Raw genomic sequence first — 71,815 nt, 5'->3', positions numbered from 1 at the left:
CAACCGGGACTGACAGCCTAGCGTGTTCTCCGAGGCTAGGTTGGGAGAACCACAAGGATTAACAACTAGACCAAAAATAAATATTTATATAAACATAAATATCCACTCCGAGCTGGAATAGAACCCGCGACCGTCGGTGTTTAGGCGCCGCCGACACGGCACATGCACTATTATATCAAAGCGGTCATCAAACAGCAAAAGGTAACTGCTGTAAATTGTTGAGAAATTCCCTCGAGTGTTTATGGGCTCCATCATCAAGCCTGGTCCTGCGACACAGATGATCACACAGCAGGTAATTGCTATAAATGGTTGAAAAGTTCCCTCGACTATCTTTCGTCTCCATCATCAGACTTTAATGGCACTTGTAACTCATATAGGTGCAAAGTTCTCATCAATAGAAACGAATTAAGTTCAAACAGCAGGTAATTGCTATAAGTCGTTGAAGAGTACCCTCGACTATCTTTCGTCTCCATCATCAGACTGAAATGGCACTTATAACTCATATATATGCAAAGTTGTCATCAATAGGAACGAATTAAGTTCAAAAAGCAGGTAATTGCTATAAATTGTTAAAGAGTTCCCTCGACTATCTTTCTTCTCCATCATCAGATCGACTCCAGACCTTTATTAAATAGTAGTGCTTTATATTACTTAATGAAAACATGATTAAATTTACTAGTCACCCTTACGATTTTTGAAAGTTTCCCTCGATTTCTCTGGGATCCCATCATCAGATCCTGGTTTCCTTATCATGGTACCAAACTATGAATATCTCCTTTCCAACAAAAAGAGAATTATCAAAATCGGTTCATAAACGAAGAAGTTATCTCCGAACATACATATATATATATATATATATATATATATATATATATATATATATATATATATATATATATATATATATATATATATATGTATATATATATATACGGTCGAATTGTCGGAAAAGTCGGTTAAAAATAAATTACGGACGATCTGAGGTCGGGAAGTAGCAGGGATAACAAATAGTGCAGTTAAAAAAGTATAAACATATAAAAAATTTCTGCGCACTCGTGTAACTAATAAATAATATTTGACAGGACTGAGCCTAAAAGTATAGTCGGTAACCGGGTAATGTTACCGTCCATTATTTCCTGAGGCTAAATCGAAGCTAATCAGCGTAATATTTTTTTATAAAAAGATTCTCATTGAAATATTGTTTATCTATCTAGCGTACAAAAATAATTAAGAACTAGTGTTCTCCTTTTATGAGCACATTTAGTAATGTGTTCATAAAAGGTAAAGAAATACAGATGACATTATAAAATATAAAGTATTGGTACCCTCAGATTAATAAACAAAAGGCAGATGGAGCGCGCCGAACATGCGAGTGAAGCCACCAAAGCGAATACAAAATCAAAAGCGAATACAAAGTCGCAGCAGTGCTAAAGATAGCGTCGTATTGTTTAAACGTCTCGAGTGATTCATTATTTTGTGTCAAAAAATGCCGTCTTGTGTTATATTAAACATTGTGAAAGTTGTTCCCAAAAATAAAAAAAGAGGATGGAATTTCATTTCACAGGTAATTATAAATTATTTAATTGATTTTATTATTTATTCACTCAATAAATTATATGGTTATCTCGGAACACAAAACCTCGACATTAATTCAACTGTGTTGCCAGTGTTCGGCGAAATGTTTTTCCCTTCAATTGGGGAAACTACCTGATGGTCTAGGCGTTAGTGAGACTGACTTTTAAATGTACGGACGTGTATTCAATTTCCACACGTAATATCACGCCAAAATAGTTATTCCGAATTTAGATGTATTTTTATCTGTTATTACTATTTACTGTGATTCGGTCATTAATATCTAATGCAGGAGCTTAAATAAAAATGTATATGGTTATCAATTTAGTTCCTTATATATATATATATATTAGATTATAATATTAGTGGAATTAATGGAAGATGCTAGATATATTTAAAGAATACATATTGTAATCAGTGTCAAGTTTTATTATTTAATGATTTTTGCAGATTGCCGACAGATGTTGTTCTACGCGAGGAATGGGTTTCTATTATTCGCCAAAGCAGGCAAGACAATAATTGGCAGGCTTCAAAATTTTGCGTTGTGTGTCCATCACATTTTAAAGAGGATGTCTTATGCTTTACCGAAAAATGTCGTAGGTTGATAAAAAAAAATCCAATTTAATTATTTGTAATACTATCTTATCTTTGGTCTAGTATTTAAGTTGTCTGTATATCGATGTATGTGTGTGTGTGAATAAATTATGATGATGATTATTATTATTATTAATAATAAATATTTTAAATTATGTATGTTTTTTTTAATTTGTCTAATGAAATAAATATGATACTACTGAAAAACACAAAAGTTTTTTTTTCTAGAGTTGTAAACATTGTAAAGTCCATTTAAACCTTATTAAACAAAAACAAAATTAATACCCGAAGCAAAGTGTGGACGGACCGCTAGTTATAAAAATCTTGACATATTACCTATTTTTTTCGCTATTTTTAACGAAACCTTTATTAATATTATTATTATTATTATTAAAGTATTTATTTAGTTATAAATTCATGTATCCAAATAAAACTTTAGAACATATTGTTGTAAAAGGACATTTTAAAAAATACAGGGAGTTTTTTCTTTTTATGGTATCATTATACACACATAGATGCACGTGTTCCTACAGTGCCATTTCTAGTCGCCACGCACACATGAATAAAAAGTGGCTTCATACTTTTTGTTGCACACGCTCCATCTGCCTTTTGTTTATTAATCTGTGTTGGTACCTATATTGTTTGTAAAAATTGTTGTTTGACATAAAATAGTCTTATTACATTGTCAGTCTATCGATTCCAGACAGCTAATTAATATTAATAGCAGAAAAAAAACCAACGTCAGACTTTTTTTTAAAGTCGTGTAAAAAACAAGGCTGTTGTGACCAGCCGGCCTAGCATGCATACAACGAGATATCTCTTGACGAGAGAGAGAAATAATGTCTACATCGAGTATTTTCTCGATTACCCTAACATGCGCACTACGAGAGACAAAATTCTCTTCCGAAGACTTCGCCTTGTCGAGTAGAGAAACATTATCAACCATAATCACAACTGAATATCATTCTTATTTCTTATGTCGTAAAGTTGAATTTACAAGGTTATTGACCAATCGTGCCAAACCGGGATGAGCCAACGTTTGTATAATTTCAAACGAGTGTTTTATTTAACAATGTTCTCGGCCTTTTGGTTAAGATAAAAAGTGTATATCTAATTTATAAAATCTAATATGGATAATCAAACGGCGTAAGTAAATGAATTTAATTATATATGTAAAACAATATGCTCGTGTTGTGCTTTATATCTTGTCGCACATTAGATAATTGTAATTCTATCACGCATTGTTTTATTTATTTTTATTTTTTTTTAATTTTTAAAATTTTTTGAATTTTTGAAATTTTTTTTTTTTTGATTATTGATTTTACTTTTATTCTATTTAATTTTATTTTTACTTATTGATTTTTTTAATATAATTTTGTTTTGTTTTTTATTCTGAATGTTGTCTTGTCTTGTTGTACTAACCCAATATGGACTACTTTGGTCTGAAATAAAGTATTATTATTATTATTATTTAGAATAAGAAGCAACAGGGCGCAAATACGTTTTTTGTGTCATTATATGGCACACTTCACTCGACTTTTCGCATTTCCCGCTCTTCGTATACCGAAATTATATAATTATAATAAGGAAACGCCATGGTATACAAAAAATAGGCACCCGGTTTTATTTATTTTTTATTTATCGTCTTTCTCGTCGATAATATTGAAAACGAGAAGTTTCTCTTCCTAAAACGACAAAATTCGACAAAATTACGATGTCATGTTAGCTTCCGTAGAGATAAATATCACAGATCACTAAAATTTAATGATTATCTCTTTTATTGACGTAACGAGAAGAGTATCGCGTGCACGCATGTTAGCTACTGTAGACATAGAGAGATAATACGAGAAAAGGGGTAGACAAAATTTTGTCGTGGCGCGCATGCTAGGCCTGCTGGAGTGCAAGAGACTATGGTATATGGGTATGGTATGTATGCGAGCACATCTATCAAAGGGTGCCAAACCGACTGAGTCATGTTTTGCGCTAAGGCTGAAAGGACGCCATTATTATATTGTAACATAACTCACATAACGTTTCCATCCATTCCATCCCAGTTCTTATGGTAGGCCATTTTACTGCAAAAAAACTGAATATCAAGTACAATACTAATATTTTTGTTTGGAATATCAGGGATAAAACTTTTATGGCTTGTCAATCCTATAGAATTTAATGTATATTACTTAACGAAAATTAAGCATAGAATCCAAGGCAAAAACTGTTGGTAAGAAACTTGGTATGCTCAATAAAGTCAGGCTGTACTTCACACCGGTACAGCTTCTTACTCTGTACCAAACACAAGTTCGATCACGAATGGAGTACTGCAGCCACTTATGGGATGGCTCTGCCAAAGACCAGCTTGCTGCTTTGGACTCCAGTCTATAGATTGTCTTCAATTATTTATTTATTTATTCAATATTCGGAAAACCAACAGCACAAAAAACAATATATAGCAATTGAACTAAACAACATTTGGCTAATGATAGGTCTTCACATATAAGAAGTAGTATATAAATAAACATATCATGCGGACAGAGTAATTGCACGTCAATATGTTGCATAACCTTTTTAAACAATACATATATTATATCAATTAAATAATGCAAAAAAATTCTGGCTCGATACTCGCCTCGCCACTACCACACCCGAACTGAAAACATCAAAATCGCCCAGTCTACACAGATTATTTAAACCTTTACTCGCGCGCCAGAGGAAAGAATTTTGGCAGTAATTTGTGGATACCAGAGGTAGTTGAATAGTAGGTGTATAATGCCGTACTGATTTCAATGGTACGGTAAAATTAATTTTAGAAAGAAGTTCCGGAGAGTTATAATTTTATTAGTAAGTAATTAGTTTTATTAAAAAAACAAAGTCAACAATTTCACGCCGTTTGTGTAAAGCAGGGGTTCCCAACCAGTGGTTCGTGGACCACCAGTGGTCCCCAGAAGCTAAAATATGGTCCACTAATGATTTTAAATTTGGCGGCTAAATGTAACGGCTTAGCGGTCGCCGTGCAGTGAGTAAGAAGGCGCAGGTGGTGGGGGCGATTACTGGTAATTAAAAACAAGGCGAGGAATCGTTTAAAAGTTAGTGATGATTTGCGCATAGCTTTGAGTAACAATATTAGTCCTAGGGTAGCAGATCTCGTAAAGAAGATGCAAGCTCAGAAATCACATTAAAACAAGTTTATATCACACAACAACAAAACAGAAGTTTATCCAAAAATATTATTATTTGTTTTTTATGTAACTAGCTTTTGAATTTTTAATTAGTTTTCGTTTGATTATTTCACGTTATTTTAATTATCCCTTCGACAGAGGTCCCTGCTAACAAGAATAACATAAAAGTGGTCCCTGATCATGAAAAGGTTGGAAACCCCTGGTGTAAAGGAAGCAAGTGGAATCGTGCGCATTGATTTAGGTAAATATTAGAGGAATAAGGTAGCTTCAGACGATAACACAAAAACTTAACAAATTTCATTTGTAGTTGCTCCATTTTGTTTGTGTACTTTTTATAACGGGAATTCCAGATCTCTGATCCATACTCTAGGATACTTCTAACAAACGAGCACTATAAAATTTTAATAGTTTTGATGTCTTTAAAATTTTCTGAGGTTCGCATGATGAATCCCAGTGCTTTTGAGGCTTTTTTAATAATTTCGTCGATATGCTCATCAAAGATTAGCCTCGAATCATGAATCACCCCAAGATCCCGCACCTTCGTAAGTCTCTGCACATTTTGACCCTTTTGTTGGTATTCAGATGGAATGTGAGCTGACTGACGACAGAATGATACAAGTGAACACTTAAATTGATTAAGGTCCAATTTATTTAATTCGCAATAAGTGCTCAAACGTAATAAATCCGACTGAAAGTCGAGTACGTCGGATCTGGTTGAGATGGTCTTGTAAATTTTCATATCGTCAGCAAAACATAGCAACTTAGAGCATGATTCAATATCATTTACAAAGGTCAAAAACAGCAGTGGATCTAAAAGGGAACCCTGGGTTACACCACTAGGAACAACAACCCAACTAGATATATAGTTATTGATAACTAGAGCCTGGGATCTGTTAGAAATATAAGACTCAAACTACCTAAGTAAATCACCACTAATTTCAATATTTTCGAGCTTACGGATTAGGGTAGGGTGGTGTATTCTGTCAAAACATTTGCTGTAATCGATATAAATAACATCCACTTGCCTTCCCCTCCTCATACCACCAATTATAAATTCATTTAACAAAATAAGGTTAGATACAGTTAATTAACGAGCAAACTCAAAGAGTTCTTACACTAATACAAAAATTACATACACATTACACTACATTTTCATCATAGATGCAAAGAAAAACAATAAATGAAAATTTCACATAATTATATATTGGAATTTTGCATAAAATTGATATAGCTACATAGAAACTGACGTTTTTCAGCTGCTGTTGTCACAACATTTGTATCAATAGTGAGTCCATCGTCACTTAATATAGCCTCTTCTTTAACAGGACTACCTTCATGAAGAAGAATAAAATTATGGAGTACACAAGCCGCACATATCAATGTATTAATAGCTTGTGGCTTATTTATATCGATATGATTTAATTTCTTAAATCTACTTCTTAAAATATCAAAAGCTTGATTAATATATGAATGGGCCTTCCAATGTACTTCATTGAACTTCATTTCTTCACTTGTTAAAAGTACATCACTAGTAAATGGGGTTAGTAGATTCCTTCTCAATTTATATTCATAATCTCCAAGAATATGATTATCAAAGTCTAAAAAGTTCTTAAGTTCATGTGATAGTTGACTTTCTTTGAAAACTTTACCTTTTCGCGTGTTTCCAATTTCTCCTACATGAATGTCAGTAAACATTAGTGTCTCATCGCAAACTGCTTGTAAAATTATGAATTCAGGTTTATCTTTCGTTTTCCTTTTTGATCCAACTCTTAGCTTACATGCATCTATGAAACCTACACAGTTTGGAAATCCATAACGGCTATTAACTTTTACTCTTGTCATGTGTTGTTCCTCCAAAGAGGGCCAATTTATAAACTGATATCTCTGCTCTGATAATAAATTTGCAATCTCGTGAAAAATATAACTCACAGAAGATTTGTGCAAACCAAACTTCTCTCCAGTTTCTTTAAACGAATAATCACTTACTAATAGCCATAAAAACACATGGACTTTTTTATCAAACGGCACGACAGAGCTGCTCGGCCTTACATATTCTTTTAGAAGCATAATAAGAGCCTGAAAATTCAAAAAATTAATTAAATCATTTGTTGCACATACATATTTACTGGACATGTTTATATTACTGGTAGGATTTTTTGAAGTTTTTTAGGAATAGTAATAAGATTTTAATTAATAAATAAAAAATAAAACAATGCACTATTTTAAAAGGAAAGTTTTAAATAATCAATATTCATTAGTCAATTGTATAAAAACTTATTTTTAATTTATTTACTATAACTGTGTTTTAATACTCTACGTTAACATAAAACTTTTATTTTAAAAAAAATAAAAAAAAAATAGTTATTATATACCTGTACAGTAGCTTTACTCATTTTAAATTTCTCAATGTATTCATTTTCTGAAAAAAATTTTACAATTTTTTCATAAAAGTTCCCACTTTCGCGCGTATCACATACATTTTTTACAAATCGTCCACCCACTGAAGGCAAGGTTTGGTTCTGTTCTTTTAAAATGGCTTCATTAAAACACGATACATTATCAAAATTTTCATTCACAACATTAGCTGTAGCAACGATAATCCTATTCATCGTTGAAACATTATCATCTAAAAAAAGTTCTGTAACAAATTCTATCGCGAAATTACTCAACATTGTAGGTATTTTCATTGACTCTGACTATCAAAAGAAGGGAGCTGTGAACTTGAGAAGTTAATAATTGGATAAGTTTCACTGAAGGCCCTCAACGCCATCGATCACGACCGCTAATAACAATGCCGCGGGCGTTGGACTTGTAGGTGAATTTTGTAGGTAGAACGCATATTTGAGCGCTGTGTGCTCGCAATTATGGTGGCATCATAGATGGAATAAAAAAAAGTTGATAATGCGCGGCCTTTGTTGTTACTGAAGCCACAAAACTCGGCTCCTTCAAGTAAACACACGCGCTCACGTACACATATGCATCAAACTACGCTCATTTTCGTTAGTATCTCACGGGGCCTCGTACAGTAAATGCCGTTCTTTTGTAATTAAATGTGAACAAAAAGTCTGAAGAAATATCGTTTCACACGTAAGTACATACAAAACTTTATATTTTTTGTTATTCCAAAATAATACTGAGGTTATTCGGAACTTCTAATTTCTATGCCCCGAAATGACGTACCAAGGGAGTGTTACCAGTAATTCTTATTTCCATTAGCCCAAAATGCGGGAAGTAAATTGTAGGCAATCATAGAAAAATAATTAAGTAGAAAGTGGACATCATTATTGTTTTTTTTTTTTATCGTGTGATTTTACGTTTTACCTAAATTGAAGTCAATATGAATTTTTAATTCGTTTGTGTTTGTTTAAATTTGTGAATTAACTACTCATATTTTACTATTAAATATCATGATTTTAGGTTTCCAACGAATATTTTAATAGGAGATAGATAGAATAGGTAGCTGCTGTGTGACTGAGCTGAAATGAACTACAAAGACAGCCATCCTCATCTAGTGTGGTTTGTTCAAACCATTTTGATAAAGCTGACATGTACGGTACAAAACGTGGACTTCGCAGAGTACCATTATGTATATACTACTACTTACTACTAGGTATTTTAATGTTGAATTTTTTGTTCTAGGACCTACCGGATGAGTCTAAAATTAGTCGTTAACCAAGATTCAATCTTTGATACACCTAGAAAACATAAACTAAGAGAAAAGTTAAAAAAATAGAAACTTTATTTAAAAAAAAATGTAAAAAAATTAAATAATTACAGCAAAGATTTAGACGTCTTTAAAACAGGAACTTGCCCTTCAGAGGAATCATCAATTACTTAAAAACGCAATTTTCATTGACACAGATTTATATAATTCATTAAATCAAAACATGGTTGCAATAGATTTATTTAACAATTTGAAGCAAAAAAAGGAGTAAATATATTTAAAACTATAAACAGATTTTTATTTTCGCATACCCATTTTACCAATATTAAATTAATTGTGTTTAATCCCATTTAATAAAATTTTCAGGGACTTTTTTTAAAAAGTGTCAACACTTCAGTCACTCACACATATTTAGAAAAGTGGCTTCACTTTTTTGTTCTAAGTGCGTTATCTATTTTTTTACTTGATCTATGGGTGGCATGATAAAAACATGCAGCTGTGGGGGTAGTGAATAAATATTTCACATGGATTGGAGTAAAACTTAATTCAACATGAATTCCGGTGTATTAATTGTTGCGTTTTTTAACGAAACGAATGAGAGCTAATGACTCGGAAAATTCATCAAGTTCTGATGACATTCACAATTTGACATTGACAGTTGCTTTTTCAAATTCCCGCCACGTTTGGATGAAAGCCAACTCTGACCCACCTATATTTTGTAAGCGAAGTGGGCGCTATGTGGTTGCGAACAATAATATCATCTATGACGCCGAGCGATCGCTCGCGACGAATACGAACCTTAGGTGGAACGATAGAAAGGGCATTAAATTCATTGCGGTCGTTCAGTTGAACGCACTTATTGACGAGAAGGAGTATAGATAACAAACACTACCGATGTGATTCCTTAAATTTTTATTTACTAGCTATGCCCGCGACTTCACCCCGTGGAATTTAACAAAAATTTATTGTTCACTTAGCAGTTATAAAATAAGTAAATTTCTAAATAATTGTGTTTGCTCGCAAACGAAAAAAACTGACTTCATATACATCGACGAGTAATATAACGTAGATCGACGAAAAAATAGTCAAGTAACTACTAACTACTAAAAAGTAGTTATCAGATCTCGATAAAATTTATATGTGACCACACGATAAACATCAGCTTTCGATCAAATTAAAAATTATCAAAATCGGTACACCCCGTAAAAAGTCAATGCGGATTTTCAAGAGTTTCCCTCGATTTCTCTGGGATCCCATCATCAGATCCTGGTTTCCTTATCATGGTACTAAACTAGGGATATCTTCCAACAAAAAAAGAATTTTCAAAATCGTTACACCCAGTAAAAAGTTATTACGGATTTTCAAGTTTCCCTCGATTTCTCTGGGATCCCATCATCAGATCCTAGTTTCCTTCATGGTACTAAACTAAGGATATCCCCGTTCCAACAAAAAAGAATTATCAAAATCGGTACATCCAGTAGAAAGTTATGCGATATAATACAACGTAGGTCGACGAAAAAAGCGTCAAATAAAAACGCATTATTAGATATAACTCGAAAAGTTATTGTTAGATCTCAAATAAATTTAAATGGGACCAAATGACACACACCACCTTTCAATTAAAAGAAAATTTGTCGAAATCGCTCCACCCAGTCAAAAGTTCTGAAGTAACATCATAGGCATAGGCCTCTTTCCCCATGTAGGAGAAGGATCAGAGCTTAATCCACCACGCTGCTCCAATGCGGGTTGGCGGATATATTCCCTACTATGAGTAACGATCGCTATCAGGTGTATATGATAACAACCGCGACCGACGGCTTAACGTGCTCTCCGAGGCACGGTGGGGAGACCCACAAGGACTGCACAAACACCCAGACCATGGCAAACACCTGTATGGCCAATACAAATGTATGTCATGTGCGGGGATCGAACCCGCAACCGCCAGTAAAGTAACATACATAAAAAAATACAGTCGAATTGAGAACCTCCTCCTTTTTTGGAAGTCGGTTAAAAAAAGTAGATTTCAAGCAAGTTACTTCTTATTACATCAGCTATCTGCCAGCGAAAGTATCGTCAAAATCGATCCAACCGTTTCAGAGATTAGCCGGAACAAATAGACAGACAGACAAAAATTGTAAAAAATGTTATTTTGTTTTATGTACCGCGTATCCTTATATCCGTATTATGCATTTAGTACAAAGCGGCTATTTTAATATTACAAACAGACACTCAACAATTTTATTTATTTGTATAGATAAGTGTTTTTGCATTGTATATATATATATATGTAATATGCGACCTATAGACGTTCTGCAAAAACTAGAAGCTAAACTAATTTAAATTATCAAAATGTTCTAGAATGAAAAAACACAAAATAAATTTTCACCTGTAATAACTTCAACTTGTTGCTTAAGACAAGGATAAATATGTATATTCTGATATATATGTAATTAATCATATTAATATTTACTAGCAACAGTAACAAGTTTAGCTTTCTTTTATATGTATTTGATAATATGTAGTCTACTGCATTTTGCATTTTCAAATTACAGTTAATTCTTTTACTTTAACTTTCCTGAGATTAATTTTTAATTAAGGATAAAATAAAGACAGATTATTAATTAATTCAATATTATATAATAATAAATTTCTATTAATGATAACCCAGGTTAAATTGTAAAAAGCTTAGACCTTATGAAGTATTTAGCATTTTTTTCCTACATAAATTAATTTAAAATAATAAAGAACACAACATTTTGGTGGTTATAAGCAAAGATGAATAACAATGGTATTGTTGTAAAATGTCACATCTGCTTAATCTTTTTTCCATATCAATGTCATGTTGTTTGCAGGCATTTCTACTGTATCTATTAATGATAAGTTATTTTCATCTCCTAATTTTATTAAATCATTTATGTCTCTTATACCCCACAAAGGATTTCTTGCTTTTAAAGAAGCATCAAAATCAATATTACTTTGTGGTGTTATCACCCCGTCCTTACTATAAGGTCCATAAGTAATCATTAAAGCTTCTGGTTTTAAATAGTTTCCAGCGTTTTCAAATAAGCCAATAGTGCATTCAAACGGAGTAATATGAATCATATTAGAATTATACATATAATCAATTGAGTTTTCATCAAAACCATAATATGATAGTTTGTGCTGAATATCAATTATCATAGGTTTTAAAATATTTTGTGTGGGGCAGTTTGTAGCATAGAAGGTTAAGCTTCCAAGAACATTTTTATCAACTTCGGATGGTTGAAATTTTACTCCTGGAAAATGAGGAGCAAAATGTGCTACATGCTGACCAGTGCCTGAAGATATTTCGAGAAATAAAGGGCTTTCATCCTCAATTTGGTCAATATCACATATGATAAATCGTTTTAAAACTTGTAGTATAGGATCTTTGTTCCTCGATGCTGCTGGAGCAATCATTTTCTCTCCATTGTATCTGTAAAATTTTAAAATAAACAGTATTTATAGCTTTCTTAATTGAAACTTTCTTTCAGTGATAGGGCCAAATACTTACACTTCATTTCCGTGATTAACGCATATGTTACAAGCGATATCTTTTGTTTTCGACATAGGTCTCTCAATTATATTCAACAGTTCTAGAATTAGTTCTCTATTAAAGATTTTTTTGAACATACACAAAAATTGTCAGATGGTACAATATAAAGCAAAATCAATGATTATAAAAGCACCAGTAGTATAACTTATTTATATAATACTAAAAATTCAATCCAATTTTAATATGTTCTGTTAATTTTTGCAACAAGAATCATTAACCAGGTACATTTATTTTAATTCTTCAGTTCGGGTGGCTTGTCGGGTGGTTTGCAAAATTTATGACTTTTAAAGTTGGTTCTACTTCTAACCACAGAGTACATTATATATGGTTCTGTCAGTTCAGTTCAGTAACTGAACTGAAAGTTTCAGATACACACTTTGGCGGTAAAATTGTAATGTCATTTTAGTGGATACTAAATAGTATTATTACCTGCTAAAAATAGTTTACGAGAGGATAAAGGTAAGCAGAACACACAGAAATATCAGCGGTATAATTGTGATGTAGAAATACATCAGTATGCAAAATAGGCAAGAAATAGTATTACTGTAGGTATAATATATTTTATTTTATTTTTGACTTATTTGTTTTAGATACGTAATTTATTCATACGAATTTTATAATTATTTTACCAGAATGTCCCGTAAAGTGGCAGATAGAGACATAGAAAAACTTCTGGCGGCTTTAGAGGATGGAAATATTTCTAAGGATGGCTTGGAAGATGAAAGCGAAGATGAAGAAACCTTTTTCGCTAATGAAAGAGAAATAATTCGAGAGCTGGAAGACGAGGATGCAGAGGATCATGAAGATCGTATCTATAGTGATTCACCACTGGTTCAAGATTTGCCTGGCCCATCAAGTCAAATTATTATTTCATTACCCAGGCAAGAAGATCATGAAAATTATGTAGAGTTTGATAAAAGGAAACTCATTTGGAAAAAAGACAGTTTGTTGTATGACGAATCGAAATTAATTCACCACCCAAGCACAACAGACTCTGCTATAACTGAACTTGATACACCATATAAATGTTTTTTGCACTACTTCACACCTGAGTTTCTTCAAAAAATTGTAGATGAAACCAACTTATATGCAGTACAAAAAACCCTTCAATATCTTTCACTATTACTGTTGGGGAGTTAAAAAAATTCATGGGAATTCTTTTATTTATGTCAGTAGAGCATTTCCCTAGTGTACGCTCATACTGGCATTCCAAGTTTGGGTACGATCCTGTAAAGAGCGCAATGCCGGTATATTTGAGATGATTAGGAGCTACTTACATTTCAACGATAATATAATAAACATCTTCCGCGAGACCATTCCGATCACGATCGCCTCCATAAGATTCGGCCTGTGATAGAACAGCTAAATACGACATTCTCATCAGTTGCAATAGACCAACGACTTTCGATAGATGAGCAGATTTGTTCAACTAAAATTGCACATTTCCTAAAGCAATATTTACCAAATAAACCTCACAAGTGGGGTTATAAGCTTTTTGTTCTCTGTAATCTTATATCTCTTGGGATATGCTTACAGATTTGAGGTCTATTCTGGACAAGAAGAAAAAAAAAGACAAACCAGCCGATGAGCCTGATCTCGGAATAACAAATAACGTCCAAGGATGAACAATCATATTGTATTCTTCGATAATTTTTACACATCCCTGCCTTTGGTAAATTATTTGAATAAACAGGGAATACAGTGTGTCGGAACTATTCAGCAAAACAGGCTACCGAATTGTCGACTCCCTGACAAAAAGGAACTTATGAAAACTCCTGTTCCGAGAGGTACATATGAGGAACGCATTTCCCATTCAGATGGAGTAGACTTTTCGGCCACCGCGTGGAAAGACAATAAAGTCGTCACTCTTTTATCGACTTATGTTGGTGCTGAGCCGGTTGGAAATGTATCAAGATACGATATGAAGGCTAAACAAAAAATTGACATCCCTTGTCCCAAAATTGTGCAAGAGTACAATATGCATATGGGCAGAGTCGATCTGGTGGGTAGCTATTTAGGACGCTATTGGATTCGAATAAAGAGCCGAAAATGGTATTTACGCTTGTTTTATCATTTACTGGACCTCACTACAATCAACTCATGGGTGCTTATGAAAAAAAAATCTAACTGCTAAAGTTGTATCAAAAAAGCAACTGCCTAATCTTGGGGAGTTTCGTAATTGTTTGGCTGACACACTGTGTAATACAGGTATGCCTGGTGGTAGTAAAAGAGGGCGCCCCAGTACTTCCTATCGAGAACGCGAGCTTCAAATAAAAAAGCAAAAAGGTCCGCAACATCCGCTCCCATCAAAAGATGTGCGCGTAGATGGATTCGAACATTGGCCTGTATTTGCCAATCGATTACGGTGCAAGATGCCCAATTGTAAGGGCACCACACAATGGTCGTGTACCAAATGTAATGTACCGTTGTGTCTAAATCAGAGAAATAACTGTTTCAAAGGTTTTCATTCACTGCAGTAAGCCTAATTCGAAGACAATCGTTCATAGAATAGTACTTAGGCTTCATTTTTAATAGTAACCATAATGCATAGTGATGTAGATCTACATCAGTAAGTTTTTTTTTTATAAAAATATACTTTTTCGATTAAAAATATTTTTTTCTTTATTTTTCCCTTAATCTATATTTAATTATCTACCTGTTTCAATTTATTGTATTCAAAAAGGAAAAATCATGCATTTAAGGGTTAATATCTCTATGTGTAAATAAGTGTTTTTATGTAAATCTTTTCTGGGTGGTGTACAATAAAGCATATTCTATCTATCTATCTAGGGTCGTCACCGAGCTTGCGATGCTTTTGGTGTTGCAGACGCCTATCCACGGTATCTACGGTAATCGCTTACTATCAAGTGAGCCGTAGGTACGGTTTTTTGCCGACCTAGTTATATATACTGAAAAAAAGTAGTTTTTCTCAACATTATAACTTTACAATACCGTTATAGACAGAAGTTACAAATACATTATAGACACTGTACAGATGAAAACGCAGAAAAAAAATAGTTTACCCTCTCTTGGTTTTATTTCCCACATAAATGAGCAATTACTATAAGAGTATACATTATTTTTAAATATAAAAATTGTCAAGAAAAAATTATACGACCATGTTTATTTTAGAAAAAATATAATCTGTTAATAAATTAGAAACAACTGTTATTTAAACATTAATTAATCGACGACATGACTAGGGTGCCTTCTTTCTAGTTTTAAAAACTTTATTTATCAAATAAATTATTTCCGTATCTGTTAATAGTTTTGCGACTTCATTTATTAAAATGACAAAAAGTGTTATGAGTTGTACTATAACATATTGAGATATGGAGGTTCCTATCTCAAGCCAGCTTCCAATATTTTTAACATGGAAGAGCATGTAGAGTCCCATTATATTTGAAAATATTAGAACAATCATATTTAAATAACCGATCGGCGCCTGAAACAAAACATTTATATTAGATACAAATTAAAAAATAGAATACGCGATGGTGGAATGGTCACAGCACTGGTTTTTAGCTGTTGCGCTGGCGGTTGCGGGTTCTATCCCCGCACATGTCAAATATTTGTATTGGCCATACAGATGTTTGCCGTGGTCAAGGTTAAGCCGTCGGTCCCGGTTATTATCATGTACCTACACTTGATAGCGATCGCTACTCGTAGTAGGAAATATATCCGCCAACCCGCATTACAGCAGCGTGGTGTAATAAGCTCTAATCCTTCTACTACATGGGGAAAGTGGCCAATGCCAGGCAGTGGGATATTATAGGCTGAAGCGTAAAATATAATTATATCTATACAAATAAATAAAATTGAAGTGTCTGTTTGTAATATTAAAATAAGCGCTTTTTACTAAACGCGTATTACCAAAATAACATTTTTTATAATTTTTGTTTGTCTGTCTGTTTGTTCCGGCTTATCTCTGAAATGGCTGGACCGATTTTAACGGGACTTTCACTGATAGATAGCTGATATAATAAGGAGTAACTTAGGCTACTTTTATTTTAGAAGTTTATTTATTTTATAAGTCTGCGAACTGAACAATAACTTTTTTGTTAAATTCTACGCGGACGAAGTCGCGGACACAGCTAGTAATAAATAAAATTCAGGACATTAAGGGTCTGTTTCGCCGGTTTATGATAAAATTTACATGCTAAATATCATGTAAGTAGATTAAATAATAATTTACGAGTTTTGAAGGGGTCAAATGATGAGGACTGCGGTTAAAAGGGAAGATTAGCGCTACTTGGGGAGGCCTTTGTCTAGCTGAGGACTGCGAAAGGCTGAAGCGAGCGAAGATGTCAAAAGTAGCTCGAAATCGTTAATCGTTCCACGAGTTGTTGCCAGTTAATTTTTTTAACTTTGCTCGACTGCGTGTCCAGATGCGCATATATATATTTTCCTGTTTCATTTCAACTTATAAACTACAACTTTTTGAAATGGTATAAATAAAATAAAATTTGATGATGAAAATGAATGTCATGAAATTTTATCTGTTGGTTAACTTTATACATCAGATAATTTTCTCGGCAACTTATGAACATAGATCCTAAAATTTCGACATTTTGATAGAATTTAAATACTTATTACTTATATTACTTTATTATTACTTTACCTTTGTCAAATGTTGAATTGCTCTGAAAGTACAGGCTACACATAGAAATGGACATAACGTCTTTAACAAAATTAATGTTGTTATAACAAAGGGCTGGAACGAAGTGGTAAAACATAAAACCCATCTAACTTCAAATGAATTAAGTGATGCTATATTTCCAGTGCCAAAGTATGCTAAAATTATGTACAAAGTCTGAAAATATTTATAAGGAATAATTATACAGAAAATAACGAGTCTTCGCTATCACTTGTAATCAGTAAAAGTCTTTCGGACTTTACTTCGATTGGTCAATTCGAAAAGTAATTGTAATGTATCACAATTTTACTGGTCAAAACAACGAGTGTGGCTAAGCTAAGTGACAGCAATGAGTCATTACTTATATACATATACTAGCTGACCCCGCAAACATTGTTTTGCCATATATGTTATTAACCCCATTAATCCCCCTTCATTATAACATAGGGGTATGAAAAATAGGTGTTGGTCGATTCTCAGACCTACCCGATATGCACACAAAATTGTATAAAAATCTGTTCAGCCGTTTCGAAGAAGTATGTTAACTAACATTGTGACACGAGAATTTTATATATAAGATGTACTATAGGGAATAGACTATATATATTATGTACAATATCAATTCTAGTTCAAAACCTTAAACGTTTGACTTTATTATGAAATTCATTAACACAGACGTGATGTTTTTTTCAAAACTGATAAAATTTGTACACATATATAAAAGGATACAAAAAAGAAAGCTCGTCTAAAGTCATGGCTATTTATACTTCTTCCCATAGAAGCTAAAACTTTTTCGCTAGTAATATCTTCAATGGCAAAGCTTCTTTCAATTAGCTGAAATAAAACGTAATATATAATATCAATTGCTTAATACTGTTAATTCTTAATGTTATTAAATTTATTATTATACCTTAACTTTTCTTTCATTAAGAAGGTCAAATTCGATGAACATCCAACTGTTTACGTTTATAATCAATGCAATCATGAATAAGCCCTCGTGTGCCACCGATAAGAGAAGATAAAAATTAAGAATAGAAGCATTTATGCCCATTAGTCTATTTATAATGTTCTTTGAGTAAAACATTGGGATTAATGGCAGCACAACTGTAACAAAGACATTTGAATTATTGAGGTACGACACAGCAGGGTATATCCTGCTCAAAATCTGGAGCAGCTCGACTGGGGTAGTATCTGGACCATGAAGATTACAGCTAAATAAAACTTCTCTCAAGAAGTGTTGTGTAATTGGTTACTGTAGTAAGTAAGGTGGCCAGAGTATCTGGATTTAAGGGTAGAGTCCGCAACGCGCTTGTGATGCTTCTGACGTTGCAAGCGTTTATAAGCTACGGTCATCGCATACTATCAGATGAGCCGTACGATTGTTTGCTGACCTAGTCGTACAAAAAGTACATAATTACATATTAAAAGTAAAATGACGCTTCAGCCTGTAATATCCCACTGTTGGGCATAGGCCTCTTTCCCCGTGTAGGAGAAGGATCAGAGCTTAATCCACCACGCTGCTCCAATGCGGGTTGGCGGATATATTCCCTACTATGAGTAACGATCGCTATCAGGTGTACATGATAACAACCGCGACCGACGGCTTAACGTGCTCTCCGAGGCACGGTGGGGAGACCCACAAGGACTGCACAAACACCCAGACCATGACAAACACCTGTATGGCCAATACAAATGTATGTCATGTGCGGGGATCGAACCCGCAACCGCCAGCGCAACCGGCACAATCCATAGCTGTGACCATTGCGCCAACGCGGCGTCAAAAGTAAAATACGTATGACATATAAAATATAGTAGTTTCTTTTACACTGTCTGTCTGTCTGTACGGTATTTTTGCATTTTTGGGATTCATATTTTGAAAAAAGTACAGTCACTTCTTATCAAGTGCCTAAATTAAAAACACGTCACCGAACATGGGACCGAGTATAACAGCGTATATTAAATTCGCACAAGACAATGTATTGTGCATTGCACAAGTATAAACTTTATCTATACTAATATTATAAAGCTGAAAAATTTGTTTGTTTGTTTGAACGCGCTAATCTCAGGAACCACTGCATTTGAAAAGTTCTTTCAGTGTTAGATAGCCCATTCATCGAGGAAGGCTATAGGCTATATATGATCACGCTAAAATCGATAGGAGCAGAGCAGCAATGAAGAATGTTTCAAAATCGAGTTTTTTTTTCCTTTTGAGAGCATCACCAGTTAGCCCAAAGAAACTGTTCCACGCGGACGAAGTCGTGGGCAGAAGCTAGTATACCATATATGGAGGTTACTTAATTAATATAGAATATTATAAGCAATAAATAATTAAAAAATTAGTCTAAAGATTCGAAAGTTGCCTACCTGATATAATCCAACATATTAATTGTAAAACTTGAGAATTAGGAGCTTTTGATTCATATTTCTTTGATTGAATATAAATAATTAGCAAGGATATAAGCAAAAGAAATTGTTGTCCAACACTTATGATAATTTCTCTTTGTGTACTTTCTTTTTGAGATGTAGCATCAATTAGATACTTTTTAATGTATAATCCATGTAACAAAAACCATATCAGTGCAGCTAAAATTCTGAAATTAAACAGAATGACTATTAATATGTATAAAAGACTAAAAAATTGCTAAAGTAATTAGCCATACTAGTAGTATGTTATGGTATACACTCGTATGGTCGGCCGGAATCTATAGTACCTAGACCTATCACCGGTGACACTGTAAAGGCCAGTAGGGCCAATATCACATTAATTTAAAAAAAAATGGTGTATATAGTAGTGTAGTATAAACATTATGTCGAATAAAAATTTATAGAAGGGACTAATTTTGATCTATACTAATATTATAAAGCTGAAGTGTTTGTTTGTTTGAACGCGCTAATCTCAGGAACTACTGGTCTGATTTCAAAAATCCTTTCAGTGTTAGATAGCCCATTTATCGAGGAAGGCTATAGGCCATTTTTTTCAAGTTGACGCGTGGGAAACCGCGGGTTACAGCTAGTATGTGATAAGAATGTATGGAAACCAAATAGGTGCAAAAGTGATGGTTGTTATGTAAAATGAGCATTACTTACACTAATTCAATCCATATATCTTTTCCCACTACTGGCATGAATGAAAAAATACTTAGAGACACACATCCAACTGTCCATGTTATGCTTAAAGGTATGTTCAAATATATTGATGAGGAAAAGAAGGGCCACAAGCTCATACCAAAAAGCGGTATACTCAATACCCATCTATGAGTTAGCGCTACTGCCTTAAAAGATGAATGTTATTTGTTAGAAATATTTAAAATATACTACTAAAATTATAAAGTTCTAGATTTTGTTTGGTTCAATTTGCTAATATCAGGAACCACTTGTTTGCAATTCAAGAGTCCTTCAGCGTTAGATAGCCCATTTATACAGCGTGACTATAGACCATTAATAACAACAATAGGATAGAATGTCGCAAAACTTGAGAAAAAAAAATTACTTTTAATAGTATAACATTTTATGAGACAATATGAACATTTGTATGCAAAAAATGAATGAAGTTATGGATAACAGCTAGTATAGTTCGCGTCATGTAAAAAGAACGCTGAAAGAAACTGGAGTTGCGCGGAGCGTTTGCGCATGGGTATATTCGCACACAAAAGTACTACTGTTTTATTTTTTAATTAGGCTTTCACTTGTGGCTTCGTATAATGGTTATTGGTAGGTACATTAAAAAATACTAGAAATACCAGTGCGAATAATTCGGACTAAATAAGTATAACAATTATCACTTTACAAAATTACAATTTTTTTAAACAAAAGCAATAACAGATTTTTTAGTTATTGAAATGTCGTATTCAAAAATATTAATTATTTGTACTCTCGATATTCGTATCTTAATAGTTTTTATGTGTTTAAAATGATAAATTCATATTTATTTTTTAGTGAAATAAATAGTAAATAGAGTTTTACAAGTGTCCGTATGCTAATGTGTTGTGAAAGTAAGTGATAAATGCGGAAAAACGTGAATTACGATTGACAGTGGTTTGTTTACCAAATAAGACTGTTCCAAAAAATGGACAGTACGAAAACGTTTTTTCAAGAGTTGGCAACACTTTAAAAAGCCTTTGCGCATTTTGACAGCCAGTGTTCCTTTTACATGACGCGAATTAAATATTGTAAATAATTTTTCTCACTTCTCTATGTAAAACTATTTCGTAATTTAAAACTTTTGTGGGCGATAGTACTTTGAGTCGACGTTGAATTATCCAACCAATAGCACACCGGCAAGCAAGCATATGACACGTGATAAACACGGCCGCCCCCTACCCCATACCACCAAATAGACCGATAAATCGCTTCTGCGCAGCTTCAAGGCCAGCGTTCTTTTTACTTCTTTAATTTAAGGCAATTATTGTTAATTCTTACCAAAGAGAATGATCCAAAAATGTAGCATAATCCTTCAACACCCAACATATATATTTTTTTATTACTTTTTAACATATCCATAGTTTCTAACCAGAAATTAAAGGGTGTTAAGGTCACTTTCCATAAGAAAATTGGCATCAAAAAATATATATGGTACTGCAATGGCAAACTTTGCACTAGAACGTAAACATGTTTATATTATATATAAGCAGAAAAATAGGTTAAGCTTCAATACTTTTTTCTATTGAAATAACAAAAATTGAAACAATAACACAGACTTTGATTAGAAATCAAATAATCGTCAAATAAATAAGTATTATTAATGAAGTAGGTAGTATTTAAAAGACAATTGGAATAAAACATTTAAACTCAAAAATATACATTAAAATTTTACTTTTAAATTTCTCAACTTTTTTTTATTGTAACTTGCTATTGAAAATATAAAATAAATTATGAAGAAAATAAATAGACATACCAAATACAATTAAAAATAACAGTACAGCCATAATTGTAAGAAACAATGTTATTACATTATTCATTAATTTGCCGACTCTCCTGTGGTGTAAATTACACTCAGCCTTAACGAATATTTTTTGTTTTATTATTACTTTCAACAAGTACATTATCCAACCCATAAATGAAAGAGCAACGGTAATTAATAATGGTCTTTGGTAGTAATTGTGGTAATAATTAAGCCCATTTAAGCTCAACTGCATAATTTCTTCACTTAGGACAATAACTTGTTCATATTCCTCATTATTTAACATCTTTTCCATAACTTCAATAGTTTCTTTCACTTTTTTGCTATCAAAAATAAAAGGTTGATATATTAATTTTATAGCATTTGCTTCAACATCTAATCGCTTCTTATCATATTGGGCGATCATTTGTCTGCAGTTACTATAAAATGCTTTAGCTTTATCTTCTATTGACATATTTAGAAGTTTAATTGGGAGTCGCCCCTAAAAATTTTAAAATAAAAAAAATTAAACAATAGGGAAACAGATCTTTATAGATCAAAAAAAATTTTTTTTTAATAATGTATTTATGTATTTAACAGTTAATTTCACATACTAAATTATATAAAGTATATATTGTGGTTCTCCTTGAAAGAGGTTTCAGTTACAAACAGAAATTAGAGGGGGCAGACTTATAATATTGTGTGTATTAAAGTAAAATTTGTTTACATTTTTAAGTAATACTTACAATTGAATTTACTGGTACAGGTATTGAAAGTAAAGTAGATATCAGCGGTGTCAAATCAGCTTGATCTATATCAAAGCGATGATCTTGTGACATTGAATTGGTTTCTGGATCTAATTGTGTATGTTTTGTTTCAATTTGTTTTACTCCAGAACCCCACAGTACATAAGGAGTCTGTGTTTCATGTTCGTCACCGGTCCCATGAGAACCTGGGAAAATAGTCATATATAAACTTTTGTACACTTTTTTGAGAAAATTACATTAATTGCTTCAATATAAGGTTAATTTTTTTACCATACAGTTACTGATATTTTACTACTTCATACACTATTGTATGTATATCAGATGATAATAAAACTTTATATTTTTACTTGAAATATATAAGTTCATTAAAGCTGAGTTTACTGTTGAATCTTTACAATTATTACCTTACTTACCAGACATTTGCTATAGTTGAAAAATGAATTCAAATTTTTGACTAGAACATATAATTTCTTTTTTTTTTTTTTTGAGAGGCTTAATAAGCCAAAGTTAAATATATGTATAAACTAAAAACGTTTATTGTAACTGAACTTATAATATTTTAACATTACCCCAATCAGTCATTCCATGGTCTGATGTCATCAAAAATGTTGTTCTGCCATCATTATTATAGAAATCTTTAACTAATTTTTCAATTTCTATAATTTGTTCATCTACAAATTTTATTGTTGTCAAGAAATTCCTGCAATCGTTTCAACCTAAATTATTTTAGGTATTAAAATTTATTTGTTGTTATTATTGTTTATTTTACTCACTGTGTTTTTGGTTTATGTGTGTGTCCTGATGTATCGGTGCCTAATAAATGCAAAAATAACACAATTTTCTTACTTTTAAGTTTTATATTTAAAATATTATCATGTTTAGCTCTCTCAAAAAATAATTTCACTTTTGTGAAAACCCAGTCATCCAAAAGTGTAGTATTTTTATTAGAACTAAAAGATTGATTATAGGGATCAAATTTATCTATAAAAATATGATTTGTGGATCCCTTTGTAAATATTTCTAATATGTCATATGTGCCCCAACCCCATGTAAACTGTGTTTGATTAAACACTGAATCAAAATCAACGGGGTTTTCCTTCCAGCCCTTGGCTATTGCAGAGGGATCTTCATAAAAACCTGCAATAATTGCAACATGACCAGGCCGTGACTCTGTTGGAACACGTGTGTTGGATATACCCCATCTACCATTGTTATTTGCTATTTCTCTGCAATTTATTAAAAAGTTATTATTATTTGCACAAGGTATGTATAACATAATACGAACTGATTATTGGTACCTAAGGTAAGACATAGTTGTATAATTGACGAATGATTCAGCTCTGAGCCCGTCAACAACGAATAAAACTAAGCGATCAGCTGGAGCCACATGGTTTGGCTGATATACATCTACATTTTTAACGATGGGCGATTTGAAGTAGATGTCGAAGATAGATAATAAAAACACAACATGAATGAATATTGCTGTGAAAAACATTATGACAAAGATATATTGATCAATCTGAAGTACAAATACTCTTCAGGTCTACAGTCAAAAACTATTTGTTTATCATTTTTAGCTAACAATAAATTAAACTATTTATATTTTTTATGATCATTTCATAATTACACATTCGAACTACGAGTATCAAATTGGTGTTTATTTTGTTAAGAGTTATTAACTTTTAAAATATTTATTTTAAAAATAATGTTTGTTTTTATTAACGCAGATGTCATTTTTCGTTTTGATCTCCATGGTTTTGATTTTGATCATGGAGCCATTGTTGCCAACTCTCAAAAATTTATGCCCCTACTAGGGAATCCCCCTAATTTTTTTTATTATTTTTAAAATAAATAATTAAATATTTTTAAATAAATAATACATTAAAAATAATTAATAAATAGTATAATATCATTAAACAAATAATAGTATATTTTTGACAATACTCTTTTTCTCTAACATTAGCTATTTTAACGAATGCTTTGCTGATAAACGTATGAATTGAACAAGCAAATAACTAATAATAATCAACATATTTGTAGTAAACATAAACGCAGTTTAACCTCGCGTTTTATTTAACCCTGCTTTCTTAGTAACAAGCGATCGCACTAGATGTCGCTAAGGCGGTATGTACAAAAATGAATATATGATTCGCTTCTCGCTAGATTGGATTATCCCAGGGTCTATTCTATTACACCTTTATTTTACTTATTTTGAAATAAAAAATAAAAGAATATTTTAAGTTATAAAAATCCCTAAAAATACCCCTACAAATATGACACCCCTAAAAAACCTCATCCCACTTTTTTTCCCCTAAATTTGGGGAGAAAACCCCTAAGTTGACAACAATGCGTGATGGAGCTTAGAGAGATCCATGGTCTCTCTATGCTCCATTTCCATGGTTTTGATAGCACAGCTTATACAAAAATTCTAGTTGACAACTCGAGTAAACGATTATTAACTAGTCAGTAAAACCTAGTCAATAAAAATAAAGTTCAATTAAATACATGATAAAAATGCAATTAATACAATAAAATAAAATATCAAAATATACAAATTTAAAACATAGTCAATAAAACATAATTAAAATTACATAACTCATAAAAATGCGATTCGTCAAACAATAAAAGGAAAATAAAATATCAATGTCAAAACAAATAAAACCGATTTCAATTTAATTCGTATGAGACGACTCCAGTTACGATCCTCGTATCAAACTATCGAAAGTCTAACGATTCAAATAGCACATAATTATATACATATGAATAAAAATATTTATATGAAAATATATTCTAGTTAAGTCAGGACAGAAAAAAACATGGTTTGCTCTAGTTACATTAAGTTCCGCTCCGATGATTTAATTATATTTAAATATCTCTATTCTGTATGATATCGTATATAATTGCTAGAATTGGCGTATCATACGCCTCTCCTCACTTAGAAAGAAAACTGCCCGAAGCCTATAAAACCAATTCGCACCCTTAATAAAACAAAGATGTAACTCAAAAATCGCAATTTGTGGGAATTGGCGTTTGAAGTTTAGCACTTTTTCCGCATTGTGTTTGATTAAAAATTACCAATTACTTGTAATGCTTTTAATGACTTTTATTATTGATATCAGTAGTTTAAAGTACAGAGATTAATAGAATAATAGAAAAACAACTGTGTTAAAATCTATAATAGCTGTAAAATGGAGATGAAAAAAAAGTTCCGACTTAAATCTCTTTATGCCAAAAATTACTTAATAATTTAGGTAGTATTTCAAAAAAAATCTCTTTAGTATTAAAACATAACAAAAGGTTTTAAAAATAAATCACAATGTTTCGTTTTATGATTATTTAATTGTAATTATGATGTTGTATGTACTAATGCATCATTTTTTTATAAAACGAAAACTGAAATTTATCACCTTTTTTTTAAATTAAACAAATTTTTATTAATCATCCGATATTTATATATCTCTTTATGGCTACAAATATTGTTTTTTAAACAAAACAAAAACTATACACTATTATAAGAATTAGGTACAATTAGTCTCTAGTACTGTGTGGCTACGGGTACTGTGTGGCTACGGGTACTGTGTGGCTACGGTACCAAAGAATATAGCCACCCCCTCTCTTCCCGTGGGTGTCGTAAGAGGCGACTAAGGGATAACACAGTTCCACTACCACCTTGGAACTTAAAAAGCCGACCGGTGGCGGGATAACCACCCAACTGCTGGCTTTGAAATACACAGGCCGAAGACGGGCAGCAGCGTCTTCGGTGCGACAAAGCCAGTACTGCGGTCACCAACCCGCCTGCCCAGCGTGGTGACTATGGGCAAAACACATGAGTTCACGCTATTTTTGGTGTAAACTTGTGGAGGCCTATGTCCAGCAGTGGACTGTATAGGCTGTAATGATGATGATGAGTCTCTAGTAAATATCTCCTAAAATCACAAATAATTACTAACCACAAATAATCTAATATATAAAATTCTCGTGTCGCGGTGTTTGTAGTTAAACTCCTCCGAAACGGCTAGACCGATTCACACGAAATTTTGTGTGCATATCGGGTAGGTCTGAGAATCGAACAACATCTATTTTTCATACCCCTAAGTTATCATATATGGCAAAACAACGTTTGCGGGGTCAGCTAGTAAATAGTATAAAAATCAGCAGTCTCTTCTTTCTTATATTGTCTATCATCTTGTTTTTGCTCATTGTTTGAATTATCATATGATACACATATATCACACTGACCTTTTTTTGGTTGGTGAAACCCTAAGTTAAATACCGTCGGAATGAATATTTTCTGCACATTTGAATCGTCTCGCCATAAGACTCGACGAATTCCAACCACCAGAGCAGGTTGGGTTTCGAAATGACTACAACACCGTAGACCACATCCATACTGTTCGACAGATTATTCAAAAGACAGAGACATATAATCAGCCGCTGTGTATGGAATTTGTGGACTGCGAGAAAGCCTTCAACTGTGTCGAGACCTGGGCTGTCCTGGACTCTCTGCAGAGATGTCATATCGAGTGGCGATATATCGTGGTACTGAGATGTATGTACGACGCAACGACGATGACCGTTCATGTCCAGGACCAGAGAACAAGACCTATTTCCCTGTGGCGTGGGGTAAGACAGCAAGATGTAATATCACCGAAACTGTTTACCACTGCGCTGGAGGATATCTTTAAGACCTTGAACAAGGCATCAATGTCAACGGTGAATACATCTCACCTTCATTTCGCCGACGATATCGTCATCTTTGCGGACACGTTAGATGAGTTAGGCCAAATGCTAGCCGGTCTAAACGAGTCCTCCCGACGTGTCGTTTTCTGTATGAACTTGGACAAAACGAAAGTTATGTCTAACAACCAAGTCATACCGAGACAGGTATCGGTCGATGGTACCCTTCTCTAAGTTGTTTTGGATTATATTTACTTAGGCCATACTATCCAACTAGGCCGCAACAACTTTGAGAAGGAGGCGATAGGAGAATTCGGTGGGGCTGGGCGGCATTTGGCAGGCTTCGTCGAGTCTTCACTTCGAAGATTCCGCAATGCTTGAAGACAAAAATCTTCGAGCAATACGTCCTGCCTGTGTTAACATTACCGAGCCGAGACATGGACACTGACGAAGGGACTGGTCCACAAATATAAAGTCCCTCAACGTGCAATGGAACTGGCCAAGCTTGGGGTTTCCCTCAAAGATAGGATTAGAAACGAGACTACCGCGAGAGAACGAAAGTAACCGATATAGCCCACAGAATTAGCAAGTTGAAGTGGCAGTGGGCTGGTCATCTGTGGCGCAGGACCGGTGGCTGTTGGAGCAGACGCATCCTGGAGAAGAGATCGCGTCTTGGCAAACACAGTGTGTGACGTCCTCTGGCCCGTTGGACCGACGATCTACCTAAGATTGCCGGTGTAAGCTGGATGAGGATTGCGGAAAACCGGGATGTCTAGCGCGAACTTGGGGAGGCCTATGTCCAGCAGTGCATTGCAATAGGCTGAACTGACTGACAAATATTTGGTTTATTATTGCAGTCAGAGTCAGAAGAACTTTGATTTTCAAACATAAAATTTCTTCTGTTGACAGGCTTATTAAACAACGTATTAAAATCTACAGTGCATCGTCGTCACTCAGGTCGACGTCACTTAGATCTGTGTATTATACTGGAGAAATATTGTAACTGGCCACACTATTGTAATTTCGTCGCTCTCTCAGCTGAATTTGCTCATATTTTGCTCAGTATTTTGTGGTTAATTGGTGTAAGACGTCTTTTCTTCACAATCCGTTGTAAAGTTTTGTGGCGCAGGGTTTTGGGTAGGCATTGAACTATTGGAGCTTGAAAAACTGGATGAAGATGTGCTAGAAGAGCTTGACGATGATGAGCTAGATGAATCGGAACTAGATTAAGATGATCTTGAAGACGAACCAGAGGACTGTAAATGGCTAGTATTATTTAGGTGGCATTTTTCTCGTCAACTCATAAGTGACAGTAAAATATTGAGTCGGTGTCATCATTTTTGTCAGCTCTGCAGTTACATTTTTGGCCTCTGGAGATATATGTATTTTGTTGATTTTCCTCTTCAACCTGCATAACTTCTTTAGTCTAATATAACAATAATTGATAACACTGTAGTATATTTTAAGGATGAATAATAATCATAATTATTTAATGTCAAAATAGCAGCATTGTTGAATGACAATGATCTATTCAGTCGTATTGCCATAAAAGAGTAACAATCATCCATCCATACGTCATCCTCATAAACTTTCACATTTATTACAGTAATCAGATGAAAAAAAATTATAACTTATTACACTATTATTATATTACTTAAAAAGCCGACCGGTGGCGGGATAACCATCCAACTGCTGGCTTTGAAATACACAGGCCGAAGACGGGCAGCAGCGTCTTCGGAGCGACAAAGCCAGCCCTGCGGTCACCAACCCGCCTGCCCAGCGTGGTGACTATAGGCAAAACACATAAGTTCACGCTATTTTTGGCGAAAGCTTATGGAGGCCTATGTCCAGCAGTGGACTGTATAGGTTGTAATGATACACTATTATGTTTATCTTATAACTTTTACGCTCGATACGCTGAAACTTAACAAAAATTGTGAGCTCTAAGACGACTCCGTTTTCAAAACCTATACAAATAAGCACAACAGTTACAAGTTATTCTTAACTTTTACACGAAAAGGGAATTAATGTTGAAAGTTTTTACTTATCTTTCGTCATTCTAAATAATAAAAAGAAGTAAACAAAAGTGACTTTTATAAATAGCCTTATTTATTACAATAAAGTGATACTTAACCAATTACTCCAACAACTAAGGCATATATTTCAATATAAAACTGAAGTGTTAGGCGTTAACTTTGTAAAATTTGTCAGTTTTTAAAACAAAACCGAAGTAAATCCAAATGTTACACATCATTATCAAATGTGTTTTCTGCGAGAATGAAGTATAACAAAAATCATCTTTTTATTTTAAATCCCTTTTAATCTAATATCGAATTATTTGATATTACTCAAAACGGCAGCACTTTAATCTCCGATCACTGCCGGTGCATCTCTGAATCACGCCACTTTATAAGAACTGACTTGTCAGTTCCAGTTCATAGAAAAGAGAGCAACAGTCGCGTATCTCTCTGTATCTTATAGTTAAAACGCCGGAGTCGAAGTCTACCTATTCTTTATGCGACGAAGACGGGTTTTCTTGTAAAATCTCCAAATCCACAAATTTTGAGTTACATCTTTGTTTTATTAAAGGTGCGAATTCTCAAAACAACTTGACCTTAGACCTTGATTATATATGTATAACGTAAAGCTAATAATAGGCTTATAATTTTAAAAATTATATCCAGCGCTGATAGTAAAGTACCATGCTCGAATTAAAAAGACCCTTAAAGGGTCATAAATTAATCACGTGATATTATGGCACCTTTTTAACCCCCTAACCCTCTTGGTGACATTTGGTGAGGTTTTAGACTACAAAAAAATCACGTATTTTTTGTACAAAGTAAATTTCAATTTTCAAAATATTACCTTTAAATATATTAAATATAATCTGGGTAATTTTTGAAATTTTCGGACACATTGTTCGAAACGAACAATCCATAGAGCGACTCGTTGTCCAAGGGCAGGTAGAAGGCAAGCGGTCACGCGGTCGATCACCTACGCGTTGGACAGACCTTATCAAAGCTGCGACACAGACCTCCATAGTCCAGAGTTCTCGAGACGCCGAAAACCGCATCAAGTGGAGACGTATAGCGGGGGCTACTTTTAGCCAATGAATCGTCGTCAACTACGACCACTCTGTCAAAGAGTGAAGGACTAAGAAGAAGAAGAAGAATTTTTGAAAAATTAAACATCGTGATATAAATTTTTAGACAAACATCAAAGTTGCAGGTGTTTGTTGGTTGTTTCCTTAGTTTAAATATCGCACGTTCAACGAAAAATAAATACACGTGTTATTTTCAATATACGCCCTCTCTTTGTGATATATCTTGAGGTTTTTCGAAAACTTCCTTCCCCCCTTCCCTTCGAGGCCCGCGTGATTAATAAACAACTCAAAAAAAACAACAACAAAATAATACAAATGTGTAGGTTAGGTCGGGACAATATAGGTAAATAGTAGTCATATTTTAATAAAATATAAATTTTTAAAATAGAAAAACTTTTATTTAAATGTCGATGAGATCCGTGTCAAGTACAAATACTTGTGAAAATTTGTATGAATAAAATCTAAAACTTACATCAAACTTTACACAAAACTACTCTTCTGTATATTTCATATACTCTTTAAATATTATTTACAAACAAATTAAACCTGTCTTACATTTCTTTGTGAATTATATGCTTTATAACATGAAACAAACTATAGATATGAATTATAGTGTGAAAACATTTGCCAGTTTATAGTTATTTAGCTATTTTACTACTCAGGCATATTTTCTTCAACACTTTTATCGTCCACTTCTGCACCAGCTGCTAATAATTGTCCTAAATACATTTCTTGAGTATTTTGTAATTTCTTCAAAATTACTTCACAAGGAATCCTTTCATCTATAATTTCTGTGTAACTAAACCCCAATGTTGCATATAGACGTCGGACTTGGCCAGTACTCAGCCAACCGCGTTGACCAGGATCAAAACTTTTAATTACAGCTTCCAAATGTCTAAAATATAAATAAATGAACTGTGGTTTTTATTGAAGTAAAACTTATCTTTACCCACAAGCTCCTCAAGTGAAACATAGTGAATGCGCGACGTAAACGTTACGAAAAGTGTGATCAGGCGAGGTGAACGGGAGTCGAGAGCGAGATATAATTTAGTGAAAATAAAAAGAGAGAGAGAGAGTTACGTTCGCAACTTTTACGTCAGTCGTGTGGTCTAAAGTACACTTTTTTATTTTTTGATCGTAATAGGATTTTGAAAAAATTTGGATTAATAATAATAATAATAATTGCAGCCTTTCGGTGCTTTTCAAATTTCCACCAAAATACATTACTTAACTTTTTTTTTTAGAATTGTAATTCAAATTTTGATGAGTATAATATAAGTATATAAACTTATGACTTCATTTTACAAGCATTACGGCATTCAAAAAAAAGTTCTGAGAGGGTAAAAAACATGTTGCGACTACTCGACTTGATGCTTAAAAACAATAATTGCATAATTTCGTTACAAAAAAAAAATAACCCCAACCTATCTAACTAGCTAATTAGACTGTTTATCGACATAATTTGGTTACAAAAAAAAAGTAACCCTAACCTATCTAACTTCAAAATGTGGTTCTTCCTGCAGGCAGCTATATTCCGGAGTCTGCTGGAGTATGGCGACGCACGGTGCCCCCGTTTGGGTGGATCGCCTCACTGAGGGAATAACGCTGCACTACGGTCGGCGCAGAGGATCATCGTGGTGAGGGTGATCCGGGGGTACCGTACGGTATCGTGGGCTGCAGCTACTACTCTAACCTGTGACCCCCCCCCGTGGAAGCTAGTGACGGAGGTCCTTGTCGAGACCTACTTTTAGGGACTATTGTTGTGTCGAAATGAAAGTCTTCTCAGAAGGTGTCGATCGAATATATTTACGTAAAAAATGGTAATATTTATATAAAATAATAAACAATAAAAAAGTAAGTATTACAATAGTTGATAAGATTTATGACCAATCGCAGATCTTTATTATTTAAGCCTTGCGTCTCTTTTCCGCACGTGGCTATCTCTTTCTCCGCGCGTGCCGCTGTCGATTACTCATGCGCTTCGTCGCGAGTCGGAGGCACGGTAGCGCGGAGCGATATCTATAAGTAGATCATACGTTCCCGCGTCTCGCCCTTTTCGGCGGCGATCGGCGCGGCGAACGGATCTCTGACGTGTACTTCACTCGGCGGCGGCGTGTTTGTACTTCGTGAAGATATGCATGAAGAATACGCGCAAGTTAGCTTGAAGACTTCTGTGAAGATCTGTGCATGTGATTGCTGGTGCATCCGCTTGCATGGTGTGCTGTGCTATTTTCAAACAGTTCTTTTCAGAGCTAACAATCTTGTTTCACGAACATTAAAACAGCTCTTTTCAGAGCTATGTACTTTCTGTTTCACGGACACGTCAATGTATCTTGGTAACGGTAATGGTTAAGGTTATGAACGGTGAAGGTATTTTTAAGGTAAAGGTATCGGTAAGGTTAAATGGTAAAGGTATCGGTAAGGTTAAAAGGTAAAGGTATCAGGTAAGTAATCTTGTAGTAGCCTCATTGAATTACTATTACTACTTATGTAATAATAGTTCGATGTGGTAGCCACAGTGCTCCCCCTCAAGTGAAACGTACTGGAAGCTTGACGGAGCGGCCGGCTCGCGTTGTGACTTTATTATTATTCGCAGTCGGTTGTGACGTCACGCTGCCGTGCGGCTTGTCGGAAGTATTCTGTGGCGAGGTACTATTTTGTAGTGACGTATCGTTAGGTATGTTTTCTTGTAATAAATAAGCGGGCTTGAGACGATCTATTGATATGTTAGTTTCGCGATTTTGTAGTTGTATCGTATATACTTTCTCTGTTCTTTTTATTACACGATACGGTCCTTCATAGGGTGGTTGTAAAGGTTTTTTAATTGCGTCGACTCTAAAGAATACGTGGCTGCAGTTGCGTAGGTCTTTATGTATAAAAATAGATTGCTTGCTATTATGATGCGTCGTCGCTGCTTGCGGTCTATTTTGTTCTATTGCCGTTCTTATTTTGTTTACGTAAGTGTAGTCGTCCGTAGTTGTAGGTATCGATGTAGTGAAAAAATCACCCGGTAGACGTAGGTTATAGCCGTATGTAAGTTCGGCTGGGCTAACTTCGGCGTCTGTGCGTAGGGTGGCTCGTAATCCGAGTAGTACAGTAGGTAGCTCGTCGATCCATGACCTTGTACTTGAGAGTTTCGTGCGTAGCGCGGCTTTTAATTAATGTGCGATGCCAGCGTTCGACTATACCGTTGCTATGCGGATGATACGGAGTTGTACGATTTTTCGTTATTCCCATAATTTTCATTAGGTTATTAAATAGTTGACTTTCGAATTGACGGCCTTGATCGCTAGTTAGTGTTGATGGACATCCGAATCTTACTATCCAGTGTTTGTAGATAGCTTCGGCGACGGTCTCAGCTGTTATATCGTCGGTAGGTATCGCTTCGGGCCATTTGGTTTCTCTGTCGATCATTGTTATGAGATAGCGGTAACCTTGCGTTGTAGTAGGTAAAGGTCCTACGATATCGACGTGAATGTGTTGAAAACGTTCTGTAGGCGGGAATTTTGATGTAGCACTGTGTGTATGTCGTTGAATCTTATTTTTTTGACAATCGATGCAGTTTCTAGTCCATATTGATATGTCGCTATTCATTGACGGCCAAAAATATTTTTGTGATATCATCTTTCGTGTCGTACGCGTTCCAGGGTGGCTTATGTTATGTACGCTTCTAAATACATATTGTCGATGTTGTTCGGGTATGTATGGTCGTATATGCGATGATGAAGTTTCACAATATAGTTCGATATCGGTGTTCGGGATAGTTATTTTCTTTAAATTAATATTTTCTTGCAGTAATAATTGTTTAATAGTAGGATCTTGTTGCTGTGAGGTTGCTATTTCTTCGTAATTGATTGTAGAAGGACATGTAATTGTTTCTATGCGACTTAGAGCGTCGGCAACGATGTTTTGTTTGCCGCTTACATGTCTTATGTCGGTTGTAAATTCACTAATAAATAATAACTGTCTCGTGCGTCTCGGTGTTTCGGTAGTGGAGTTAACCTTATGCATTGCGAATGTGAGTGGCTTGTGATCGGTGAATATGATGAGTGGTCGTCCTTCGAACATCTTGCGAAAGTGTTTCACGGCCATGTATATTGCTTGGAGTTCTCTGTCGTATGTTGAGTATCTTGATTGCGCATCGGAGAATTTTTTCGAATAATAACCGAGAGGTTGTCATGATTTGTTTACGTATTGTTGTAAGACGGCGCCAGCTGACTTGTCGGATGCGTCGCAGAATAACGCATACGTAGCTTGATGTGACGGATGAGCAAGCAAAGCAGCGTTGCTGATGCTGTTTTTGCATGCTTCGAATGCTTGTGTTGACTCTTCGGTCCATTGTATGACAGTCTTGTCTCGCTTTTTAACGTTGTGTAGGTATGCATTGAGTGGCGCTTGAATAGATGCGGCGTTAGGTATGTGGTCGCGATAAAAATTTAACATACCGAGGAAACGACGTAACTCTTCGATGTTCGTAGGTTTCGGATACTTCATGATGATGTCGATCTTCTGTGCTGGGGGTTTGATACCGTCTTTTGAAACGTGGTATCCTAAGAATTGAACTTCTGTTTGACCGAAGTGACATTTCGATGGATTTATTGTGATGCCATGTTCTTCCAGTCTTCGTAGCACGGTTCTGAGGTGTTCTCGGTGAAGATCTTCGTTTTCAGATGCAAGAAGTACGTCGTCGATGAAAGGAAATACGTAAGGCAGTCCGCTTAATACTTGATGTATGAATCGCTGGAATGTCTGCCCTGCGTTTTTTAAACCTGGACACATTCTCGGGAATTCGAATAGTCCCATTGGCGTTATTATAGCAGTCTTTTCAATATCCTCTTCGCGAACGCAGAGTTGTTGGTATGCTCTGTTAAGGTCTATTGTTGAAAATATTGTCTTCCCAGCGAGTTGATATGTGAAGTCTTTGACGCGTGGTACGGGATATCGATCGGCCTTGGTGATAGCGTTTAGACGGCGATAGTCACCACAGACGCGTATGTCTCCGTTCTTTTTCGGTACGACGTGAAGGGGTGACGCCCATGGACTCTTGCTGGGGCGACATAGACCTTGTTCCATCATATTTTGAAATTCTTTCCTGACTTGTTCGTAGCGATGCGGTGGTATAGGACGTGCACGACAATGTACGGGTGGTCCTTCAGACAGCGGCGACTTCGCGGTGTTGTTCTAGCATCTTGTCAGCGAGCAGTGCGAGTTCTTCCAACGCAGTCTTCATGCTGAAGGAATCGCTCACGGCTAGAACTGAGCGGATGTGTGGTGGTAGGTGGTTGGTCCACAGGATGCGTAGCGTGGCATCAGGGATTCTATCGCGGGCGAGATCGCGCATTCGTCGTAGAAGGTGTGATGGTTTCTGATCCCCTAGTTCCATTTCTGACAAGAGCTTTTGAAATTGCCGGTTGTCTGACTCTTCGTATGCAGTGATGAGACGTTCTTTAATAGCTTGGTATGGCTTGGATTCGGGTGGATTGTAGAGAAGGTCCGATATTTGTTCGATATCTTGCTTCTCTAGTCGAGCGATTACCATTTGCGCTAGTTGTTGTTCGCTTTTCTTCTGGTCGTGAGTGGCGGCTTCGAAGCTGTAGAACCATAATCGAACACGGTCGCGCCAGAAAGGTGGAATTCGCAGTGAAAGCGAAATGTTCGCGATTTCTGACGGCTGGTCGACGGTGGCGGCTGCGGCGGGCAGGGATTCGGTGATTCTTGATTGATCCATTTTTCACGAGCAGGGATTCTTCTTCTTTACTAGCAGGGATTCTTCGTGTTCTTCGTCGGGTCACCACTTTAGGGACTATTGTAGTGTCGGAATAAAAGTCTTCTCAGAAGGTGTCGATCGAATATATTTACGTAAAAAATGGTAATATTTATATAAAATAATAAACAATAAAAAAGTAAGTATTACAATAGTTGATAAGATTTATGACCAATCGCAGATCTTTATTATTTAAGCCTTGCGTCTCTTTTCCGCACGTGGCTATCTCTTTCTCCGCGCGTGCCGCTGTCGATTACTCATGCGCTTCGTCGCGAGTCGGAGGCACGGTAGCGCGGAGCGATATCTATAAGTAGATCATACGTTCCCGCGTCTCTAAGACGACATTATACAAGGCCTGCATACGACCTATTATGACCTACGCGTGCCCCGTCTTCGCTCATGTGGCGCCAACCCTCATCCATAGGCTCTAAATTATTCAGAACAAGTTTCTGCGCACTGCCACGTACTCGCCGTGGTACGTGCGTAATGTCGACTTACATCGCGACTTTAAGATCGATTCAATCGCGAAGCACCTCAAAATACTCGCTACAGCGTATTTTGAGAGAGCGCGGAGTCACCCAAATCCTCTTGTAGCAGAGGCTTGCAGATACGTAGGTAGAGGAAACTTACAGACCGTACAAAGGCGTCCCATGCACGTCTTAACCGACCCTGACGATAGGATCACGGCGCTTAACGCCATATACACCACCACACACAGGACACACACACACCGCCCCCGCCGGCGAGGGCGAGGTCCCCGCGTTCTGACGGCTCGCGCGCGCCTAGGCGCGTAGCGGACCGTCCGTAAGCCGTCTCAGCGCTCCGCATAGTGCCTCCTCCACTCCGACGACGCTCTAAGCCGAGGTGCGATCTCGCTAGGAGACATCCTTAGGGCGGGCGTCTTTCCCCCCCGAGCCCTCCCAGAGGGCTCCCATTCTTCCTTCGCGGCCGGCTTGCCTAAGTGCCCGGCCCCTCTCACCGGTGACGCTGTAAAGGCCGCTAGGGCCAACAGCACTCCTCAATTCGAAAAAAAAAAAAAAAAAAAAAAATCCCGCGTCTCGCCCTTTTCGGCGGCGATCGGCGCGGCGAACGGATCTCTGACGTGTACTTCACTCGGCGGCGGCGTGTTTGTACTTCGTGAAGATATGCATGAAGAATACGCGCAAGTTAGCTTGAAGACTTCTGTGAAGATCTGTGCATGTGATTGCTGGTGCATCCGCTTGCATGGTGTGCTGTGCTATTTTCAAACAGTTCTTTTCAGAGCTAACAATCTTGTTTCACGAACATTAAAACAGCTCTTTTCAGAGCTATGTACTTTCTGTTTCACGGACACGTCAATGTATCTTGGTAACGGTAATGGTTAAGGTTATGAACGGTGAAGGTATTTTTAAGGTAAAGGTATCGGTAAGGTTAAATGGTAAAGGTATCGGTAAGGTTAAAAGGTAAAGGTATCAGGTAAGTAATCTTGTAGTAGCCTCATTGAATTACTATTACTACTTATGTAATAATAGTTCGATGTGGTAGCCACATACTCATACGTCTCGTGTAGGAGGGCTCTCGGTGAGAAGCCCACGTTGGACGGGACGGGTGCACCGGATGGGGCAAGAAGCATTAATGCGTAGGTGGGGGGAGGACCTGTCGGAGCAGCCGTATGGCACAGGCGTAACGGCTACCTTGCGCTCGGTCCTTGAGCGGTGGATGCGCCGTAAGCGCAAGCCCCTCACCTTCCGTCTGACGCAAGTTCTCGCCGGGTACGGCTGCTTTGGTGAATACTTGTGTCGGATGACCCAAAAGAAGCCAACAATTAGATGTAACGATTGTGGCGCGGCGGTGGAATCTGCCCAGCACACCCTCGATGTGTGACTGAGATGGGCGGCGCTGCGTCGCGATCTGACGACAGTCCTCGGAGGGGACTTGTCACTGCCGAGCGTCATCACCGCGATGCTCGATGCCGACGAGTCCTGGACGGCAATGGTCTACTTCTAAGAGACAGTAATGTTCCAGAAGGAGAATGATGAGCGAATGAGAGAGGAGGCCACTGATGAGGCCGCTGTCCGCAGACAACGAACGGGGGTGCGTGTCAGCCCCTATGCTCGTATCAGGCCGGATTGAGAACCCGGTCCTGCTAGACATGGCGTCGTTGGGATTGTTCAGAGGTAAGCCGGACAGTCCCTATGGAGGAAAAGTCTGGCCTTTTCGCCGAGGCCAGCCAGTCGCTGGAGGGATCCTGTTGCCTGCAGATCCGGGACCCTCCAATTAAAGCGGCTGAAGGCTCCCGCAGGGGTTTGGTCTATAGTGCACCCCCAAGTGTGAAGCCGACATACGGTCTAGGACTGCCTACCCGGGTGTCCTGGATATCACCCGTAAATGGGTTCCCCTGCCTGTATATATATATATATATATATATATATATATATATATATATATATATATATATATATATATATATATATATATATATATATAAGCTAATTCTATATATAGAGCCCTATAATTATATAAATACGTATCTTTTTTCATGTTTTTTACTTTTTACTTTTGGAACCTAAAAGTTTTTAGATGTTTCTATATTTTTTATTTACAATATTCGTTTTATTTTTGTGATTTTTTTTACCTGTTTTCATAAACAACCGGTGGTGAACCATATCCCGCACGAAACAGCATACAGTCATCCAACAACTTTTCAAGAAATGCAACAGGTTTATCAGGTGTATGAGCAATAATCTTCGTGAATAAGAATCTTATTAATTCAGGAATACGACGTTCTCGTAAATAACTTTCCGTTCTTGTAACAATTGATAAAATAAATTCTTTACGTTCCGATATAGTTGCATGGTTACTTATTGAATCAGATGTTTTATCGTAACATAAGCATTTACACTCACAATATTTATTATTAAGATGATCTGTTAATAAATAATCAAGCTCTTCTTCCATTCTGAATATTTTTTTAAATATAATTTCTCGTATTACGTCCTATCGTGTTGAGTTTTAATTAAATATGATTTTATTTCATTTGCCATATTATGTATAGATATTTTTTTTATTGTTTTATCAAAAAGTTTGTAGTTATTAAAAATAATATAAAAAGGTTTGTTTCTTAAAATATTAAAATTATATTATATTAATACGAGTATTATGTTAATGGTCAGCGACTTTATGCATTTATATTTTTAATCGAATGATCAAATGAATCGAATAAATCGCGATCTCCGAAATAAAAATTTCGATCTGTACATCTCTATCGACAACCGTCAATATTATTCAAACTATTCTTGATTCATTAAAATGTTTATCACTTTATTGTTATTATGGTAACTAAGTTAAAAGCAAATAGTTACCTTGTCTAGTTATTTGCTAATTTCAACAATGGGAAAGGATACAAAAGAAATACTAATTGGGAAGATTGACGACTGTAAGTAATAAGGGGTATCTTTTATTTCTTATGCATCGGGTTTCTGTTTCCGTTATTGTTTTTAAAATTGTTTTGCTAAATTACTTTCTTTGAAATGTAGGTGACGATGATGTTCGTAAAACCGGTCAGGAAATGGATGCAATCCGACAAAGAACTATAGCATACGAGTATCTTTGTCGCTTAGAAGAGGCGAAAACTTGGATGGAATCATGTCTCCGAGAGGAACTTCCACCTGCTGTTGAATTCGAAGAAAATTTGCGGAATGGCGTTTATCTAGCTAAACTTGGACATTTCATAGCACCTGATCTTCTTCCTTTGAACAAAATATATGATATTGACCAAAGACGCTACAAAGTAAGTGTAGGTGAAATTCTAGAAGAGTGAAATATTTATTTACTGGATGCTTCACTAAAGTAATTTTGCGATTCTATAAGAATTAAGATAATGTTATTCTGGATCTCCAGCTATTCACATATCAAGTTACATTATAATCAGTTTAGTAGTTTTTGCATGAAAAAGTAACAAACATCGATTCATCCTAGTAAGACTCCAGTAAGGCTAATGAAAACTGAATTAATAAACACATTCCTTCTTAAATGAATTTAAATATAAGTTTAATCTTTAATACAATTATAGATTGTGATGTGATCTTTCCTTCTTAAATGAATTTAAATATAAGTTTAATCTTTAATACAATTATATTTAAATCATCTTATTTATAATACTTTTTGATTTGCAAGTGATAATGTGTTCTGAATGTTTTTTTTTTTTTAGGTAATGGGTTTGCAGTTCAAACATACAGATAACATAAACAAGTTTTTACAAGTCTTAAAACAAACTGAACTACCTGTGGTAAAATATTTTTATTGTTTGAATATCCTCTTATTTGAATAGTAATTTCTCTCTTGATCTTGTCATAATTTAAAATGAATCCTAAATGTAGTATGCATTACATGTTGCAAAGCATTTGGCAAAAAGCACATTTGGACATGGACATTTAACCAACTTTCGAAAAAAGGAGGAGGTTCTCAATTTGATTGTATTTTTTTATGTTACCTCAGAACTTTCGACTGGGTGGACCGATTTTGGTCATGTTTTTTTCACACACATTTAAATTTTATTGAGATCTGACAGGTAGCTTTTGAGTTAGCGCTAATAATGCATAATTACTTGACTTATTTTTTCGTCGATCTACATTGTACTCACTAACTTTTTACTGAGTGTATTGATTTCGATAATTCTTTTTTATATTCTTTTATATTTATATGTTTATTGTCCTACCATTTCACTGTTTTTGTAGTTATTTTTTGTTGCAATTCAATACATCTTATATTAATTTTTTCTAAGTCTTTAAAAGTTCCCACTATGATTGTTATATCTTGATTATGTATTTATTATTTCAGACATTTCAACCTGAAACAACAGATATTTATGACAATAAAAATATGCCAAAAGTAATTTATTGTCTCCATGCTCTAAGCTCCCATTTGTTTAAGCTTGGTAAAGCTCCCTTAATTCATGATATATTTGGTAAAGCTGTTTTTACTGGTAAGTAACATGGGAGTTCCTGAATATTTTCAGATATAAAAATCATAAGATATAAATAAATTTAATTAATTTTAAAATTTTACTCTAATTTGTTAACTTAATATTTTATTTATATCATTATATGTATATAGTATGTTATTGATTTGTATATCTTTTTTTTTTGCCATATTTCTTTTAAATATTAATCCTTTTTTTTTTCAGAGGAACAGTTAGATTCTGTGTCTAAAGACTTACAAAAGTGTAAGCACCCACTGCCAATGTTCCAAAAGATAAGTGGTTTGTTATCACACAATAACAGTGCTGTGAATAATAATAATGTAGCTACAAACTATGCTCTTATGGAACTAAATCATCTCCTTGACTCTGAAAAATCTATAACTTCAGCTTTGTTACACCCCGATTTGAAATTAAAATATGTGCAAAATTGCCTAATAGATGTGTATAAAAAAGTCCTCAAAGCAGCAAAGCACGAAAAAATTCAAGTTGCTCACAATCACTCCTTGAATGATAGCTATGTACCGGATGAATACGATGACATACTTACCCTAGTTGAAATTCAAGGTCATATCACTGCTACAAATTACAAATACTTATGGAAATCATTATGTGCTGCATGTAAGAGTAATGATATAAATAAGCTACACAAAATATTTAACGAGAACTGGGTAAGGGTAAAAAATTACAATGTCAACAATTTGGATTTCTATTGTGACGTGGTTAAAGATATAATTGAAAGCTGCAAAGATATTGATGTAGAGAGTATCACAAACTGGCATAAGATATTTCAAAATATAATCAATGACGGTAACAATAAATCTTTTGAGCATACAGAACATAAAAGAGCCATTGCGAATGTTAACAAAGCATTGGATGAAGGTACAGCTGACGATCTGTATAGAGCTTTGACAAGCCCACAACTTGGGCTGAGTTTTAAAATAGACAGATACGCTGCACCACTTTTGTTAGAAGAAATGAGACTTGAGAAATGTGAATTAGATAAAAATTTGAATGAGAGTGAAATTGCTGCATCGGCTTTATATTTGAATGCAATTGCCTCTGTGTCTGAAGCAGTAGAGAGAGGTGATGAAACAGCCGTTTGGAATGCTCTTAACTCCAGACACATACAGTTAGAAAGACTCAAACCACACTGTCGTCGACGGTATCTTTCTGCACTAATAGCTGCCCTACAAGTAAAAGTAAGAGAACAGTGTGAGTGCCCCTTACTGACACTTGAAGACATTAAAGACACAATAGATATGGTGAACATGAAGGATGACGATAATGATGAATGTAAGATCATTTTTAGTAATAAACTAATTATTAATAAATATATTATTACCTACAGCTTTAACTGCATAATCAATTAGAAATTGTAAGGTTGCAATTTTTTTTTTAAATGTATGTCTTTGAGATTAATTTTTTTGTATTATTTCTGTTTGATGAGTATTATTTTGTAAATTATTTCATTTTTAATACCTAATCCATTTCGGTTTCTACCTATTTCTTACCTTGTATCTTATACATTTTATTCATATAAAATTATCTTGTTTATAATCTATCATAGTTATAACAACATGCAATTCCCACGAAAAATAAATAGTCTTGGCTTTGAAACTGGAGGCTAAATAAATAGTAATGCTTATAATTTTTTGTAATAGTAATTCGTAACTCGTAAGCATAAATTACGCAATGCGATCACGTGTTTATTCGCGATGGCCTTTTAAACTACTTAACCGATTTTAATCAAACTTGCACACCGTAGGTAGTTTGATCCAACTTAAAAGATAGGCTATATTTTATTTTCATTTATGTAATTATTATTAGTCAGTACAAATTATCATCATCATAATCGTTTCAGCCTAATAAAATAATATAAAAATGTCACCGACACGGTCAGTCGGAGACGCGGGTTCGAACCCCGCTGGAGCGGTCAATTTTTGATATGATATTCAAAAATGTTTAGAATTCCTAATGTGTGGGTAACACAAAAATAAAATCGTACATATAATATAAAAAATTAAAATCTTTTAATGTCAAGCAACATAGGCTCATAGTTGGTTAGTAGAACATAATTACTTAAGAACTATGTTAAAAAACAAACGCGTGCGACAAAGCCAGTACTGCGGTCACCAACCCGCCTGCCCAGCGTGGTGACTATGGGCAAAACACATGAGTTCACGTTATGTTTGGCGTAAACTTGTGGAGGCCTATGTCCAGCAGTGGACTGTATAGGCTGTAATGATGATAAAAAACAAAATACAAACCAAAAATAAAAATGAATAAATAGAAATAAATATCTACCACAAGGAGATTGATCCAGTCACATTTTGTACTTGTAACTTGATAAACCTCGCCGTGGTCGGCTAATCCCGTTCGGTCGGTCTAATACAGTCCACTGCTGGACATAGGCCTCTACAGGTTCGCGCCAAAAATAGCGTGAACTCACATGTTTTGCTCATAATCATCACGCTAGGCAGGCGGGTTGGTGACCGCAAACTATATCAATTATAAATTCTTTTATATATTTTTAATCATATATTTCTTTCTTTGGTACTTTATAGTGGTAGAAGCTATTGACAATATTAACAAGGCTGTTTGTGAGGAAGATATAGACACGCTGATAGCATTACTTAAGAGTTCATGTCTAAAGTTACCTCTATCACTACATAAGGAAGAGTATCATTTATACATGAGAACTTTAAAAAGACGTTTACTACAGAATGAACAACAAAATCTTTGGTTTGATGATATTAAAAATGCAATAAGTGAAGTCAATCAGGAATCAGTAAAAGTTAAGGAATTTACTGACGCAATCGTTCAGCTTAATTTGGCCACATTAAAGAATGATGTAAATGAATTTTGGAACGCTCTTACTTCCAGACATCTGACTAAGTCAGAATATGTAGAAAGTTCATGCAGAGATGTATACTTTCAAATGTTTTCAAAGGCCCTTAAGAAGAAGGGTCATAATATCTGTCCCTGGATTGTGTGTCACACGGATGCAGGAAATACAGTATATATTGACGTGGAATCATATAGCTACAGTTGGACTACCCCTAAAGACTTTGTTCCGTATGCACGCTATTTAACTAAGAAAGACGTTAATGCAATTATTGATAAAACCAATAAGCATCACATTAATACATACAGACAGAAACTCTTGGACAAATCATTTACAAGATTTCAAGCTCATTGTAGAGGGTTTTTAGTAAGGCAATGTTGTAAAAGGTTGATATTTTTTAGAGATCATTCTGAGTATGTAGTTAAGATACAAGCATGGTGGAGGCGAATAATGATTCAAAGGAAATATGGAACTTTGATAAGAATGAAAGTGATTGAAGCAAAGCTAAAAAGGGAGAGAAAACAAAATCCATGGGTGTGGTACAAGGCTCAGGTATGTTAAAAGTCAGTTATGAAAAACTTTGGCATATAAATTACGAATGAATATTTTTTAAAAAATATCCATTATATTAATTTATATATTTTTTAACTTTTTTTTACTCAAATTTTTCCAGGAGCATAAGATTATTAAGATCCAGGCCTTATGGCGAGGTCGGCGTACAAGAAATGCTTTTATTTCACTGTTTCACTCACCCAATCCTCCATTAGGAGTTGTAAAAAAATTCATTCCTCTGTTAGATTTCTCTACTGAAGACTATAATCGAGAAATTGAATTGCAAACTTTGAAATCTGAAGTTGTACAATCTATACGAAAAAATCAAGAGCTCTCAAAGCAAATAGACGATATGGATCTAAAGATAGGATTACTGGTACAAAATAGAATAGCTCTACAAGAGGTTGCCGTGCATGGCTTAAAACTAAACAATTTGGTTAAGCACAACACGACAACTAAACTGGTTATTAACCAAGACAACAAAGGACCACTGATGATGGTCTCTACAGCTGTAAAAGGCCTAAAATCTCTGACGAAGGAGAGTAAGAAGCTGTTGGATGGTTACCAACATTTGTTCTATGAACTGCAAACCAATCCCACATATTTGTCAAAACTCTTATTTTGCATACCCCAAAACAAAACCAACTCTTTCTTACAAAATGTCGTATTGAGTCTTTATAATTTTGGGGCATATGCAAGGGATGAATATCTATTATTAAAGCTCTTTAGATTTACACTGGAAGAAGAGATAAGTTGCAAAATCGTTAAACCGTTTGATATTATAGCTTCTACACCTTTAGTATTGAAAATGGCTGTAAGTCTCTCCAGACAGTTATCGGGTTTGAACAATCTTCAGACGATTATAGGACCACTCGTCGAAAAGATAATAAAGGATAAGGACTTAAATATCGAAACAGGTCCAATCGAAATCTATAAGGCTTGGCGAAATGAAACTGAAATGAAAACAGGACAGATTTCGTAAGTATTTTAATGTATACTAACAACTAGCTATTAAGACTGATTTTTAAGTGATGTTTTTACTATGTGTACTCCTAAATCCTTTAAGAAAGTTATAAGTTAATAAGCTTCACGGTCACTATTGATACTTTTACTTAGACGGAACTTAGGAATTGTAATCACCATGATATTGCCGTCTGCATTGTCGCTGAAATATCGGAAATCTCAAAACTACAATCGTGTTAAGTCCCGCGTAATTAAACATATTTTAAAAAATGTCGCTGTATGTATGGAGATGTATTTCCCACTTCAGTTTTCACAACCATCGAATAAAATTATTCGTTTACATTGGCCATTTACTGCAATAAATACTTTTGATTACACAGAAGATCAAATTTAAAATTACGTTCCACATATAAAGTCACTTTCTTACTGATTGCCGACTCTCATCTATTCTTTATCTACCTTTTAAGGAAATTACCGTATTCTGTCACCCAAGAAGAAGCATTGACCTACACCGAAGTAAAATCACGATTGGATAAAGCTCTTACTCAACTGAAGACAGTCGTAGTAATGTTCCTGGATAAAATAACGTCTTCGACTGATTTGCTGCCTTTCTGTATTACGTACATGGCACGTGTTTTACACCGTTCTTTGACGTCGAAATTTCCCAGTACACCTGAGAAAGATATACTAAAGGTATGTTGAAATTTATTAGTCAATTTAAATAGAGACAATGCGTTGACGCAGCGTTCACAGAACTGGTTTTTGCACTGGCGGATTGTGGTTCGATCTCCGCTCAAGACAAACATCTGTATAAGCCACACTATTTTCTCGTGGTCTAATGTTTGTGCATTATATATCCACGAGTGAATCCTAGTGGGTACCGTTTACCGTGGAGTGTACCTATTCTAAGAAAAATATTGAGAAATGGAAAGTTATGATGTTTTTGTTAATACAAAATTTACAAACGCGATTTTAAATATATTTTTTGTTTTAAATTGTTTATCTTCGACGTTGTATTTCGGATATATTTTTAGGTAGTCGGCAATTTGGTGTATTACCAGTTCTTCAACGCTGCTATAGTAGCACCTGACGCTTTTCATATTATAAATTTGCCAAGTGGTGCGGGTTTAACTACCGATCAAAGGAAAAATTTGGCTTCCGTCGCAAAAATACTTCATTTTGCAGCTTCAAAGAAAGGAGTAAGTAACAAACATCATAGCATAGTTAAATTATTGTACTTACTAAATATTCATCTCTGGATGATTTAAGAGGGCTTAAGATTGGCTTTAAAATAATTTTTTAAAACTCAAATGTGCAGATCAGATCAAAATCAGAGCAGTCAAGCGACAAACCTAGCAATTCCTTGTCAGATAAATTCATAAAATGTATTCTACTAATTTTAAAGGAGCGAAAAGTTCTAATTTTAATGTTTGCGATATCATCACTGTGTGAATATACTTTTAAGGATTTTTTTTTTTAAATAGATTTTTCAAACGTTATGAAGACTAAATATCTAGTACATAGTCTTAATAAGATGAATTAATATTTTTAATCGATGAACGCCGGCGGCATGCACGAAAAAGGTAGACTCATTGTAGCGTTTCGTTCATTGTAGCGTTACGTTAAGTATGCATCTATCTCTCATCTAGTCGACCGGCCTATGCGTCCGAGGAGATGTTTTGTTATGGCGTTGTCACGTTAAACAATCATCCATAAACTAACTTTACAGACAACATTTTTTTTGTAATAAGAATTTTATTATAATGTATTATATATATACTAATGAATTTATCAATGTTATTTATTTTTTTATATTACAGTTTGGTGAGGAGTCCAGTCACCTACGGTGTTTAAACGCGTTTATAGTGGAGTGTCACGAAAAGATGAAGGAACTATTTCGACATTGCTGTCGTGGACCGACCCTCGAAGAATACTTTTCTGTGGACGAATACACCGAGGCCACTCTTCTACACCACCCGCATATATACATTACTGTCCAAGTAATATAAATTAAGTTTTTAAACAATAACTAATAGTTTTTGACCTTTCTAAAATAGTAACGAAATCAAGTATAGCATCTAAGTAAATTGCAATAATTGCGTAGTCATCATTCTAGAACTTTAAATGTTACATATTTTATACCATATTTATTAAAGCAATATTCAATGCAGTTTTGGATACAATGTCAAGTATAAAAGATCAACACAAGAAATCTGTGCACAACTGTGTTAAAGATTGTCCAAAAGTTAAAAATTGCAGAAATGTGTTTCTCGTTTGTTTTGCTTCTTCATCTCTCAAATTCAAGAGCTATACTTTTTAACCGACTTCCAAAAAAGGAGGAGGTTCTCAATTCGACTGTATTTTTTTTTTATGTATGTTACATCAGAACTTCTGACCGGGTGGACCGATTTCGACAAATTTTGTTTTAACCGAAAGGTGGTGTGTGTCAATTGGTCCCATTTAAATTTATTTGAGATCTAACAACTACTTTTCGAGTTATATCTAATAATGCGTTTTTACTTGACGCTTTTTTCGTCGACCTACGTTGTATTATACCGCATAACTTTCTACTAGATGTACCGATTTTGATAATTCTTTTTTTGTTGGAAAGAGAATATCCCTAGTTTGGGACCATGATAAGGAAACCAGGATCTGATGATGGAATCCCAGAGAAATCGAGGGAAACTCTCGAAAATCCGCAATAACTTTTTTCTGGGTATACCGATTTTGATAATTTTTGATTTAATCGAAAGCTGATATTTATCATGTGGTCACATATAAATTATATCGAGATCTGATAACTACTTTTTGAGTAATCTTTGATAACGCGTAGTTATTTGACTATTTTTTCGTCGATCCACGTTGTATTACTCGTCCATGTAATTGAAGTCGGTTTTTTTTTTTTCGTTTGCGAGCAAACACAATTATGTTAAATACGTTGGTAAATAAAATTATTGATACTATTATTTAAAGGAAATCGTAGACACGCACGCTCTGCTTGTCGAATATCAAGATGTAATCGCACCGGACCCTAACGCACGCCTCAATGAGCTTTTGGATGATTTAGGCGAAGTACCTACAGTTGCCCAACTAGCTTCCCGAGACGTACCATCAGTGAGTATTTTTATATATGACTATAAAAGTTATCTTTTTAGTATTTATTATTTTTTGTATTGCTTTAATAATATTTATATTCTAAATGGAACATCTCGTGGGGTCTTACCCGCGTTTATCATCTAGCTTTCGCTTCTAAATTGTTTATTATATATTTATTAAAATGGCCCAGTAACATTAATAACATAGCTTCGTTTTAGTAAAAACAAAATTAAAGTATATTTATATTATTGAATGTCTCTTTTTGTTTCAGCAAATGGACTCGGAAGAAAATGCAAGGTTAGAAGTATGCCTTGCACTTGTAAATAAATTCCAAGCTCCAGCTGATGATTTGACTGATTTAAATAAACTATTTATTAAAACAAAGGAACTATGTGTTGCTGTCATTCCATTTTTAAATGGTGAGTATTTTTAAGTAACAAAATTTTATACTTTTAGGATACTAAATCAGCTGTTGTCCTTGTGATTTTATTTTGATAGGAATATCGTTAAGTTTTAATGTGCTTAGTTTGTTTTAAACATCCAAAAACCTGTCCTTAACCTGGACGAGTGACAATCCTATTCTACCTATTCCTTAACAAGACCCTTATTGTTTTCTAATGTTTACGCGAATTTTACTCATTTAATGAAACACTTTTTTCGGATTTTATCGCGGTTTATTATTAACTTTTGATTCCCGACGTTTCGGATACTTTACAGCAACCATGGTCACGGGAGGACCAAGACCCTTATACCATACGAGATACCTTTAGCCATTAGTGTAATTATTAAAACTGTACTGACTGTACAGTAGAGCACATTTGAAACGTATGTTATCTTTTTGTTCAGGCGAACATCTTCTAGAAGCGCTATGTATCGGAACAACAAGAGAACAGCAAGAACAGTACAGTGAGAAACTAAAGAAACGTATTTATTCCGGGCAAGTTCGTTCAGACGATGCGACAACCTTACGAGAACATATCGCCAAATTACGTCGCAACCTTCAAATGTTAGAGGATGAGGGTTACGTAACCCGTGAAGATGGATATCAAGCACTAGTTACGTCTATAGCCCTTGATTTATGTAACAAAGGCAGATACAGACAAGCCCAGAGAAGAGCTCTAGCTACTCTAACAAGGACTAAACGCAGTCTGTGTGAAAAGACAAAGTATTATGAGGAGAAATGCAAATCATATGATCAATACATTAAGTCCTGTCTGGCTAATCTTCATGCTGGTAAAAGGTATGCTTGAAGACTTTATGTTATGAGTACTAGAAACCTCCTGTTCTCTTTAACTCACTTTAATTTTATGTTTACACATGAATTAATTAGTTAAGGCTGATGTAATTTTATATAAATATTCTTAACATCAGACTAGTAAATCCTAAAATTAGTCAGGCAAAACAAAAATTCAATGCTATGATACATAAAAATTTTGTTAGACTGATCTCTATTAATGTTTTATTTTTACAGAAGTGTTCATGCCAGCTTAAGAAGATCAGGGAAAGATATGAAAAAATTAAAGTCAAAATTAACTGTGAAATACTCTGCCTCGAAACTTTTGGAAAGAGGTGTCCTTTTAGAAATAGATGGACTTTCCACATCACAATTCAAGAATGTACAATTTGAGATTACACCGACCGACCATAATGGAGTATTCACAGTAAAAGGTAAATTTATGGGGGTTGAAATGGAATCCATAGACATAGATATACAAGATCTATTACAGAAACAATATGAAGGCTGTACAATTATGGATATGTTCGGAAAAGCTAAAATTAATGTAAATTTATTAATATTCTTGTTAAATAGTAAGTTTTATGGAAAGTCGTAAGTGTGAAATTTATTATTAGTTATTTTTTAATTGAAATATAAGCTCCTAAAACGTACGATTGAATAAAATTAATGTGTTAAAAGACACACAGCCACATATTATACAAAAAAGTCACACAAATGATACTTTTGGGAAAAACTTCATGTTGGATTGACGTGGGGTTAAAAATTAAGCACTATATTTGACAGACACTAATATCGGAAAATTAATAATGCTAAAAACATAACATCTAATAATTCTTTTTAAGGTTGTGTTGAGTTTGAGGTACAAGTAAGAAGGCGTAGTAATAAGTTTATATTTAGTTTAAAAAAGGGTTCACAGCTTATGAAAACTTATCACTTAGGTACCCTCTTTGTATACTGCAAGAACTTTTAATTTTTTTACCAAAGACAGTTTTGTTGCGAAATATGACGCAACAAACTTTTAATGTTCTTTCCTTAAAAGTTCAGTAAAATCTCCTCTTTTCTAATATTTCAAAATAAAATAGAACTTAAAGTTTTTTCCTGTTTTGGTTAAGAAAGATACTTTTTATGCCTGGATAAAAATATGGTTCTTTTAACAGATCTTGTAATTGATGAATGTCTCACTTTCGTTAGTATTTGTTGATATACAGGTGAAAGTCATACACTCTGAAACATTTTAAGTATTTATTATTGTTCCAAAGATAACATGACGACATGTTGACAAAAAAAGCTGACTTATTGTTAGTAATAATGTTCATTTAAAATATGTAATCCAAAAAAGTTGAGACTTTTTTGTATGAGTCCATGGATGAGTCTATTTGTCTAAAGCAAGATTTTTATTTAATTGTCTGTTTAACATCTGTAAACAATTATTATAGTCTATTCGCGTTAAGAAAATATATTTTCTTCACTGTCCACGTGATCACAGTATTTCTTCTATTTGTACTTATACTATGGATTATTTAATCTTATTTTTATGAATAAGTGAGGTATTTGTTTTAAAAAAAATACAAAAGAAACATCCCTACTGTCTAAAGGGCTTCATCTGGTCAATACGAACGCGGCATTCTAATTTACTTTTATCTTATTGGTTAGGGGGCGCGGCTAAGCTGGTTAACAATGATGAATAACTATTTTCTTAACTCGAACAAACATATCGCTTAACAGTTAAAGATTTTTAAAGAAAATTTGTCGAAACAAATACTGATTACTTGTTTATATATGAAACAATTATTTATAACTAGTCCTGTTTGAAAACTTTTACAAAATCAGACTATTTAAATTTTAGTAATAATACGCCTTCATGTGTTTTTACACAAAAACGCCAAAAATATTTTTTTAAAAGAATGAAGTATTCATGTAGCATTAGAAATGTATCTGTAAGTTTATTTTCAATAATGATTACCAATTATGCTTTCTTAATGTAACAGTAGTACTTTTTTTAATGTACTTTAATAGCATTAAGATCTTGAGTAATAATTATGACCTAAAAATAAATATAAATGTGAAATGTAATTAGTTGCAGGCACTTTTTTTTATATTCACGCGTTTACATCTAAATAAACGTAAAACAATTGTTATTGCTTTAACCATATACAAATCCTTGTTTTTTTTTTCATCAATTTTTTAATTAATTCCAATTTAATCACAGGTACAATAATTTTAAATGATTATGTTATTTAATATTATTATATAGCATGTATTTTTTTTGTTTGATATGAATAATTACACAATAATTCAAGTAATATATATGAAATACGCTTCAAATACACATCACTATTAATAGATAGTAATTATTTATTGTTTATTCTATTTATTTATTTTTTTTACAAAACTCGTTTATAATTCAGTGTAATAATTATTGAGGCTCTCTGTAATGCTTTATTTTTATTGAAATAAATTGTCTAAAATTTTTTTTATTTTTTCATTTTAAAGCCCATAGAAAAACTTACGAAACTTACTTTGTTGCACATAGCTACATCCGCAAATGCGGATTTTTGCGGATGCGGATTTTAAGCAAATGATGACGAAACATATTCATTCAAGGCACGTAAGTATCGATGTCAAGATCCTACGCTTTTTCTAAGTTTTGTTCTAATTATAGACGTTATTCCCTTTGTTAATCTATTAGTATTTGTTTAATGTGCTTGTCTAAACTATTTACGTGTTAATTAACATTTGAGTTCACGCGTCACTCAGCCTGTAATATCCTACTACTGGGCATAGGCCTCTTTCCCCATCTAGGAGAAAGATCAGAGCTTAAGAGGAAAGGGTACCGAAGAGACTTCAAAAACAGGTATTTGAATAAAATGTTTCTGTCTTGCTGCATGCCGCTACCGCGCCCCGCGCCATCTCCGCTCCGTTTTTAAACGGTTTTATTTAGCTCACCCCGTTTGTTTTATTTTTTATTTATTATTTATTCTTGGGTCAAATTTAGTAATTCAAATTTCACCCTCTTCCTGTCAACCGATTAATCTGAAATTTTGTATACACTTTGGATTTTGGTGACAATACAATTATGTTTATTCATTATCATTATAAATTCAAGATGGCCGCCGCTACAAAATGGCGGATAATTTATGTTTTATTAATCCCATCAATATGGGTATCAAATGAAAGGGCTCAACAAGCAGAATACAATATACTATAAAAAATTGAAATCCAAGATGGCGGCCGCTACAAAATGGCGGATAACGTAGGTTTTATCAATCCCATCAATATGGGTATCAAATGAAAGGGCTCAACAAGCAGAATACAATAAACAATAAAAAATTGAAATACAAGATGGCGGCCGCTACAAAATGGCGGATAACGTACGTTTTATCGATCCCATCAATATGGGTATCAAATGAAAGTGCTCAACCAGTATAATCAATGTACTATATAAAATTAAAATCCAAGATGGCGGCCTCTACAAAATGGCGGATAACTTAGGTTTTATCAATCCCATCAACATGGGTATCAAATGAAAGGTCTCAACAAGTAGAATACAATTTACTATGCAAAATCGAAATCTAAGCTGGCCGCCGCTACCAATTGTCTGATAACAATTTTTTATCAATCCCACCAATATGGGTTGATACCCGGGCTAAAAGGGCTTGACAAGAAGAATACAGTGCACTATACAACCTCAATATTTAAGATGGGCCTTGCAATAATGAAGCACTAAATGAATTAAACAGAATGCGAAATAAAAACTAAAAACTAGAAAATAAAAATAGGTAAAAAAACTTTTTAAGTTAAACGGTTTTATGTAAAACATACATTGCAATGTTTAAGATAAATGTACTAAAAACCAAAAAATAATAAAATAGATACAGTCGTGGGAATTATAAACATATGCATAGACTAGACTAAAATAAAACCGTGGGGCACGTCAATTGTCTACAAATTATCGACTTAATGTGCGATAGAAGAATCGTTTAATTCGTCGTTAAAATAGGCAGTTGGCCCGCAGACGGTGAGGAAATTACTTACTATTTTCTTGCTCATGGAAATCCCAATAGTTATACACTCCATGTAAATAAAAGAGATGTTTCAACTAGTTTATCGTTGGACATTCACACTGCTGGCTGGCGAGGAATCGTTTCACTGCTCGTAGTTTGTCTTTAATCGACAAAACATATGATAAAAGTACTACTCGCTCACCACTATGAAACCCTAAAATTCGCTTAAAATCGAGCTTGCTAGCTTGTTTCCACATTCTAGCCCTACTTATCACACGTCCATCGTTGTCGGTTAAACAACTGCCTAATTATAGTGTAACATTACAAAACAAACATTTTAATCAACGATTGTAGACAATTGACGTGCCCCACGGTTTTATTTTAGTCTAGTCTATGCATATGTTTATAATTCCCACGACTGTAGCTATTTTATTATTTTTTGGTTTTTAGTACATTTATCTTAAACATTGCAATGTATGTTTTACATAAAACCGTTTAACTTATAAAGTTTTTTTACCTATTTTTATTTCTATGTGTGACTGTCATGGTGTTAGTGTGCGTGCGCCAGCTATTCAGCTATTAACTGTTGACGATATTTTAGTACTCGCATCTTTCGTTTGTGATTGACTACGAGTACATACATATAGCGCATTGTGCTATTTTTATGAATTTGGCTAGTTTTATTGAATTTGTTCTGCATCGTATTGCTGTGATTCGGCTTACTATTATTGGATTTCGTAAACTACTTATTATTATGTTTTATTATTTTGACTTGGATACACTTTGTGACTTGATACATGACTATTTTTTTGTGAGTAATTATCGAAATACTCAGATACTTTATTTATGAATTAGGTATGTAATTACATGGTTGAGGTGTGTGTAAGAATGGGTATTGAGATACATGCATGTAGTATATAGTATAAGTGTAAGTATAGTATATATATGTAATGTAGTATATACATAGTATAAAACGTTTGTCTTAGTACCTATATAATTTATAATATCTCATGTTTGTCGCAGTTATTAATAGAGATCGCTCTTTTGGCGATAAGACCGCCTTTTGTACATGTCTATATTTTCTTTTTCGGTGTAAAATTTTTTCTCTGATAGAGTACAATAAAGAGTATTTTTATTGTATTGTATTGTATCGTACGCGGAAGAAATGTCCAAGACTAATCCTATGAAGGTCTCACGTCTGGAGTTGATGAAATTTTAGTGGATCGCACCCAATCCCGCATGACATTGACAATAATTTGTGTCAAATTGACAAACAAATTTGAGCTTTAATTCAAAATTTCAAATAGTAAATTAGTATGTAAATGTAATTGAAATCGCTTATCAGCTTCTACATAATATCAGCAAAGAAGCCAGAAATAAAAGATTAGTATAGTAGAGAATGTTGTTAAAAAGCCACTAACTGTACAATATGAATAGTTAAGAACAAAAATCAAACAGTATTTTAAATACTTATGGCAAACCAAAGTGATAAGGATATAAATGTACAATAGAACAGATTATTACAGATTGCTATATAGTTACAGAGGATGCGAAGAATTACAAAAAAAATATTATTCTTTTTTCTAGGACTACTATTAATTGGTTTCTATTGTGAATATATTATTTATTATGTAGTTATTTTACAGGTATTTCTTATCAATTTTTTATTTGACAAATTACTTTTATTTGGTAATATATTACTATTACTTAATGATAAAAAAATTGCAGTGTTACTGGCCTACGATTGAAACGAGTCACGGTAGTAATGAAATTTTACAAGCGTTTATTCTGTCAGATACTCATTTGCTCGGACCTTACCGAGGTCACTGGTTAGATAAATGGAGAAGAGAATGGCAGATGCACCGTGCGTTTCAAACAATAATAAGCTTACACAAACCCGATGTTGTCTTTATTTTAGGTAATTTCTCTCATTATATCCTTTGTATTTCTTAACAATTTTATGGTACAAATACCACCTTTATCAATAAGTGGCCTGTAATATTAAAAATAACTCATTTTACAAACTTACAGGAGATCTCTTTGATGAAGGAGAATGGACTGATAATAAGCAATTTAAAGAATATGTATCTAGATTTCATAGGTTATTTTCAGTGCCTAATAGTATTAAGATGTTTGTTGTTGTTGGAAATCATGATATAGGATTTCATAATAGGTATGTTTTTAATAAAAAAAAATTTAAATTACTAGCACTTGTTCCTACTCTGCCTATGTCTTGTCCAAATGTTCAGTCATTAATAAAATATTTTTAACTACTCAATGTCAAATATTTTTGTTACTGTTACCTGCCAAGAGGTTGCCGACCGCTGCCTTAGAGTTTTCTTAGAAGCTGGCGGCGCAGAGGGAGGGCAGTCCGTTCACTGACCTCCGCTAGCCTCCACAGCTTCAGCTTTTTATTATTGGGGGCCTACTGGGCATAGGCCTCTTTCCCCATGTAGGAGAAGGATCAGAGCTTAATCCACCACGCTGCTCCAATGCGGGTTGGCAGATATATTCCCTAGTATGAGTAACAATCGCTATCAGGTGTACATGATAACAATCGGGACCGACGGCCTAACGTGCTCTCCGAGGCACGGTGAGGACCCACTAGGACTGCACAAACACCCAGACCACAGCAAACACCTGTATGGCCAATACAAATGTTTGTCATGTGCGGGGATCGAACCCGCAACCGCCAGCGCAACAGGTACAATCCATGGCTGTAACCGTTGCGCCAATGTGACGTCATTAGTTATATTGATACAGTTTTTTTTAATTAAATATGCAATTATAATTATTACATTTAATAATTTTATGTGGTAAATGGTCCATTCTCTATTGTTGGCTACAAAAATTTAATATTATTTAACATTCATTTTTGATTAGTAACCAAACAGTATTACAATTTAACACCAGACGGCTAAAAGAGATATATGTACTATAAATTTAATTTCATTTTGCTTTTTACTTCTTATAATTTAGTATTATATAATTTTACAGAATAAGAAGAGGTTTTGCTGAAAGATTTTCTAAGCTTTTAAAAGCACCTTCTATTCAACATTTAGTGTTAAAGAATAACCATTTTGTATTAATAAATTCAATGGCTCTAGAGGGGGATTCGTGTAATTTGTGTACAGAAGCTAGAAGACAAATTGAAAATGTATCAGGTAATATATATAATCAACTTTATTCACTGGAAGAGCATCTTTTGTAATCTTATATGCAATGAATATTTTACTTAATTTAACCATTACATGCGCGTTACAATACTACTTGTTCTCACGTCATTTTAGATATTTATTTATGTTAGGCGTTATCACATTGCATCACATTCGGTCTGTAACATCTCACTGTACTGTAGGGTATAGGCCTCTTTCTCCATGTAGGAGAAGGATTGGAGCTTAATCCACCACGCATGGACGTTATCATGCATGCGAAAATAAATTCAAATTTTGGCCTCACATTTTCAGCTAAGAACAGTCAAAACTATATCGTACTGTATAGATAAATAGTAATGATACTACATTCCTATTTTGCGTAGAAAAATCTTTAGCAACCATTAATGAAATTTTGTCACCAATACATGATTACTTGTCAGAAATAAAACTTTATTTAATTTGAGAAATTTGAAAGTAATGTTGCTACATTACTTTCAAATTTCTCAAATTAAATAAAGTTAAATACTAATTTTTATTTCCAATTTTTTTCAGAGAAACTATTTAGATGTGCACACAATCCAGTTCATTGCGTTGATGATAATTCTACATTTAATTACAGCCAGCCTATATTGATGCAGGTATTTTATTTTAGTTTAATTAATATAGTGTAATAAAAATCATATATATGCTAAGGTTAAGATGTTTGCCTCTCTTTTTAGAAAAAAACCTCACAATTACTCCACACAAATTATATACCATTTTATAGATAATTGTTTGCTCTACCGGCATCCACAAATAAAAAATATTATTGCTTTGTTTTATAAATTATTTAATTATTAAGATTATATATAATTATGGTGGCTTTAATTTTGAATCAACTTCAACATGATTGACGGTCGGTAATTTAGGTTTTACGTATTTAGTGCGAATTATTCGCACAGGTATTGCTAGTATTAAATTATTTTCATAAATAAGAGAACATAATAATTACTTATTATTGCTATTTTTATATTAATTTCCTTGAGATTACTTTTAAATCAATATTTTAAGACAAGAAATATTTAATAAATATTAGCTATGACAAAATTTAAACTTAAGAGTAGGCATATAAATTAATTGTGAAATTATTTTTGATTTCAGCACTTTCCCCTCTATAGGGTATCCGATGCAATTTGCACAGATCCTGATGCTCCACCATTACCAGAGAAAAATAAGTTGTTTAGATTAAAAATTGATGCTTTATCCAAAGAAGCAACAAATTATCTAGTAAGAAAAATTAAGCCAAGGGCAGTATTTGGTGGACACACGCACCATGGGTGTCTAGTTGAACATTCTTATAAAGAGCCTGATGCCAAGTTTTTGGAATATTCTGTACCATCTTTTTCATGGAGAAACAGACCAAATCCAAAATATATGCTGGTAAATTACTATTTTGCCCCTGGAAATTTTGCACATAACTCCACCCTAATCTTTTAATCTGTTTATATTGTCTTATTTATTAAGCATGTGTATATAACTGCATATTTAGCCTTTAAAATTTTATTCTAGGCAACAATTGCACCTGATGTATATGCTGTACAAAAATGTGGACTTCCTAGAGAGTCAACCATAGCTCTCACTGCCATAATTATGATAAGTATCCTAGTTGGATGTTTATTGACAACAAGATCATTGGGAAGGGATTATTTTTGAATAAAAAAATTATTTTTCAACCTCAAGGATTTTATTTCACAATAAATAGTTTTGACAAGATCGAGCGCTTTGTACACTTTACAATTAAAATGGAACAATAACAAATCTGTGTTAAAAGTATGAAACATTAAACAATTAATAATAATATTTGTACAATGATTTTTAGATATTGTTCCATCTTACAGCATATAAAATTCGAGTGAAACATTGTCATGATTGTCATTCACTCAATATCACAAATGTTAACATAATTTTAGGATTTAGCTGTTACAATAAATATTTGTAAAAATGTATAAACTAATAAAGTAAAATTAGAGGTAGATAAAACATTTTAGAGATTCATTAAATAACTTAAAATAATGAATACTGATAATGGTAATGCAACGTCGAAAACAAAAGAACACTGGTATGAATAATAAAGCCAGCAACTGAACCATGTTGCTGTAGGTGTAGTAATACAAGCAGTTAAGTACTCTGTTTAGTAAACACAACAAGATTTATTGAATAATATTTCTTTCTTAAACCGAGCACCTTATACTTAAGTCTAAAATCAGTCTATAACTCCTCAATGAGTTTTTCGTGTTATATCTACAACTAGATTCTAATGAGCATTGAGTAAAATGTTAGTAGTTTCAACAAACAATTGTTGAAGCGAAATGTGTACAATTATGTTGCTAAAAGGTAAGGCACTGTACAATTAATTTTCACTGAAATATCTTACATTTATGTCCTCTAATATTTTTATTTATATTTTAGTGTAACATCAAGGAGCAGAGCAAATAAGCATTTAAAAAACAGTACCTATCTTAAGTAACACTTGCAAGAAAAAAAACACTATTAATCTATTCAAACAAGTGTTTACTCTGACTATGCTAAGCATGGAATGATAAATAAGTAATTCTAAAAGATCGATCCCCTACATTTAATTAAATTTTTGTGGTATGCTTTTTGCTTTTGAAAGTCAATGTTTATATTCCGTTTATATATTATATTCTGTTGTTCCGTTTACCAACGCCTAAAACTTTCAATTTCAGTGCAGTACAACGTTATTTTTGTATAACCTTATAAAATGTAAGGAGGACAAAGTCTGATATCGACGATGTCCATACATAAATTCTATAAAAATATAATTTGGAGTACTCTCGGTTGTTTTGATTGCTTGTGTAGATCGTGGGAGCGTGATTTTGGGTTCGCCATGTTGTGGGGTTGCCGACTTATTCGAGGTTGCTTTTGATGGTAACCAGTATGAGCATGCCGCGCTGATGAACAAATAACCGCGTGCAAATACCTATCATACCTACAAAGATTCGAGTCACCACCACTCGCCAAATCTAAGTACCCGTTCGACGTTTCTGGTTTCTTTTGATACTTCAACGGTTTCTCATTGACGGTGTACGATCTATTTCTAAGCTTATGATATTTATTCGTGATTTCTTCTTCATGGACAACTGGTTCGTAAGGCTTTCTGGAATAGAGTAATACAAATTACATTATATTGAGTTTTCACTACTCACCGGCGATCGCGGATTCGATTCCTGTTTGGAGTGAATAGTTGTATTTTATAGAAATGTTTATTTCTGGTCTGGGTGTCTTTCCCGATCGTGCCGCGGAGAGCACGTTAAGCTGTCGTTCCCGATTCCTATCATAAGTACCCGATAGGATTCATCCTTACGGTTTCGTATAGATGCAAATGATGATGAAACTAATATAAAATTATAAAAAAAAATCCGTTAAATGCCAAGGTATGTACGCTGTTTACCTGGGCGTTAATACTGAATTGAAAAATATTTTTAATTGGTAAAAATTCTTTAAAATCTGCTATCTTCTTATATTATATTTTATATAATTATGTACTTAAAACACAAATAATTTTTGCGTCTAAATGCGGTAAACCGAGCCCAATAAAATACAATACAACACTAAAATAAGTTGTATGTTAATCCTTTTTTATAGTAATGAAATATTTATTCGAAGTATTAAAACCCTCCGTAAAAAATTATAAATTCTCTAATCAGATGAAAACAGATAAATATACAATTTAGCCATAAATACCAACCTTGAAGTTTGAAAACTCAAATGATTTTTTTCCATGTTCGCCTGTATTATTTCAAGTAATTCGCGACGCTGTAAGCTTCCCGATCTTTTTTTCGCGTGCTTTCTTTCGCGCACTTCCCTGCGCGCGTGTCTGTGATACCTTTGCCTCAGAACCGGCGCAGGTCTTTGCGGCGGTTGACGTTCCCCAGAACACGACGATTTAGAAGAAGCGACATCATCGTTAGATAATCTGTCTTGATGTTCATCTTCGCTATTCTCGACTCCGTCAATGGGTGTCGTAACGTTGGCGTTAGATAGCTGTTCTCTTCTATATTTCTTCCGTCCCTCTCTCCTCTCCCTGTCACACTGGTCACGCGTTCGCCCGTCCTCCGGAACAACCGTTAAGCGTACTTGTATAGTTTTGGATCCGTAATGCGGAACCGTGACCGATTTTCCTATCGACTCGTATATCGTCGACACTATTCCGGCTATATCCTGTCAACATAAATATCGCCAATTGAATAAGTGATTTATAATTCAAGTAATTTATTGTAATTTTTCTATATCGAAAAATGTTATATACTTACATCTTTTGTCATTCGACCGTGTCCATCGAGGTCGTAAAGTGTAAAGGAGAATTGTAGCGGTTGCTGTTTAGATGATTCTGGATGTTTCAGTTCAACATCACATGTTAATTCCTAGAACAAACAACAAAATATAATCATTAATACATTCTCTCGAAAATATGCGCTAGCGAGGTACTAAAGGGTTGGTAGTCGTGAGTTTATAACGAGGTATCCGCATTCAACTAACGGAGATAACTAGTGGCGCCGAACAAGCGCGTGTCCGGCGGCGAGGACAAGCGTTCTTATCTTAAACTTTAAAAGGAAACTAGTCTCGCCTTTACGATCAGTGAGATATTATAAGACAAAGCATGCCGCTCGTCCGGAGATTGATACGACACAAATAGATGAATCAACTCATTATTCAATAAATTGTTGGCTTAGATAGTGTAGTCAACTCATGAATGATAAATATTAGATACTGTCATAAAACTACCATTTCTTCTGATTGTTATATAATGTAAGTAACATGCGTAATATTTTTTAACTGACTTAAAAAAAAGGAGGTTGGTAGGTTAGTAACTGATGTAGGGCACAGCAGGAAATTTCCTGTTCAAATATGGAGCAGCTCGACTGGGGAAGTACCTCGACCTTACAGAAGATCACAGCTAAATAATACTGCTTTCAAGCAGTGTTGCTCCTGTTGGTGGGTAAGGTGTCGACCAGAGCTTTGGACTGGGTGGATCGATTTCGATTTTTTTTTTATCGAAAGGTGGTGCGTTTCTTGTGGTCCCATTTGAATTTAATTGAGATCTGACAAGTACTTTTTAAGTTTTCGCTAATAATGCATAATTACTTGACTATTTTTTGTCGATTTACGTTGTTATTATACCTCATAAATTTTACTGGGTGTATCGATTTCGATGATTCTTCTTTAGTTGAAAGCTAATGTCACTTAGTCCCATTTAAATTGGATTGAGATCTGATAAGTACTTTTTGAGTTATATATGTTAATACGTGAAGCAATAACTTTGTATGCCGTTTTAGGAAAATTGCGCGAACGGAGGAGTATGAAATTTCGCAAACTTACCTATAGTTTATATAGAGAGGATTGCAAAATACTAATATTTTTTTAAATTATGAATTAAAAATACATTAAATCAATAATAAAAAAAAAAACATTACACACACTACCATGTGTTTGACAAACACACGCATATATGCTCATTTGTTTATTATTATAGAAGCACAGTCTTTGACAACAGAACCTTAATAATGTTCAAACTTAGAAAATAAATTAAATATGGTGGAATTTAGACCACCAGTATTTAATAATGCGTGTTTACTTGGCTAACTTTTCGTGAAAAACGTAAACGTTAACGTAACATAAAACGTAGGTAACGTTGTATTCAAATCGGTCGATGAAACTTATCGTTCTTTTTTTCGTTTGCAAGCAAACACAATTTCGCTTCAGCCTGTAATATCCTACTACTGGACATAGGCCTCTTTCCCCATGTAGGAGAAGAATCAGAGCTTAATCCACCACGCAGCTCCACTGCGGGTTGGCGGATATATTCCCTACTATGAGTAACGATCGCTATCAGGTGTATATGATAACAACCGGGACCGACGGCTTAACGTGCTCTCCGAGGCACGGTGGGGAGACTCACAAGGACTGCTCAAACACCCAGACCACGGCAAACACCTGTATGGCCAATACAAATGTTTGTCATGTGCGGAGATCGAACCCGCAACCGCCAGCCCAACAGGTACAATCCATGGTTGTAACTTGTAACCGTTGCGCGAACGCGGCGTCCACAATTATTTATACGTATATATGACAAGGTTTAAAAAATTACCTCAAATCGTAATCTGGGCTGTTTGTCATCAGCGTTTTCCGCGGACCTTTCAGGCGATGGTAACCTTTTGGGAAGGTGGTCCGATTTCCTTGCAGGAATAGGAGGCGGAGTAGCGGGCTGTAACAAAACCCTTGCTTCGCTTGGTAGAAGATCTGGCGGAGCGGAACACTGAGACGCTGCACGACCCACTAATTCTTCAGTGTCAGTTCGGTCGCCCTCCGTACCAACTAAAAATAATAAATTAAACTTAAATTTGATACATAATTATTTTTACTATTATGCATAATTTTGAATAGTTATAGTTTGTTATAGTTTTGTTTTTATCGAGAAATATAAGCCATTGAACCAATTTTGTTTCACTTATAGAAAACCAATTTTGTTTTGCTGTAAATAAAACTTCATAGTACGAAAAAAAAATGTAAAGTAGTAACCGTAAACATAAAGCCGGGTGCAACTGCATTGGTAGTTATATAAAAAAAATCTTTGAACAGAAGTCGTATATAATACAAAAAAACGTTTGCTCATGAGTGGAAAATATACACATAGAATAATAAAGAGTACAGAAGCGAATTAAAAAATTAAAATTCGAGTTAGAAAATCGAATAAGATTTGGAATAATATCACTATTTTCTACAAATACAAAGTACATGCTCTACAACCAATCCGACCATTATTGAAACTTCTGTCTGTGAAACCCCTAATAAATCAAATAACTTTTATCTTCTTTTGCACACGTCTCGTCCTTTCATACCAAAGGAAAAGGGTTTATTGTTTTTTTTTCTTTGTTTGTTTATCTAAAATACTTAAGTTTTATGTATCTATCGTATATTTCTAATAAAAATAAGTGAAATTTTTAAGCATTTATTTTTAAGCAGGTATAAAACACAAGAATCGAATAGCGGTTAAATTCAAAAGATTTTTATATTAAGTAAGCGGTTCCCGTCGGGAGCCGTAAAGAGGCTTGCAGGGCGGGCGTGGGGTTTTTTCTCGGAAGGCTCGAGAAATCGGCTAAATACTTCAAAATTTTATCTTTGGCAGCCCACATCTGCTGACAATTTTATTTTATTAAAAAAATGTTTTTAGTTAAAGTTTCTTGTTTTTACAATAAAACAAAAAGATACCATTGATTATTATTGACATTATCCTACCTGTATGTATTGTATTATTAGCATTTTACCGTTGTTACCGTTTCGAAAAGTTAAAAGAAATAATTTAATGTGTTATAATGTAATGTTGTGCAATCTATGATCATTTGCTGATAATAAAAATAATATTATTCTAATACATTTATGTATTGAATTTCAATTCAAAAATTCAGTAATCGTAACAAAATTTAATCTATTATTATGTCAAAAATAACTTATACGTATTCAACGTGTAACCTACGTAAAAATTGAACCTTAATATTTACGCAAAAATAACTTTTTAACCGACTTCCAAAAAAGGAGGAGGTTCTCAATTCTACTGTATATTGTTTTTTTTTTATGTATGTTACATCAGAACTTTTGACTGGGTGGAGCGATTTCGACAAATTTTCTTTTAATCGAAAGGTGGTGTGTGCCAATTGGTCCCATTTAAATTTATTTGAGATCTAACAACTACTTTTCGAGCTATATCTAATAATGCGTTTTTACTTGACGCTTTTTTCGTCGACCTACGTTGTATTATACCGCATAACTTTCTACTGGATGTACCGATTTTGATAATTCTTTTTTTGTTGGAAAGGAGATATCTCAAGTTTAATACCATGATAAGAAAACCAGGATCTGATGATGGGATCCCAGAGAAATTGATGGAAATTCTTGAAAATCCGTAATAACTTTTTACTGGGTGTACCGATTTTAATAATTTTTAATTTAATCGAAAGCTGATGTTTGTCATGTGGTCACATATAAATTTATTAATTTTTTTATTATTTATTGAGATCTGATAACTACTTTTTGAGTAATCTTTGATAACGCGCAGTTACTTGACTATTTTTTTGTCGATCTACGTTGTATTACTCGTCGATGTAATTGAAGTCGGTTTTTTTTTCGTTTGCGAGCAAACACAATTATTACTTTTGAATGTTATAAAAGACACACTTTCTAACGGTTACCTTATACGAAAAAGTAAACGCATATAGCCAATTACAAATAACATAGTATTTGTTACGTTTTGTTATATTATTTTATCAGATTAACTTGATTAGATAAGTTTTAACATTAAATGAATGAAATAAATGAATATTATTAGTTCTAAGATCGCAGATGCTTTTTTATGAGTAGTTTCATTTTAATTGTGGTTTTGGTTATACATTGTTTGATAGACGAATCTGAATATGGCTTTGATATTTGTTTCTTTGTACCTATTATACAAAAATATGATGTTAATACTATATATATAATTAAATTATACGTTACCAGTGTTTCGATACCCTTTTTTCATTTTACAACACTGAATCGTCAATCAATTCAGCATTTTTTGTTTTGTTTGGTGCCCTTAATGTGCTGGTGCATAAAAAAAATATGATTCATTTGTAGGACACCGACCGTATTGGATTTATGATTAGAATATTATTACTAGTCGTATACTAACCGTGTATTGTCATCCAACCAACCAAACTTAAGTGTATACATTCTAAAAAAAATTATTGATTGAGGGCAGCTTTAAAATTCATTTGAAAATTAAGTGTTCATACAAATTGTAAAATGTACTTAGATTTAAAAGATATATGACATGCTATAAGTCAAGACATTTGTAAATATTATGTATTACTGTATAGTATCTAATTTATATCAATATACCGAAATATAGCAGGACACATTTTGACGACATAACAAATTAATATACATATACTGAAGCTATAATGTGACATGCCTAGCCATATTTTTTACACATAATCTTATACTTTCGTCTTATGCTCGTTTGTAAATTTCATGTTCAGTGAAGAATTCAGTGCGGGATATTCAAAACATTTTTATTTTTTTATCGGTGCACGTATAATCATCAAAGTTAAATGTCAATTATAAATGACCACATAGTCCGTGAACAAGAAACGCGTCCACCATATTCATGCCCTCATTACTGTTATTACTGGCGCTTGTACGCCAGTGGCGACAATTTTGTAATTTGTTTTTAGTATCCTTTTTGAAGTAAACCTTCTTTACGCACGCTTGACTTGGGGAGTAAGCTAGTGAATGCGTGACGAGAGCGTTACGAAAAGTGTGATGAGTGTGAAGTAATATATATAATATAATAAGATCAATATAAAATAATATTATAATAAGAGATATAAGTTAATGAAGATAGACAGAGAGAGAGAGAGTTACGTTTTTACGAAGTTTTACTTCAGTCGTGTGGTCTAAAGCACACTCGTTATTTTAATTTTATTTATCTAGTTTTTAATTCAAGTAGACATATACATACCATAATACATAACAATATACTCGTATATATAGGTATATGGTAATTTTTTTCTTTTATTTTAGATATCTTATAAAAATATATAATTATAAATGGAGATTCGGTTTTGTTGTTCGGTTATACTACGAAAACTACTGAACCGATCGGAATAATACTTATACAATAAGATGAAGCGTGTTTCGAAGAAGGGTTTATTAGTAGGGTTAGTATATGTTAGTGATTACTTATCATGTATAAAATATGGATGAACACAGGTCGCTAGTGTTTACTTAAAAAAAGATGGCGCTCAAAACAAACGACTTCAAGTTTGAAATAACTATCTCCGAATATAACGCATATCAGCCGTATGCCAAGGGTACGTTAAATTATACGACAAAAGCTCTACATCTCCGAAAAAGTTCTTTGTATCCATCGCTTACTATAAATTGTAGCGGGCTATGCGTACTATTCACTCAAAAGAAGAGCTTAAAGCTCGGGACGGAGAATTCTTTGATGTCAAATAAAAGGTATCATTGTCTCCGCTTCGGCGAGTGCTTTCAACTTTTCTCTTTGAAGTTAATCAAATGAGCGACGCGGCTTAGTTTGCATTTAAAATTATATTTATAATACAAACGTTGTTTTACGCCTGGCGTGCGTGAACGTTGAAAGTTTAAACGTTATGAAACAAAAATGTTAGTATCGTCTTCTAATTGAAGTGTTCAGTTTACGGATATTTCGTTACTAAATAGAGCGAGATCAAAGGGATCTATTTCCTCTTTGAAGTATCAATGGACAGTCGTCTTCATAATAAAATTGTGTTTAATTCATATAGGTATACAGTTGTATGTTTTTGTTAGTGTTTAATTTGCGGAAAACGCTTATCATGCGGTTTATAAATATGGCCTGGTGATTATATTCATATCACACGGGCAGATTCTTTACTTTTTTAATAATGGTTACTTTTGACAGTTTTAGTATTCTGTTATTTCAATTGCATAATATGAAATTGTAGATATTGTTTTCAAGCATTCGTTGAGTGTCTGCTTCATGGCTCATAACATTTTCGTATTTTGCTCGTAAGAAACAATGAACTTATCTTTATTAATATTTAATGAGTTCGCTGAATACTTTAATGGCATTGATATATATTTTATTGGCTTCAATACGTTTCATAGGTCCCCATGGGGTCAATTCTACTAATAGATAATAAAATTAAAAAACCGGCTAAATACGAGTTATCAAGGGGCTCCGTACCAACGTATAATATTTTTTATCTCTACATATTTCCGAAAAACTCTATAGGATATAAAGGATTTCGTTTAATATTAATATATTAGCTGTGCTCTGCAGTTTGACTCGCGTGAACTTCGATCTTGAATTGATTTCGAGATAAAAATAACTAGTCTATACGTTGTTCTGAGTCTTCAATTATAAACATACCAAATATCGGTTTATTACTTATATCGTGGAAGAGTAACAAACTTCGTCATTATCAACAATCACATTCATCCATCCACATCAACTTTTGCGTCGACTGCACACAGCTTACATTATACTGTTTTATTTGTATGGTATTTTTAACATGATTGATAAATAAAAAATGTATGTGCATTTAATATATCTAATGCGGTAAATATAAATGTTTGTAAAACACGTGTGCACAGATTTTGTAAAACATATTAAATATAGACAAATATTGGCGGAACGTTGTTAATATAGGGAATATTAAATATTACTCAAAACTTAAAAGACTGACCGACAAATAAGAATGTTAAATAGGTCTCCACTATTGATATAGTTCATATCAGGTTTTTGTGACATAATAAATATAAGAATTTGTAAAAGATATTAGTAATTAACTTGTTAATTTAAACATAAACTCATCTTCATAATAATAGCCTTATTATTAAGTAGTCAACTAATTTAATGATACCTATAAAATCTAGGTACATATATCGTGAATATTTAATTAAAATTAATTTAAAACATCAAAAGTTTAGGATTATTCCTTTCATTCATTTATAATTAATAGTATTTTAATTGCAATTTCAGATTTATACAGATAACATATTGATCGTGATAATTATGACGATACCTAATTTCGTATTTATTTGTTGACTGAAACAATAAATCGAGTTCAAAATCTGCAATTGATATTATACGATCAACTGTGATATTATTAAATGATGTTAATAAATATAGAAAGTCAACAAAATTCCTTAGGTATATCTTCAAACGTTCATTGCTGAAACTATTGTTATTAGACACGAACGTTACTTTTATGTATAAAAGAATACAGTGTCAAATTAAATGGGTAACGATAATAGTATTTTGTATCTATTATAAAACTTTTTTCAACATTTAAAATGTTATTTAATTCATAGATAAACTTTTACAATTTCCATGTTTAAAGAAACAGATGTTGCCTCTCATAGAGCCCTATCCGCTTACTACATCAACATTCTAATATTTCGCAGCGATACTATGTCACGTATTTGGTTTGTACTTACGACTAAATTTCTTATATCCATTTCTAAACTTGTTGCGCCACCACTTGACAAAGTGGTGCGCCATGGGGGCGTCTGCGGCGGGTGCCGAAGCTCTCAACGTTTCGTAGCACGTCATGCGCTGCGCTCACGCACGCATCACGTACACTTCAAAAGCGCCGCTAGATTTTTATTTCACAAGGAATATTAAATCACTGTCACTTGAATCGTTCACAACACTGATCAAAATATTTTGTTTGGTAATACGCGTACGAACCTCGTGACCCAGTTGTCCGCGTGAATATCGGGCTCGATAAGTAAGCGTACAACCGTCCCCTTCGCGTATCATTAAGTGACTGACTGATGGATCATGGATGGAAGAAGGGAGAAGGCAAGCGCGGGTAGGGCGGCGGGCGCGGTGCGGTAGCTGTATTAGGGTTGTCAGTTGTAGCATTCGGAATGTTTTGTTATTGATTTAAGATATAATAAGATATGATACAAATTTACAATAATAATAGGTATATCAAAAGCAAATAAGTAAAGTAATGATGATATCAAAAGCATTTTAGGACCCATACTTAAAAAACTTTTATAACGTAAAAACATCGTTATTGAGAACGTTTGCACCAAAATACAAGTATCTGTATTGAAATTCGTTTTTTATTTTAAAAACACTGTGAAATATCTACATTTATTGAAAAGAATATTATGTAAAAAACACCGGCGTAAAACTACGTCACTGACGTGTCAAACAATATAGATAAGTATTATTAAAAATAAAACGCTTTGAGAAATGAGGTTTCATTTTCCCAATAACAGAAAACATATTATTAAATTAAAAATAATACCTATGTACGGCAAATAAAATACGATTTTTAATTAATAATATATTTGCATGTAACATTTAATATACAAAAATGGTTTTTCCTTTAATTAATTTTCCTTAATTATTAAAAGTGTTTTAATAATTTTATATTTTATAAGTGATTGTTTTTCTTCTCTTTTTGTACTTTTTTATTTAATTTAATCTTTCTAGTTTATTTGTAATATGTTAGAGCGAGACTGCGAGGGTAATCAATTATATTAAAGATATCTTATATTATGACTATTATATACAAGAAATATATTTATATTCTAGAAACGCTTTCTTAATTGCAATTCCCAGGTCAAAAATTTCCAGTTTCTCCAAATTCACAGAGGAACATTTCTTGAGCCTGACATGCTCCGAATCGTAACCTGTCTACGGCTTGGGGTTCCGGTCTGTGTTCCTCATAAATGTCCCTGTGCAGTGATGTCGACAAGCTAGGACATCACGGTCTGTCATGCCAAAAAAGTGAAGACCGCTTCTCGAGACATGCCGCATATAACGATATCATACGCCGGTCCCTTCCCACCGTCAACGTACCAAGTCTACTTGAGCCGACTGGTATTGCAAGAGACGATGGCAAGAGATCGGACGGTATGAGTTTGATTCCATGGAAGATGGGCCGGGTGCTGGTATGGGATGCAACCTGTTCCGACACGCTGGCCCCCTTCCCATTTACATGGAACCAATAACAGAGCGGGTGCGGCTTGTGAAGCGGCTGAAAAAACTAAAGCATACAAATACAGGAGTCTAGGCGAATATGATTTTGTTCCACTCGGTGTCGAGACCCTTGGTCCGTGGGGTTCTAGCGCTAGAGGACTTTTTAAGGAAATAGCAAAAAGGTTATTCGACGTCACAGGAGATGGAAGAGCTGGCAGCTACTTCGGACAAAGAATTAGTCTAGCTATTCAAAGTCGGAACGCTGCCAGTATCTTCGGAACCTTGCATAAAGGGACTCCTTTTAATAATATTTTTTAGTTATTACATTATGTTATATACTTAAGCTTTTTAGTTTTAGGTTCATTGTCATAACTCTGATATTACCTATCTATTTATTTACTAACTTATTTTACTACTAAATTATGTTGTATATTATTATTATTATTTAATAAATGCTTATCAATATTCATATTAAATGTATATTATTCTCTTACATATAAAATTGTCGTGTCACAATGTTAGTTACCATATTCCTCCGAAACGACTGGACCGATTTTTATGAAATTTTGTATGCATATCGGGTAGGTCTAAGAATCGGCCAACATAAATTTTTTTCATACCCATAAGTTATGGGGGGGTGGTTATGGGGGTTAATAACATATATGGCAAAACAATATTTGCGGGATTAGCTAGTATAATAATTATATATTTAACTATATGAATTTAAATAAATAAATTAATCACTATTACTCTCATAATATATTTTTGAAAACGATATATTATATTTTTGATAAAAACTACATATTGTTTTCTTATTTTAGTGTAATTTTAATTAAAAGGGAAGTAGGTATTTGGTAACGATATTTCTATTTATAATTAATATAAGATGGCTAGCATCCCTACTTTAAGATTACAAACTGAATTTACATTTTACGCCAAAAGAATAATAATAAATGCTTAAAACAATTAACTTTACTTTTTATTTTTGATAAGAAAAATTACAATCTGAATATTCATTCAGTTTTTGAGAATTTTGTGACTATTATTTGCTACA

At 34.0% G+C, this 71,815-nt stretch overlaps 7 protein-coding genes and 1 long non-coding RNA gene across 8 annotated transcripts; 3 read left to right on the top strand and 5 right to left on the bottom strand.

Annotated features, from left to right (window-relative positions):
- Positions 1-1,324: 1,324 nt before the first annotated feature.
- On the top strand, positions 1,325-2,289 carry LOC123669628. Its single transcript, XR_006745781.1, has 2 exons — positions 1,325-1,564; positions 2,023-2,289. It is a non-coding gene; the product is annotated as an uncharacterized LOC123669628 (long non-coding RNA).
- Positions 2,290-6,523: 4,234 nt separating this feature from the next.
- On the bottom strand, positions 6,524-8,029 carry LOC123656901 (protein ANTAGONIST OF LIKE HETEROCHROMATIN PROTEIN 1-like). The gene is made up of 2 exons (XM_045592518.1): positions 7,715-8,029; positions 6,524-7,418 (listed from the first exon to the last, which is right to left on the bottom strand). Exons 1-2 carry the CDS (start codon positions 8,027-8,029, stop codon positions 6,540-6,542), a joined length of 1,194 nt encoding a protein of 397 aa, XP_045448474.1. The 3' UTR covers positions 6,524-6,539.
- A 3,591-nt stretch (positions 8,030-11,620) lies between these two features.
- On the bottom strand, positions 11,621-12,922 carry LOC123656890 (methyltransferase-like 26). Its single transcript, XM_045592510.1, has 2 exons — positions 12,539-12,922; positions 11,621-12,460 (listed from the first exon to the last, which is right to left on the bottom strand). The coding sequence occupies exons 1-2, from the start codon at positions 12,655-12,657 to the stop codon at positions 11,821-11,823; spliced, it is 759 nt and encodes a 252-aa protein (XP_045448466.1). The 5' UTR covers positions 12,658-12,922; the 3' UTR covers positions 11,621-11,820.
- Positions 12,923-15,702: 2,780 nt separating this feature from the next.
- LOC123669618 (GPI ethanolamine phosphate transferase 1) lies at positions 15,703-24,357 on the bottom strand. Its single transcript, XM_045603218.1, has 12 exons — positions 24,161-24,357; positions 23,636-24,088; positions 23,432-23,562; positions 22,842-23,047; positions 22,099-22,597; positions 21,636-21,826; positions 20,304-20,488; positions 19,581-19,807; positions 18,127-18,320; positions 17,946-18,050; positions 17,202-17,393; positions 15,703-16,025 (listed from the first exon to the last, which is right to left on the bottom strand). The coding sequence occupies exons 1-12, from the start codon at positions 24,355-24,357 to the stop codon at positions 15,780-15,782; spliced, it is 2,826 nt and encodes a 941-aa protein (XP_045459174.1). The 3' UTR covers positions 15,703-15,779.
- Positions 24,358-31,296: 6,939 nt separating this feature from the next.
- LOC123653657 lies at positions 31,297-39,343 on the bottom strand. Its single transcript, XM_045589654.1, has 2 exons — positions 39,021-39,343; positions 31,297-31,537 (listed from the first exon to the last, which is right to left on the bottom strand). Exons 1-2 carry the CDS (start codon positions 39,341-39,343, stop codon positions 31,297-31,299), a joined length of 564 nt encoding a protein of 187 aa, XP_045445610.1.
- A 432-nt stretch (positions 39,344-39,775) lies between these two features.
- Positions 39,776-50,654, top strand: LOC123669608 (ras GTPase-activating-like protein IQGAP1). The gene is made up of 14 exons (XM_045603208.1): positions 39,776-39,821; positions 39,922-40,175; positions 40,596-40,673; positions 41,225-41,369; positions 41,571-42,659; positions 43,931-44,763; positions 44,885-45,741; positions 46,194-46,419; positions 46,761-46,925; positions 47,547-47,726; positions 48,700-48,840; positions 49,094-49,241; positions 49,669-50,062; positions 50,294-50,654. Exons 1-14 carry the CDS (start codon positions 39,776-39,778, stop codon positions 50,652-50,654), a joined length of 4,917 nt encoding a protein of 1,638 aa, XP_045459164.1.
- Positions 50,655-55,595: 4,941 nt separating this feature from the next.
- Positions 55,596-58,931, top strand: LOC123656880 (metallophosphoesterase 1). Its single transcript, XM_045592499.1, has 7 exons — positions 55,596-55,709; positions 55,792-55,981; positions 56,095-56,236; positions 57,061-57,227; positions 57,771-57,856; positions 58,359-58,637; positions 58,767-58,931. The coding sequence occupies exons 1-7, from the start codon at positions 55,611-55,613 to the stop codon at positions 58,908-58,910; spliced, it is 1,107 nt and encodes a 368-aa protein (XP_045448455.1). The 5' UTR covers positions 55,596-55,610; the 3' UTR covers positions 58,911-58,931.
- LOC123656870 (protein naked cuticle homolog) lies at positions 58,923-69,594 on the bottom strand. Its single transcript, XM_045592486.1, has 6 exons — positions 69,514-69,594; positions 69,261-69,418; positions 63,367-63,593; positions 61,532-61,642; positions 60,967-61,439; positions 58,923-60,375 (listed from the first exon to the last, which is right to left on the bottom strand). Exons 2-6 carry the CDS (start codon positions 69,373-69,375, stop codon positions 60,027-60,029), a joined length of 1,275 nt encoding a protein of 424 aa, XP_045448442.1. The 5' UTR covers positions 69,376-69,418; positions 69,514-69,594; the 3' UTR covers positions 58,923-60,026.
- Between the last annotated feature and the right edge of the window lie 2,221 nt (positions 69,595-71,815).

The sequence above is a fragment of the Melitaea cinxia genome, chromosome 1, assembly GCF_905220565.1.
Source record: "Melitaea cinxia chromosome 1, ilMelCinx1.1, whole genome shotgun sequence".
NCBI lineage: Eukaryota > Metazoa > Arthropoda > Insecta > Lepidoptera > Nymphalidae > Melitaea > Melitaea cinxia.
The sequence above is the reverse complement of the archived record's forward strand: the minus strand, read 5'-3'. Positions and strand labels throughout refer to the sequence as shown.

What these genes read in the sequence shown, in the direction of transcription:
- LOC123656901 (XM_045592518.1), bottom strand. Translation starts at nt 8,029, where the DNA reads ATGAAAATACCTACAATGTTGAGTAATTTCGCGATAGAATTTGTTACA. An exon ending in TGAGTAAAGCTACTGTACAG is followed by an intron (nt 7,419 to 7,714) that starts GTATATAATAAC and finishes TTGAATTTTCAG; the next exon opens with GCTCTTATTATGCTTCTAAA.
- LOC123656890 (XM_045592510.1), bottom strand. Translation starts at nt 12,657, where the DNA reads ATGTTCAAAAAAATCTTTAATAGAGAACTAATTCTAGAACTGTTGAAT. An exon ending in GTTAATCACGGAAATGAAGT is followed by an intron (nt 12,461 to 12,538) that starts GTAAGTATTTGG and finishes AAAATTTTACAG; the next exon opens with ATACAATGGAGAGAAAATGA.
- LOC123669618 (XM_045603218.1), bottom strand. Translation starts at nt 24,357, where the DNA reads ATGTTTTTCACAGCAATATTCATTCATGTTGTGTTTTTATTATCTATC. An exon ending in CCATGGAATGACTGATTGGG is followed by an intron (nt 23,048 to 23,431) that starts GTAATGTTAAAA and finishes CTATTTTCCCAG; the next exon opens with GTTCTCATGGGACCGGTGAC. An exon ending in TTAGACGAGCTTTCTTTTTT is followed by an intron (nt 17,394 to 17,945) that starts GTATCCTTTTAT and finishes AAATATTTTCAG; the next exon opens with ACTTTGTACATAATTTTAGC.
- LOC123653657 (XM_045589654.1), bottom strand. Translation starts at nt 39,343, where the DNA reads ATGGAAGAAGAGCTTGATTATTTATTAACAGATCATCTTAATAATAAA. An exon ending in CCGGTTGTTTATGAAAACAG is followed by an intron (nt 31,538 to 39,020) that starts GTAAAAAAAATC and finishes TTTATATTTTAG; the next exon opens with ACATTTGGAAGCTGTAATTA.
- LOC123669608 (XM_045603208.1), top strand. Translation starts at nt 39,776, where the DNA reads ATGGGAAAGGATACAAAAGAAATACTAATTGGGAAGATTGACGACT. An exon ending in TTGACCAAAGACGCTACAAA is followed by an intron (nt 40,176 to 40,595) that starts GTAAGTGTAGGT and finishes TTTTTTTTTTAG; the next exon opens with GTAATGGGTTTGCAGTTCAA. An exon ending in AACAAACTGAACTACCTGTG is followed by an intron (nt 40,674 to 41,224) that starts GTAAAATATTTT and finishes TTATTATTTCAG; the next exon opens with ACATTTCAACCTGAAACAAC.
- LOC123656880 (XM_045592499.1), top strand. Translation starts at nt 55,611, where the DNA reads ATGCGAAGAATTACAAAAAAAATATTATTCTTTTTTCTAGGACTACTA. An exon ending in CGATGTTGTCTTTATTTTAG is followed by an intron (nt 55,982 to 56,094) that starts GTAATTTCTCTC and finishes ACAAACTTACAG; the next exon opens with GAGATCTCTTTGATGAAGGA. An exon ending in GATATAGGATTTCATAATAG is followed by an intron (nt 56,237 to 57,060) that starts GTATGTTTTTAA and finishes ATAATTTTACAG; the next exon opens with AATAAGAAGAGGTTTTGCTG.
- LOC123656870 (XM_045592486.1), bottom strand. Translation starts at nt 69,375, where the DNA reads ATGACGTGCTACGAAACGTTGAGAGCTTCGGCACCCGCCGCAGACGCC. An exon ending in TGGATATAAGAAATTTAGTC is followed by an intron (nt 63,594 to 69,260) that starts GTAAGTACAAAC and finishes TATTATTTTTAG; the next exon opens with TTGGTACGGAGGGCGACCGA. An exon ending in AGCCCAGATTACGATTTGAG is followed by an intron (nt 61,643 to 63,366) that starts GTAATTTTTTAA and finishes TGTTTGTTCTAG; the next exon opens with GAATTAACATGTGATGTTGA.